Consider the following 66,634-nt stretch of genomic DNA (forward strand, 5'->3'; position numbering starts at 1 on the left):
ATAAAGTAGTGTTACATTTCACTTGGACTTTAAATAAAGAAGTGTTACATTTCACTGGGACTTTAAATAAAGTAGTGTTACATTTCACTGGGACTTTAAATAAAGTAGTGTTACATTTCACTAGGACTTTAAATAAAGTCGTGTGTTACATTTCACTAGGACTTTAAATAAAGTAGTGTTACATTTCACTAGGACTTTAAATAAAGTAGTGTGTTACATTTCACTAGGACTTTAAATAAAGTAGTGTTACATTTCACTGGGACTTTAAATAAAGTAGTGTTACATTTCACTACGACTTTAAATAAAGTCGTGTGTTACATTTCACTAGGACTTTAAATAAAGTAGTGTTACATTTCACTAGGACTTTAAATAAAGTAGTGTGTTACATTTCACTAGGACTTTAAATAAAGTAGTGTGTTACATTTCACTGGGACTTTAAATAAAGTAGTGTGTTACATTTCACTGGGACTTTAAATAAAGTAGTGTGTTACATTTCACTGGGACTTTAAATAAAGTAGTGTTACATTTCACTAGGACTTTAAATAAAGTAGTGTTACATTTCACTAGGACTTTAAATAAAGTAGTGTTACATTTCACTAGGACTTTAAATAAAATAGTGTTACATTTCACTAGGACTTTAAATAAAGTAGTGTGTTACATTTCACTAGGACTTTAAATAAAGTAGTGTGTTACATTTCACTGGGACTTTAAATAAAGTAGTGTTACATTTCACTGGGACTTTAAATAAAGTAGTGTGTTACATTTCACTAGGACTTTAAATAAAGTAGTGTGTTACATTTCACTGGGACTTTAAATAAAGTAGTGTGTTACATTTCACTGGGACTTTAAATAAAGTAGTGTTACATTTCACTAGGACTTTAAATAAAGTAGTGTTACATTTCACTAGGACTTTAAATAAAGTAGTGTTACATTTCACTAGGACTTTAAATAAAGTAGTGTTACATTTCACTAGGACTTTAAATAAAGTAGTGTGTTACATTTCACTAGGACTTTAAATAAAGTAGTGTGTTACATTTCACTGGGACTTTAAATAAAGTAGTGTTACATTTCACTGGGACTTTAAATAAAGTAGTGTGTTACATTTCACTAGGACTTTAAATAAAGTAGTGTGTTACATTTCACTAGGACTTTAAATAAAGTAGTGTGTTACATTTCACTGGGACTTTAAATAAAGTAGTGTTACATTTCACTGGGACTTTAAATAAAGTAGTGTTACATTTCACTGGGACTTTAAATAAAGTAGTGTGTTACATTTCACTAGGACTTTAAATAAAGTAGTGTTACATTTCACTAGGACTTTAAATAAAGTCGTGTGTTACATTTCACTAGGACTTTAAATAAAGTAGTGTTACATTTCACTAGGACTTTAAATAAAGTCGTGTGTTACATTTCACTAGGACTTTAAATAAAGTAGTGTTACATTTCACTAGGTGTGAGGTTCCAAGGCGGACCCACGACTCGGGATGTGGTCGGCGGGTGTTGGGAGAGAGGATGCGGCAAAGAGGAGAGGGTCGACGGGGTTTACAAAAATAAACGTACATTTATTTTGACTTTTCTTTTTACAAATGTTCACAAAACTCTTTTACTTGCTGCCTCACAACAGGCCAGCCGACACAGACTCACGTACTCTCAGTCTCTCAGTCTTCCAGTCACTGACAGCGGGCCTCTTTAAATAGGCCCAGCCCCACCCTGCGTTTAGCCAATCAGAACATGCTGGACTGACACAACCGGCGAAGGGGTGTTTAACTGATCCTAAACTAACCCAACCAAAGAAATACATTAATAAAGTACACATACATCAAACAAGCATACTTATATACCAAATATACACATTATATTAATGTGATACATCACCCAGTCCCCACTATACATATTTACATCCCAAAAATACAAACAGTGCACCCCTACACCCAGTGGACTGTTCCACCTGCCGTCTGCCCACTGAAATACAGCTCCTTCAGCGGCGCCGAGGACCCGGAAGTGCGTGAGGTGAGCTGTGTTCAACATGAGAAAGGGCTGTCACTTTGTCACACTAGGACTTTAAATAAAGTAGTGTGTTACATTTCACTAGGACTTTAAATAAAGTAGTGTGTTACATTTCACTAGGACTTTAAATAAAGTAGTGTTACATTTCACTAGGACTTTAAATAAAGTAGTGTTACATTTCACTAGGACTTTAAATAAAGTAGTGTTACATTTCACTAGGACTTTAAATAAAGTAGTGTTACATTTCACTAGGACTTTACATAAAGTAGTGTGTTACATTTCACTAGGACTTTAAATAAAGTAGTGTTACATTTCACTAGGACTTTAAATAAAGTCTTGTGTTACATTTCACTAGGACTTTAAATAAAGTAGTGTTACATTTCACTAGGACTTTAAATAAAGTAGTGTTACATTTCACTGGGACTTTAAATAAAGTAGTGTTACATTTCACTGGGACTTTAAATAAAGTAGTGTTACATTTCACTGGGACTTTAAATAAAGTAGTGTTACATTTCACTAGGACTTTAAATAAAGTAGTGTGTTACATTTCACTAGGACTTTAAATAAAGTAGTGTGTTACATTTCACTAGGACTTTAAATAAAGTAGTGTTACATTTCACTAGGACTTTAAATAAAGTAGTGTTACATTTCACTGGGACTTTAAATAAAGTAGTGTGTTACATTTCACTAGGACTTTAAATAAAGTCGTGTGTTACATTTCACTGGGACTTTAAATAAAGTAGTGTTACATTTCACTGGGACTTTAAATAAAGTAGTGTTACATTTCACTGGGACTTTAAATAAAGTAGTGTGTTACATTTCACTGGGACTTTAAATAAAGTAGTGTGTTACATTTCACTAGGACTTTAAATAAAGTAGTGTTACATTTCACTAGGACTTTAAATAAAGTAGTGTGTTACATTTCACTAGGACTTTAAATAAAGTAGTGTTACATTTCACTAGGACTTTAAATAAAGTAGTGTGTTACATTTCACTAGGACTTTAAATAAAGTAGTGTTACATTTCACTAGGACTTTAAATAAAGTCTTGTGTTACATTTCACTAGGACTTTAAATAAAGTAGTGTGTTACATTTCACTGGGACTTTAAATAAAGTAGTGTTACATTTCACTAGGACTTTAAATAAAGTAGTGTTACATTTCACTGGGACTTTAAATAAAGTAGTGTTACATTTCACTGGGACTTTAAATAAAGTAGTGTTACATTTCACTGGGACTTTAAATAAAGTAGTGTGTTACATTTCACTAGGACTTTAAATAAAGTAGTGTTACATTTCACTAGGACTTTAAATAAAGTAGTGTTACATTTCACTAGGACTTTAAATAAAGTAGTGTTACATTTCACTAGGACTTTAAATAAAGTAGTGTGTTACATTTCACTAGGACTTTAAATAAAGTAGTGTGTTACATTTCACTAGGACTTTAAATAAAGTAGTGTGTTACATTTCACTGGGACTTTAAATAAAGTAGTGTTACATTTCACTAGGACTTTAAATAAAGTAGTGTTACATTTCACTAGGACTTTAAATAAAGTAGTGTTACATTTCACTAGGACTTTAAATAAAGTAGTGTTACATTTCACTGGGACTTTAAATAAAGTAGTGTTACATTTCACTGGGACTTTAAATAAAGTAGTGTGTTACATTTCACTAGGACTTTAAATAAAGTAGTGTTACATTTCACTAGGACTTTAAATAAAGTAGTTACATTTCACTAGGACTTTAAATAAAGTAGTGTTACATTTCACTAGGACTTTAAATAAAGTAGTGTGTTACATTTCACTAGGACTTTAAATAAAGTAGTGTGTTACATTTCACTAGGACTTTAAATAAAGTAGTGTGTTACATTTCACTAGGACTTTAAATAAAGTAGTGTTACATTTCACTAGGACTTTAAATAAAGTAGTGTTACATTTCACTAGGACTTTAAATAAAGTAGTGTTACATTTCACTAGGACTTTAAATAAAGTAGTGTGTTACATTTCACTAGGACTTTAAATAAAGTAGTGTGTTACATTTCACTAGGACTTTAAATAAAGTAGTGTGTTACATTTCACTGGGACTTTAAATAAAGTAGTGTTACATTTCACTAGGACTTTAAATAAAGTAGTGTTACATTTCACTAGGACTTTAAATAAAGTAGTGTTACATTTCACTAGGACTTTAAATAAAGTAGTGTTACATTTCACTGGGACTTTAAATAAAGTAGTGTTACATTGCACTGGGACTTTAAATAAAGTAGTGTGTTACATTGCACTAGGACTTTAAATAAAGTAGTGTTACATTTCACTAGGACTTTAAATAAAGTAGTGTTACATTTCACTAGGACTTTAAATAAAGTAGTGTTACATTTCACTAGGACTTTAAATAAAGTAGTGTGTTACATTTCACTAGGACTTTAAATAAAGTAGTGTGTTACATTTCACTAGGACTTTAAATAAAGTCTTGTGTTACATTTCACTAGGACTTTAAATAAAGTAGTGTGTTACATTTCACTGGGACTTTAAATAAAGTAGTGTTACATTTCACTAGGACTTTAAATAAAGTAGTGTTACATTTCACTGGGACTTTAAATAAAGTAGTGTTACATTTCACTGGGACTTTAAATAAAGTAGTGTTACATTTCACTGGGACTTTAAATAAAGTAGTGTGTTACATTTCACTAGGACTTTAAATAAAGTAGTGTTACATTTCACTAGGACTTTAAATAAAGTAGTGTTACATTTCACTAGGACTTTAAATAAAGTAGTGTTACATTTCACTAGGACTTTAAATAAAGTAGTGTGTTACATTTCACTAGGACTTTAAATAAAGTAGTGTGTTACATTTCACTAGGACTTTAAATAAAGTAGTGTGTTACATTTCACTGGGACTTTAAATAAAGTAGTGTTACATTTCACTAGGACTTTAAATAAAGTAGTGTTACATTTCACTAGGACTTTAAATAAAGTAGTGTTACATTTCACTAGGACTTTAAATAAAGTAGTGTTACATTTCACTGGGACTTTAAATAAAGTAGTGTTACATTTCACTGGGACTTTAAATAAAGTAGTGTGTTACATTTCACTAGGACTTTAAATAAAGTAGTGTTACATTTCACTAGGACTTTAAATAAAGTAGTTACATTTCACTAGGACTTTAAATAAAGTAGTGTTACATTTCACTAGGACTTTAAATAAAGTAGTGTTACATTTCACTGGGACTTTAAATAAAGTAGTGTTACATTGCACTGGGACTTTAAATAAAGTAGTGTGTTACATTGCACTAGGACTTTAAATAAAGTAGTGTTACATTTCACTAGGACTTTAAATAAAGTAGTGTTACATTTCACTAGGACTTTAAATAAAGTAGTGTTACATTTCACTAGGACTTTAAATAAAGTAGTGTGTTACATTTCACTAGGACTTTAAATAAAGTAGTGTGTTACATTTCACTAGGACTTTAAATAAAGTCTTGTGTTACATTTCACTAGGACTTTAAATAAAGTAGTGTGTTACATTTCACTGGGACTTTAAATAAAGTAGTGTTACATTTCACTGGGACTTTAAATAAAGTAGTGTTACATTTCACTGGGACTTTAAATAAAGTAGTGTGTTACATTTCACTAGGACTTTAAATAAAGTAGTGTTACATTTCACTAGGACTTTAAATAAAGTAGTGTTACATTTCACTAGGACTTTAAATAAAGTAGTGTTACATTTCACTAGGACTTTAAATAAAGTAGTGTGTTACATTTCACTAGGACTTTAAATAAAGTAGTGTGTTACATTTCACTAGGACTTTAAATAAAGTAGTGTGTTACATTTCACTGGGACTTTAAATAAAGTAGTGTTACATTTCACTAGGACTTTAAATAAAGTAGTGTTACATTTCACTAGGACTTTAAATAAAGTAGTGTTACATTTCACTAGGACTTTAAATAAAGTAGTGTTACATTTCACTGGGACTTTAAATAAAGTAGTGTTACATTTCACTGGGACTTTAAATAAAGTAGTGTGTTACATTTCACTAGGACTTTAAATAAAGTAGTGTTACATTTCACTAGGACTTTAAATAAAGTAGTTACATTTCACTAGGACTTTAAATAAAGTAGTGTTACATTTCACTAGGACTTTAAATAAAGTAGTGTGTTACATTTCACTAGGACTTTAAATAAAGTAGTGTGTTACATTTCACTAGGACTTTAAATAAAGTAGTGTGTTACATTTCACTAGGACTTTAAATAAAGTAGTGTTACATTTCACTAGGACTTTAAATAAAGTAGTGTTACATTTCACTAGGACTTTAAATAAAGTAGTGTTACATTTCACTGGGACTTTAAATAAAGTAGTGTTACATTTCACTGGGACTTTAAATAAAGTAGTGTGTTACATTTCACTAGGACTTTAAATAAAGTAGTGTTACATTTCACTAGGACTTTAAATAAAGTAGTTACATTTCACTAGGACTTTAAATAAAGTAGTGTTACATTTCACTAGGACTTTAAATAAAGTAGTGTGTTACATTTCACTAGGACTTTAAATAAAGTAGTGTGTTACATTTCACTAGGACTTTAAATAAAGTAGTGTGTTACATTTCACTAGGACTTTAAATAAAGTAGTGTTACATTTCACTAGGACTTTAAATAAAGTAGTGTTACATTTCACTAGGACTTTAAATAAAGTAGTGTTACATTTCACTAGGACTTTAAATAAAGTAGTGTGTTACATTTCACTAGGACTTTAAATAAAGTAGTGTGTTACATTTCACTAGGACTTTAAATAAAGTAGTGTGTTACATTTCACTGGGACTTTAAATAAAGTAGTGTTACATTTCACTAGGACTTTAAATAAAGTAGTGTTACATTTCACTAGGACTTTAAATAAAGTAGTGTTACATTTCACTAGGACTTTAAATAAAGTAGTGTTACATTTCACTGGGACTTTAAATAAAGTAGTGTTACATTGCACTGGGACTTTAAATAAAGTAGTGTGTTACATTGCACTAGGACTTTAAATAAAGTAGTGTTACATTTCACTAGGACTTTAAATAAAGTAGTGTTACATTTCACTAGGACTTTAAATAAAGTAGTGTTACATTTCACTAGGACTTTAAATAAAGTAGTGTGTTACATTTCACTAGGACTTTAAATAAAGTAGTGTGTTACATTTCACTAGGACTTTAAATAAAGTCTTGTGTTACATTTCACTAGGACTTTAAATAAAGTAGTGTGTTACATTTCACTGGGACTTTAAATAAAGTAGTGTTACATTTCACTAGGACTTTAAATAAAGTAGTGTTACATTTCACTGGGACTTTAAATAAAGTAGTGTTACATTTCACTGGGACTTTAAATAAAGTAGTGTTACATTTCACTGGGACTTTAAATAAAGTAGTGTGTTACATTTCACTAGGACTTTAAATAAAGTAGTGTTACATTTCACTAGGACTTTAAATAAAGTAGTGTTACATTTCACTAGGACTTTAAATAAAGTAGTGTTACATTTCACTAGGACTTTAAATAAAGTAGTGTGTTACATTTCACTAGGACTTTAAATAAAGTAGTGTGTTACATTTCACTAGGACTTTAAATAAAGTAGTGTGTTACATTTCACTGGGACTTTAAATAAAGTAGTGTTACATTTCACTAGGACTTTAAATAAAGTAGTGTTACATTTCACTAGGACTTTAAATAAAGTAGTGTTACATTTCACTAGGACTTTAAATAAAGTAGTGTTACATTTCACTGGGACTTTAAATAAAGTAGTGTTACATTTCACTGGGACTTTAAATAAAGTAGTGTGTTACATTTCACTAGGACTTTAAATAAAGTAGTGTTACATTTCACTAGGACTTTAAATAAAGTAGTTACATTTCACTAGGACTTTAAATAAAGTAGTGTTACATTTCACTAGGACTTTAAATAAAGTAGTGTGTTACATTTCACTAGGACTTTAAATAAAGTAGTGTGTTACATTTCACTAGGACTTTAAATAAAGTAGTGTGTTACATTTCACTAGGACTTTAAATAAAGTAGTGTTACATTTCACTAGGACTTTAAATAAAGTAGTGTTACATTTCACTAGGACTTTAAATAAAGTAGTGTTACATTTCACTAGGACTTTAAATAAAGTAGTGTGTTACATTTCACTAGGACTTTAAATAAAGTAGTGTGTTACATTTCACTAGGACTTTAAATAAAGTAGTGTGTTACATTTCACTGGGACTTTAAATAAAGTAGTGTTACATTTCACTAGGACTTTAAATAAAGTAGTGTTACATTTCACTAGGACTTTAAATAAAGTAGTGTTACATTTCACTAGGACTTTAAATAAAGTAGTGTTACATTTCACTGGGACTTTAAATAAAGTAGTGTTACATTTCACTGGGACTTTAAATAAAGTAGTGTTACATTGCACTAGGACTTTAAATAAAGTAGTGTTACATTTCACTAGGACTTTAAATAAAGTAGTGTTACATTTCACTAGGACTTTAAATAAAGTAGTGTTACATTTCACTAGGACTTTAAATAAAGTAGTGTGTTACATTTCACTAGGACTTTAAATAAAGTAGTGTGTTACATTTCACTAGGACTTTAAATAAAGTAGTGTGTTACATTTCACTGGGACTTTAAATAAAGTAGTGTTACATTTCACTGGGACTTTAAATAAAGTAGTGTGTTACATTTCACTAGGACTTTAAATAAAGTTGTGTGTTACATTTCACTAGGACTTTAAATAAAGTAGTGTTACATTTCACTGGGACGTTAAATAAAGTAGTGTTACATTTCACTAGGACTTTAAATAAAGTAGTGTTACATTTCACTAGGACTTTAAATAAAGTAGTGTGTTACATTTCACTAGGACTTTAAATAAAGTAGTGTGTTACATTTCACTGGGACTTTAAATAAAGTAGTGTTACATTTCACTAGGACTTTAAATAAAGTAGTGTGTTACATTTCACTAGGACTTTAAATAAAGTAGTGTGTTACATTTCACTAGGACTTTAAATAAAGTAGTGTGTTACATTTCACTAGGACTTTAAATAAAGTCGTGTGTTACATTTCACTAGGACTTTAAATAAAGTCGTGTGTTACATTTCACTGGGACGTTAAATATAGTAGTGTTACATTTCACTAGGACTTTAAATAAAGTAGTGTTACATTTCACTAGGACTTTAAATAAAGTAGTGTGTTACATTTCACTGGGACTTTAAATAAAGTAGTGTTACATTTCACTAGGACTTTAAATAAAGTAGTGTTACATTTCACTAGGACTTTAAATAAAGTAGTGTTACATTTCACTAGGACTTTAAATAAAGTAGTGTTACATTTCACTAGGACTTTAAATAAAGTAGTGTTACATTTCACTAGGACTTTAAATAAAGTAGTGTTACATTTCACTAGGACTTTAAATAAAGTAGTGTGTTACATTTCACTAGGACTTTAAATAAAGTAGTGTTACATTTCACTAGGACTTTAAATAAAGTCGTGTGTTACATTTCACTAGGACTTTAAATAAAGTCGTGTGTTACATTTCACTAGGACTTTAAATAAAGTAGTGTTACATTTCACTGGGACTTTAAATAAAGTAGTGTGTTACATTTCACTAGGACTTTAAATAAAGTAGTGTGTTACATTTCACTAGGACTTTAAATAAAGTAGTGTGTTACATTTCACTGGGACTTTAAATAAAATAGTGTTACATTTCACTGGGACTTTAAATAAAGTAGTGTTACATTTCACTGGGACTTTAAATAAAGTAGTGTGTTACATTTCACTAGGACTTTAAATAAAGTCGTGTGTTACATTTCACTAGGACTTTAAATAAAGTCGTGTGTTACATTTCACTAGGACTTTAAATAAAGTAGTGTGTTACATTTCACTAGGACTTTAAATAAAGTAGTGTTACATTTCACTGGGACTTTAAATAAAGTAGTGTGTTACATTTCACTGGGACTTTAAATAAAGTAGTGTTACATTTCACTAGGACTTTAAATAAAGTAGTGTTACATTTCACTAGGACTTTAAATAAAGTAGTGTTACATTTCACTAGGACTTTAAATAAAGTAGTGTTACATTTCACTAGGATTTTAAATAAAGTAGTGTTACATTTCACTAGGACTTTAAATAAAGTAGTGTTACATTTCACTAGGACTTTAAATAAAGTAGTGTGTTACATTTCACTAGGACTTTAAATAAAGTAGTGTGTTACATTTCACTAGGACTTTAAATAAAGTCGTGTGTTACATTTCACTGGGACTTTAAATAAAGTCGTGTGTTACATTTCACTGGGACTTTAAATAAAGTAGTGTTACATTTCACTGGGACGTTAAATAAAGTAGTGTTACATTTCACTAGGACTTTAAATAAAGTAGTGTGTTACATTTCACTAGGACTTTAAATAAAGTAGTGTGTTACATTTCACTGGGACTTTAAATAAAGTAGTGTTACATTTCACTGGGACTTTAAATAAAGTAGTGTTACATTTCACTAGGACTTTGAATAAAGTAGTGTTACATTTCACTAGGACTTTAAATAAAGTAGTGTTACATTTCACTAGGACTTTAAATAAAGTAGTGTGTTACATTTCACTAGGACTTTAAATAAAGTAGTGTTACATTTCACTAGGACTTTAAATAAAGTAGTGTGTTACATTTCACTAGGACTTTAAATAAAGTAGTGTTACATTTCACTAGGACTTTAAATAAAGTAGTGTTACATTTCACTAGGACTTTAAATAAAGTACTGTTACATTTCACTGGGACTTTAAATAAAGTAGTGTTACATTTCACTGGGACTTTAAATAAAGTAGTGTGTTACATTTCACTGGGACTTTAAATAAAGTAGTGTTACATTTCACTAGGACTTTAAATAAAGTAGTGTTACATTTCACTAGGACTTTAAATAAAGTAGTGTGTTACATTTCACTAGGACTTTAAATAAAGTAGTGTGTTACATTTCACTGGGACTTTAAATAAAGTAGTGTTACATTTCACTGGGACTTTAAATAAAGTAGTGTTACATTTCACTGGGACTTTAAATAAAGTAGTGTTACATTTCACTGGGACTTTAAATAAAGTAGTGTTACATTTCACTAGGACTTTAAATAAAGTAGTGTGTTACATTTCACTAGGACTTTAAATAAAGTAGTGTGTTACATTTCACTAGGACTTTAAATAAAGTAGTGTGTTACATTTCACTAGGACTTTAAATAAAGTAGTGTGTTACATTTCACTAGGACTTTAAATAAAGTAGTGTGTTACATTTCACTGGGACTTTAAATAAAGTAGTGTTACATTTCACTGGGACTTTAAATAAAGTAGTGTTACATTTCACTGGGACTTTAAATAAAGTAGTGTTACATTTCACTGGGACTTTAAATAAAGTAGTGTTACAGTTCACTGGGACTTTAAATAAAGTAGTGTTACATTTCACTAGGACTTTAAATAAAGTAGTGTGTTACATTTCACTAGGACTTTAAATAAAGTAGTGTTACATTTCACTAGGACTTTAAATAAAGTAGTGTTACATTTCACTAGGACTTTAAATAAAGTAGTGTGTTACATTTCACTAGGACTTTAAATAAAGTAGTGTGTTACATTTCACTAGGACTTTAAATAAAGTAGTGTTACATTTCACTAGGACTTTAAATAAAGTAGTGTGTTACATTTCACTAGGACTTTAAATAAAGTAGTGTTACATTTCACTAGGACTTTAAATAAAGTCTTGTGTTACATTTCACTAGGACTTTAAATAAAGTAGTGTTACATTTCACTGGGACTTTAAATAAAGTAGTGTTACATTTCACTGGGACTTTAAATAAAGTAGTGTTACATTTCACTGGGACTTTAAATAAAGTAGTGTTACATTTCACTGGGACTTTAAATAAAGTAGTGTTACATTTCACTGGGACTTTAAATAAAGTAGTGTTACATTTCACTAGGACTTTAAATAAAGTAGTGTTACATTTCACTAGGACTTTAAATAAAGTAGAGTTACATTTCACTAGGACTTTAAATAAAGTAGTGTGTTACATTTCACTAGGACTTTAAATAAAGTAGTGTGTTACATTTCACTGGGACTTTAAATAAAGTAGTGTGTTACATTTCACTGGGACTTTAAATAAAGTAGTGTGTTACATTTCACTGGGACTTTAAATAAAGTAGTGTTACATTTCACTAGGACTTTAAATAAAGTAGTGTTACATTTCACTAGGACTTTAAATAAAGTAGTGTTACATTTCACTAGGACTTTAAATAAAGTAGTGTTACATTTCACTAGGACTTTAAATAAAGTAGTGTGTTACATTTCACTAGGACTTTAAATAAAGTAGTGTGTTACATTTCACTGGGACTTTAAATAAAGTAGTGTTACATTTCACTGGGACTTTAAATAAAGTAGTGTGTTACATTTCACTAGGACTTTAAATAAAGTAGTGTGTTACATTTCACTAGGACTTTAAATAAAGTAGTGTGTTACATTTCACTGGGACTTTAAATAAAGTAGTGTTACATTTCACTGGGACTTTAAATAAAGTAGTGTTACATTTCACTGGGACTTTAAATAAAGTAGTGTGTTACATTTCACTAGGACTTTAAATAAAGTCGTGTGTTACATTTCACTGGGACTTTAAATAAAGTCGTGTGTTACATTTCACTAGGACTTTAAATAAAGTAGTGTGTTACATTTCACTAGGACTTTAAATAAAGTAGTGTTACATTTCACTGGGACTTTAAATAAAGTAGTGTGTTACATTTCACTGGGACTTTAAATAAAGTAGTGTTACATTTCACTAGGACTTTAAATAAAGTAGTGTTACATTTCACTAGGACTTTAAATAAAGTAGTGTTACATTTCACTAGGACTTTAAATAAAGTAGTGTTACATTTCACTAGGACTTTAAATAAAGTAGTGTTACATTTCACTAGGACTTTAAATAAAGTAGTGTGTTACATTTCACTAGGACTTTAAATAAAGTAGTGTGTTACATTTCACTAGGACTTTAAATAAAGTCGTGTGTTACATTTCACTAGGACTTTAAATAAAGTCGTGTGTTACATTTCACTGGGACTTTAAATAAAGTAGTGTTACATTTCACTGGGACGTTAAATAAAGTAGTGTTACATTTCACTAGGACTTTAAATAAAGTAGTGTGTTACATTTCACTAGGACTTTAAATAAAGTAGTGTGTTACATTTCACTGGGACTTTAAATAAAGTAGTGTTACATTTCACTGGGACTTTAAATAAAGTAGTGTTACATTTCACTGGGACTTTAAATAAAGTAGTGTTACATTTCACTAGGACTTTAAATAAAGTAGTGTTACATTTCACTAGGACTTTAAATAAAGTAGTGTGTTACATTTCACTAGGACTTTAAATAAAGTAGTGTTACATTTCACTAGGACTTTAAATAAAGTAGTGTGTTACATTTCACTAGGACTTTAAATAAAGTAGTGTTACATTTCACTAGGACTTTAAATAAAGTAGTGTTACATTTCACTAGGACTTTAAATAAAGTAGTGTGTTACATTTCACTAGGACTTTAAATAAAGTAGTGTGTTACATTTCACTAGGACTTTAAATAAAGTAGTGTTACATTTCACTAGGACTTTAAATAAAGTAGTGTTACATTTCACTAGGACTTTAAATAAAGTAGTGTGTTACATTTCACTAGGACTTTAAATAAAGTAGTGTTACATTTCACTAGGACTTTAAATAAAGTAGTGTGTTACATTTCACTAGGACTTTAAATAAAGTAGTGTTACATTTCACTAGGACTTTAAATAAAGTCTTGTGTTACATTTCACTAGGACTTTAAATAAAGTAGTGTTACATTTCACTAGGACTTTAAATAAAGTAGTGTTACATTTCACTGGGACTTTAAATAAAGTAGTGTTACATTTCACTGGGACTTTAAATAAAGTAGTGTTACATTTCACTGGGACTTTAAATAAAGTAGTGTTACATTTCACTAGGACTTTAAATAAAGTAGTGTGTTACATTTCACTAGGACTTTAAATAAAGTAGTGTGTTACATTTCACTAGGACTTTAAATAAAGTAGTGTTACATTTCACTGGGACTTTAAATAAAGTAGTGTGTTACATTTCACTAGGACTTTAAATAAAGTCGTGTGTTACATTTCACTGGGACTTTAAATAAAGTAGTGTTACATTTCACTGGGACTTTAAATAAAGTAGTGTGTTACATTTCACTAGGACTTTAAATAAAGTCGTGTGTTACATTTCACTAGGACTTGTTGGAATTCGTACCCGTGTTCTCCTGAATTCCTGCGTGTTCGTTTGATCCGGGAGAGGCAGAAAGAGAGCGTTAATTTCTTCAATAATGCATTTAATAATCACACAAACAAGAGATTACAAAAATGCATATCAGATTATACAATGCTACAAAATTCCATATATCAGAGTTTACATTATACGAGCTCGGACCGTTCTTCCTTGCAGACCCAAGTATATAGGCTGAGTCTACAATGAAGAAGGGCCCCGTTGCAACGCGTGGTTCATATTTATACATTTGCATATGACACCTCAACCTCACATTGGTCAGTTCCTCGTAATGTATGCGTTGCTATGGTGACGTTGCTATTCCTTTGTCTCTAAAACTGCTTTAACCTGGTTCTTCTCAGAGCTTGACGTTCTGTGGGACCAAAGTGACCTCTGACCTCTTATCTGTTCCAATCTTACCTTGACCATAAAATGTACAGAGTGGGGCACTTAAGAGACGTCTGCCAGCCAACTTGGGATGTCCCTAAACATTAATTTTATAGCTTTGTTTTTCCCAACTTTAGCAGTGGGAGAAATCCCAGCTGTGTAGGAAGATAACAATACAATGTCTTCAGTTGTCCCACAGAAATCAAATGTTTAACTTGTATATTCCTTCAATTCCCCCTTTTGACCTCTGACCCCAGAGGTCAATAATTAGCATCAATACGCATTTCCACTATGAGACACTCTTCATATAATAGAGGTCATATGCAAGCAAAAGCAACACTCATATACTCAAATAGCAACATACAAAACTTTTAAATGCTGGTGACTTGGCACATCACATGACGGAGAGGAGCGCTCTTTCATCTCCTCTCTTGCTGTCATCTACTTCTCTGTGTTCTTCTTACTTCGGTGTACAGGGGTAGACTGCCCTGACAATCTGACTCTCACACAGGGATTATTCTGCCCTTTCACGTGTGGAGCGTCTCCTGGATCAGCCGATCCAGGGGCAACTTGCTTCAGATGGTCGGAGGTCTCCTGTAGAGTGTGTTGGAATTCGTACCTGTGTTCCCCTGAATTCCTGCATGTTCGTTTGATCCGGGAGAGGCAGAAAGAGAGTGTTAATTTCTTCAATAATGTATTTAATAATCACACAAACAAGAGTTTACAAAAATGCATATCAGATTATATAATGCTACAAAATTCCATATATCAGAGTTTACATCTATACGAGCTCGGACCGTTCTTCCCTGCAGACCCAAGAATACAGGCCAGGTCTACAGTGAAGAAGGGCCCCGTTGCAACGCATGGTTCATATTTATACATTTGCATATGACACCTCAACCTCACATTGGTCAGTTCCTCGTGATGTATGCGTTGCTATGGTGACGTTGCTATTCCTTTGTCTCCAAAACTGCTTAAAACTGGTTTTACTCAGAGCTTGACGTTCCGTGGGACCAAAGTGACCTCTGACCTCTTATCTGTTCCAATCTTACCTTGACCATGAATTGTGCAGAATGGAGCACTGAGGAGACATCGCCAACCAACTTGGGATGTCCCTGAACATTAATTTACAGCTTTGTTTTTCCCAACTTTAGCAGTGGGAGAAATCCCAGCTGTGTAGGAAGATAACAATACAATGTGTTCAGTTGTCTCACAGAAATCAAATGTTTAACTTGTATATTCCTTCAAGTGCGATGTGGTTCTCCTGCTGGAGTACACTGCGACAGATGGCACCAGGTGTCTCCTGTGCCACTCGGCCGAACAGCGTGAGACGTCCTCTCGACGACCTTAAACGGACCCGTCCACCTGGGCTCGGACCACTTCCTATTTATCACCTTGAGAAGTACCCAGGGGCTGGTGTTGGGGATCTCAGCCGAGTCCCCCTTGCTGCCGGTCCCGGCAACCTGTGCAGAGAACCTGTAGTCCTCTCTGCAGTTCAAACGGGGTGAAACCTGTCTGGGAATTGACAGAAGATCTGACAGCCATTAATGCAATGGGCAGTGCACTTACCCAGTCCATCTTGGTGTCGGGACATATCTTACCCAGCTTCGTCTTTAGGTTTCGGTTCATCCTTTCTACTTTTCCCTGTGATTGTGGCTGGTACACTGTTCCAAAAGCATGTTTTAATCCCATCATTTTCTCAACTGCTTGTAGGTCTTTGTTCTTGAACTGTGTACCGTTATCTGACCTGATGCGACGAGGGAACCCATGTGTAGGAATATAATGATTTACAAATGCTTTGATTACAGCTGTTGCATCCTCTTTTTTACATGGATAAGCTTCCACCCATCTGGTGTATGAATCCACCATCATCTGTTTCCTTTACATCTATCTCCCATGTCTGGGAAATCAATGATCACTTCTTGTCCCGGTAGAGTTGGTAAACTAAATTTACCAGCTGATGTCTTAATTGATGGTTTAACATTAAAAACTGACATACTTCACAATCCTGTATGTATGTCTGAATTGTTTCCTTCATGTACGGGTGCCACCAGTGTGACAATCGTGACATCACCTCTGTTTGACCCAGATGTGCTGGTCCATGTGCTTCAGCTATGAGATCTTTTAACAGACCTGCAGGTGGTATTGGTTGGTTCTCCAGTCCGGTCCACAGTCCATCATCCTGCCTCCGTGCTCCATGCTCCAGCCAGCCCTGTCTCTCCTCCGGTGCTGCCGCCTCCTGTTGTGTTTTTACTGACTGGCGGGTAATGTGGTTGCAGTATGTGGTGGATTAATCAGTTTGTGGTTGTCAGTACTTACAATCATCTGCAGGTGAGGTGAATATCCCCCTGCATCCTTTGCAGCCTGGTCTGCAGCGTTGTTTCCTCGTGAGATGTTTGTTTGAGTCTTGTCATGCCCTTTACATTTCAGTATCGCTACTGTGGAGGGTTTGTGAATAGCTTGCAGTAGGTTTATTACATCATCATGGTGTTTTACCGGCTGACCTGTTGTGGTTTTAAATCCTACTCTGAGCCATGCTGGAAGATCAATGTGAACAACACTATGTACATATGCGGAATCTGCATAGATGTTTACATTTTTTCCTTCTGCTAGTATCAATGCTCTGATCACTGCTACTAGTTCAGCTCTTTGGGCTGACTGCGGACCTTCTAATCTTCCTGCTTCTAGCACTTCATGTTGCTCAGTTGTTTCGCTCTCAATTACCACAGCATATGATGCTTTTAGACCATCAGTTTCATGTCTGTAGCAACAGCCATCAGTAAACAAAGTCATGTTTGCTTCCTGCAGTGGGGATGTATGTAAATCTGGTCTGAGTTTGTTGTCTTGTTCGGTTTTTTCTGTGCAACAATGGGGTTCTCCTTCTGTGAGCCCATCTGCCATATTCACTCCTTCATGTGTGTACATTATATGTGGAGCAAAAACAGTTTTAGACATGTTGTTCTGTCTTTGTGACGACATTGTAAACGCATTGCTTGTGACGAATGCTGCTACACTGTGCGATGTAAGGACATGCAAGGTGTGATTTAGAACGATATGTGCAGTTTTCTTAAGGATTTTTGTAAGTCCTGCTGCATATCTGGCACATGGGGGTTGTTTGTCCTCTGTTGAATCTAAAATGACACTTGTGTACATTATTACACGTCGTTCTCCCCCTTGTTACTGAAAAAGCACAGAAGCAACTGAATGTGGTTGTTCAGAAACATCCAGATAAAATGGTTTGCTATAGTCAGGAATTGCCGTGTCAGATGCCTGGGAGAGAGACTGTTTCAAGGTGTCAAATGATTCCTCTGCTTCATATGTCCAATCTAAGCTCAATACTGTACATTTCACATGAGGGCGAACAACTCACCATGGGAAGCGTGGTCACCATCCAGTCAGAGGCATCTTTGGCTTGACGCATCATAGGACCCAGATCCTTTGCCTGATGTGATGTACTAATTTGCATAGTTATGTGTGGATATGCCTCACCTGAGTGTCTGTACCACTCTACCTGCTCTTCAGTGAGGTCTACTCCTAAAGCCACTCCTTGCTTTCCTACATACAGTGTTTTTACAGTTAATGGCCACACATGTTCATTTACTACTTGTTCAAAATGTTCTTCATATGTTAAATCTGAATCTCTGTCATAAAACAATGTGCAATGGTATGGATCTAAGGGACCTGTATAAGGATTCAAAGATCTAATCCAGGACAGCCATTCACAATAGGTCTGCATCATTGTTTCAAAACCAGAGTCACCAGGGTCCAGTTCTGCCCAGTAGATGTCAGCGGTCTGTGGCAAGTTCCCCTCATACAGTTCAGGTTGATCGACTGAAGTCACGACGCCGTTGAAAGGTGTTGGATCAGGACCAACAGAGCATTGATGTTCAGTGCCATCTGGAAACATCAATGAAAGACCGTCTGCTGAGCATTTGATCATTACTGCCAGTTTCAACAAGAGATCTCTCCCCAGGAGATTCACGGGACAGTTTTGTGAAAAAATGAAGCTGTGTCTGTGTGTTTGTGATGACACGGCAACATCAGTCAGTTCAGTTAGTGGCAGTCTTTGTGGGATCCCCGAGAAACCTACTAATGGTACAGAGTCTTTGGTCAGCCTGGTGCCCGCTGGTAATTCTCTGATTGATGAAAATCGAGCACCGGTGTCCATCATGAAGCGCATTGGCTGTCCGTTTACCGTAACCATGAGACAAGGGTCTGTCAACGCCCCCTTCCGGTTTCCCGTGGGCTCTTTCAGAAATGAGGTTGTCCCTGTCCCTGAGAGGTTTACAGGATATGCATCATAGAAATAGACGAGTTGTTGCGCTTGACAGTTATCAAAAGTAAGCACAATCTCAGGGCATCCTCTATGCGTGGATCACCAACCGAGATGGTGGCTACGGGGAAGACACAGTGTTCCTGTTTTATCATATTGCTCAGAGTGGTTCTACCAAGGCTCAGAACACATGATTAGTCCAAGTTAAACAGCAGCGCCTGAGTGACGCTGCTAAATAAAGACAGAAGAAATAAAACTCAGATAAAGCTTGAATATGGTAACTAAATGGAATAATACTCTAACAATGACCTCCATCCCCCTCCACCCCCCTCGACCACGCCCCTTTTTGAGCAGGACATCAAAGGGTTTAGGGTCATAAATTAATTATTTTTGTCATTTGTCACATTCTATTATCTCTCTCATATTCATTCATTCATCTTCAGTACAACTTAATCCCATTTGGTTTTGGTCCAATCCCAGCTGTCATTGGGCAAGACGCAAGACTCCACAGTGAAGTCAGGCATTTATAGTAACATCTTTTGTTTAGGTTTATTCAGTGTTGCTTATCGTTTTTGACCACTTGGGGGTGTATTGCACTGCAGTGTTGAAAGTCACATGGGTTTTAGTGCAGGGGTTTCCAACTCCTGTCCTGCATGTTATAGTCTCTCCCTGCTTCAGCAGACCTGAATCTAATGATGATGTCATTGCAATCAGGTGTGTTGGAACTGGGAGGAGCTAAACCTGCAGGACGAGGAGGCCGGAGGTTGGACACCCCTGTTTTAGGGTAAAGGTTAAATTGTAGCGAGCCGGAACGGGAGTCGGAGGCAGCGTGTCAAAAGATGGTGCCGACGTCGGCAGTTTTATTGATATCCAGAAAAGCAATAATGAACTGTAACGGAGCGTGACTCTTAACTCCGCGGTTGCTTAACGGCTAAAAACACAACTGCCAGTGAACCAGTATAAACAGCCCCACCGGAACCCATTTACCTAACTTAGGTTATGTAAACTCGCTACAAAATACAGGTAATGTGACCACAGGTTAAAAGGTGTGGAAGGGAGGAACAGCATGGTTCTAGTCGGAGAAGCCACAACCGACACACAGCAGCAAATGCACAGCACCGCATTGGCATAGGGAAATGTGAATAATTATACATTAACACAATGTGGAACACAGGCCAGACGGGAACGGGCCAGTGGGGAACAGGCCAGACGGGAACGGGCCAGAGGGAAACAGGCCAGATGGGAACGGGCCAGACGGGAACGGGCCAGTGGGGAACAGGCCAGATGGGAACAGGCCAGACGGGAACGGGCCAGTGGGAAACAGGCCAGACGGGAACGGGCCAGTGGGAAACAGTCCAGATGGGAACAGGCCAGACGGGAACGGGCCAGTGGGAAACAGGCCAGACGGGAACGGGCCAGTGGGAAACAGGCCAGACGGGAACGGGCCAGAGGGAAACAGGCCAGATGGGAACGGGCCAGTGGGAAACAGGCCAGACGGGAACGGGCCAGAGGGAAACAGGCCAGATGGGAACGGGCCAGTGGGAAACAGGCCAGACGGGAACGGGCCAGTGGGAAACACAAGCCAGACAGTAACGGGCCAGTGAGGAACAGGCCAGACGGGAACGGGCCAGTGGGGAACAGGCCAGACGGGAACGGGCCAGTGGGGAACAGGCCAGACGGGAACGGGCCAGTGGGGAACAGGCCAGACGGGAACGGGCCAGTGGGGAACAGGCCAGACGGGAACGGGCCAGTGGGAAACACAAGCCAGACGGTAGCGGGACAGTGAGGAACAGGCCAGACGGGAACGGGCCAGTGGGGAACAGGCCAGATGGGAACGGGCCAGACGGGAACGGGCCAGTGGGGAACAGGCCAGATGGGAACAGGCCAGACGGGAACGGGCCAGTGGGAAACAGGCCAGACGGGAACGGGCCAGTGGGAAACAGGCCAGACGGGAACGGGCCAGTGGGAAACAGGCCAGACGGGAACGGGCCAGAGGGAAACAGGCCAGATGGGAACGGGCCAGTGGGAAACAGGCCAGACGGGAACGGGCCAGAGGGAAACAGGCCAGATGGGAACGGGCCAGTGGGAAACAGGCCAGACGGGAACGGGCCAGTGGGAAACACAAGCCAGACAGTAACGGGCCAGTGAGGAACAGGCCAGACGGGAACGGGCCAGTGGGGAACAGGCCAGACGGGAACGGGCCAGCGGGGAACAGGCCAGACGGGAACGGGCCAGTGGGGAACAGGCCAGACGGGAACGGGCCAGTGGGGAACAGGCCAGACGGGAACGGGCCAGTGGGAAACACAAGCCAGACGGTAGCGGGACAGTGAGGAACAGGCCAGACGGGAACGGGCCAGTGGGGAACAGGCCAGATGGGAACGGGCCAGTGGGGAACAGGCCAGACAGTAACGGGCCAGTGAGGAACAGGCCAGACAGCAACGGGCCAGTGAGGAACAGGCCAGACGGGAACGGGCCAGACAGCAACGGGCCAGTGAGGAACAGGCCAGACAGCAACGGGCCAGTGAGGAACAGGCCAGACGGGAACGGGCCAGTGAGGAACAGGCCAGACGGGAACGGGCCAGTGAGGAACAGGCCAGACGGGAACGGGCCAGTGAGGAACAGGCCAGACAGTAACGGGCCAGTGAGGAACAGGCCAGACAGTAACGGGCCAGTGGGGAACAGGCCAGACGGGAACGGACCAGTGGGAAACAGACCAGACGGGAGCGGGCCAGACGGGAACGGGCCAGTGGGGAACAGGCCAGACGGGAACGGGCCAGTGGGGAACAGGCCAGACGGGAACGGGCCAGTGAGGAACAGGCCAGACGGGAACGGGCCAGTGAGGAACAGGCCAGACAGTAACGGGCCAGTGGGAAACAGTCCAGATGGGAACAGGCCAGACGGGAACGGGCCAGTGGGAAACAGGCCAGACGGGAACGGGCCAGTGGGAAACAGGCCAGACGGGAACGGGCCAGTGGGAAACAGGCCAGACGGGAACGGGCCAGTGGGAAACAGGCCAGACGGGAACGGGCCAGAGGGAAACAGGCCAGATGGGAACGGGCCAGAGGGAAACAGGCCAGATGGGAACGGGCCAGTGGGAAACAGGCCAGACGGGAACGGGCCAGAGGGAAACAGGCCAGATGGGAACGGGCCAGACGGGAACGGGCCAGTGGGGAACGGGCCAGATGGGAACAGGCCAGACGGGAACGGGCCAGTGGGAAACAGGCCAGACGGGAACGGGCCAGTGGGAAACAGGCCAGACGGGAACGGGCCAGTGGGAAACAGGCCAGACGGGAACGGGCCAGAGGGAAACAGGCCAGATGGGAACGGGCCAGTGGGAAACAGGCCAGACGGGAACGGGCCAGAGGGAAACAGGCCAGATGGGAACGGGCCAGTGGGAAACAGGCCAGACGGGAACGGGCCAGTGGGAAACACAAGCCAGACAGTAACGGGCCAGTGGGGAACAGGCCAGACGGGAACGGGCCAGTGGGGAACAGGCCAGACGGGAACGGGCCAGTGGGGAACAGGCCAGACGGGAACGGGCCAGTGGGGAACAGGCCAGACGGGAACGGGCCAGTGGGGAACAGGCCAGACGGGAACGGGCCAGTGGGAAACACAAGCCAGACGGTAGCGGGACAGTGAGGAACAGGCCAGACGGGAACGGGCCAGTGGGGAACAGGCCAGATGGGAACGGGCCAGTGGGGAACAGGCCAGACAGTAACGGGCCAGTGAGGAACAGGCCAGACAGCAACGGGCCAGTGAGGAACAGGCCAGACGGGAACGGGCCAGACAGCAACGGGCCAGTGAGGAACAGGCCAGACAGCAACGGGCCAGTGAGGAACAGGCCAGACGGGAACGGGCCAGTGAGGAACAGGCCAGACGGGAACGGGCCAGTGAGGAACAGGCCAGACGGGAACGGGCCAGTGAGGAACAGGCCAGACAGTAACGGGCCAGTGAGGAACAGGCCAGACAGTAACGGGCCAGTGGGGAACAGGCCAGACGGGAACGGACCAGTGGGAAACAGACCAGACGGGAGCGGGCCAGACGGGAACGGGCCAGTGGGGAACAGGCCAGACGGGAACGGGCCAGTGGGGAACAGGCCAGACGGGAACGGGCCAGTGAGGAACAGGCCAGACGGGAACGGGCCAGTGAGGAACAGGCCAGACAGTAACGGGCCAGTGGGAAACAGTCCAGATGGGAACAGGCCAGACGGGAACGGGCCAGTGGGAAACAGGCCAGACGGGAACGGGCCAGTGGGAAACAGGCCAGACGGGAACGGGCCAGTGGGAAACAGGCCAGACGGGAACGGGCCAGTGGGAAACAGGCCAGACGGGAACGGGCCAGAGGGAAACAGGCCAGACGGGAACGGGCCAGAGGGAAACAGGCCAGATGGGAACGGGCCAGTGGGGAACAGGCCAGACAGTAACGGGCCAGTGGGAAACAGGCCAGATGGGAACGGGCCAGTGGGAAACAGGCCAGATGGGAACGGGCCAGTGGGAAACACTAGCCAGACAGTAACGGGCCAGTGAGGAACAGGCCAGACGGGAACGGGCCAGTGGGGAACAGGCCAGACGGGAACGGGCCAGTGGGAAACAGGCCAGATGGGAACGGGCCAGTGGGAAACACTAGCCAGACAGTAACGGGCCAGTGAGGAACAGGCCAGACGGGAACGGGCCAGTGGGGAACAGGCCAGACGGGAACGGGCCAGTGGGGAACAGGCCAGATGGGAACGGGCCAGTGGGGAACAGGCCAGATGGGAACGGGCCAGTGGGGAACAGGCCAGACGGGAACGGGCCAGTGGGGAACAGGCCAGACGGGAACGGGCCAGTGGGAAACACAAGCCAGACGGTAGCGGGCCAGTGAGGAACAGGCCAGACGGGAACGGGCCAGTGGGGAACAGGCCAGATGGGAACGGGCCAGTGGGGAACACAAGCCAGACTGTAACGGGCCAGAGAGGAACAGGCCAGACAGCAACGGGCCAGTGAGGAACAGGCCAGACGGGAACGGGCCAGAGGGAAACAGGCCAGATGGGAACGGGCCAGTGGGAAACAGGCCAGACGGGAACGGGCCAGAGGGAAACAGGCCAGATGGGAACGGGCCAGTGGGAAACAGGCCAGACGGGAACGGGCCAGTGGGAAACACAAGCCAGACAGTAACGGGCCAGTGAGGAACAGGCCAGACGGGAACGGGCCAGTGGGGAACAGGCCAGACGGGAACGGGCCAGTGGGGAACAGGCCAGATGGGAACGGGCCAGTGGGGAACAGGCCAGACGGGAACGGGCCAGTGGGGAACAGGCCAGACGGGAACGGGCCAGTGGGAAACACAAGCCAGACGGTAGCGGGCCAGTGAGGAACAGGCCAGACGGGAACGGGCCAGTGGGGAACAGGCCAGATGGGAACGGGCCAGTGGGGAACAGGCCAGACGGGAACGGGCCAGTGGGAAACAGACCAGACGGGAGCGGGCCAGACGGGAACGGGCCAGTGAGGAACAGGCCAGACGGGAACGGGCCAGTGAGGAACAGGCCAGACGGGAACGGGCCAGTGGGGAACAGGCCAGACGGGAACGGGCCAGACGGGAACAGGCCAGACGGGAACGGGCCAGTGGAGAACAGGCCAGACGGGAACGGGCCAGTGGGGAACAGGCCAGACGGGAACGGGCCAGTGAGGAACAGGCCAGACGGGAACGGGCCAGTGAGGAACAGGCCAGACGGGAACGGGCCAGTGAGGAACAGGCCAGACAGTAACGGGCCAGTGAGGAACAGGCCATATGGGAACGGGCCAGAGGGAAACAGGCCAGATGGGAACGGGCCAGTGGGAAACAGGCCAGACGGGAACGGGCCAGAGGGAAACAGGCCAGATGGGAACGGGCCAGTGGGAAACAGGCCAGACGGGAACGGGCCAGTGGGAAACACAAGCCAGACAGTAACGGGCCAGTGAGGAACAGGCCAGACGGGAACGGGCCAGTGGGGAACAGGCCAGACGGGAACGGGCCAGTGGGGAACAGGCCAGATGGGAACGGGCCAGTGGGGAACAGGCCAGACGGGAACGGGCCAGTGGGGAACAGGCCAGACGGGAACGGGCCAGTGGGAAACACAAGCCAGACGGTAGCGGGCCAGTGAGGAACAGGCCAGACGGGAACGGGCCAGTGGGGAACAGGCCAGATGGGAACGGGCCAGTGGGGAACACAAGCCAGACTGTAACGGGCCAGAGAGGAACAGGCCAGACAGGAACGGGCCAGACAGCAACGGGCCAGACGGGAACAGGCCAGACAGCAACGGGCCAGTGAGGAACAGGCCAGACAGCAACGGGCCAGTGAGGAACAGGCCAGACGGGAACGGGCCAGTGAGGAACAGGCCAGACGGGAACGGGCCAGTGAGGAACAGGCCAGACGGGAACGGGCCAGTGAGGAACAGGCCAGACGGGAACGGGCCAGTGAGGAACAGGCCAGACAGTAACGGGCCAGTGAGGAACAGGCCAGACAGTAACGGGCCAGTGGGGAACAGGCCAGACGGGAACGGGCCAGTGGGAAACAGACCAGACGGGAGCGGGCCAGACGGGAACGGGCCAGTGAGGAACAGGCCAGACGGGAACGGGCCAGTGAGGAACAGGCCAGACGGGAACGGGCCAGTGGGGAACAGGCCAGACGGGAACGGGCCAGACGGGAACAGGCCAGACGGGAACGGGCCAGTGGAGAACAGGCCAGACGGGAACGGGCCAGTGGGGAACAGGCCAGACGGGAACGGGCCAGTGAGGAACAGGCCAGACGGGAACGGGCCAGTGAGGAACAGGCCAGACGGGAACGGGCCAGTGAGGAACAGGCCAGACAGTAACGGGCCAGTGAGGAACAGGCCAGACAGTAACGGGCCAGTGGGGAACAGGCCAGACGGGAACGGGCCAGTGGGAAACAGGCCATATGGGAACGGGCCAGTGGGAAACAGACCAGACGGGAACGGGCCAGTGGGGAACGGGCCAGACGGGAACGGGCCAGTGGGGAACGGGCCAGACGGGAACGGGCCAGTGGGGAACGGGCCAGACGGGAACGGGCCAGTGGGGAATGGGCCAGACGGGAACGGGCCAGACGGGAACGGGCCAGACGGGAACGGGCCAGACGGGAACGGGCCAGTGGGGAACGGGCCAGACGGGAACGGGCCAGTGGGGAACGGGCCAGACGGGAACGGGCCAGTGGGGAACGGGCCAGACGGGAACGGGCCAGTGGGGAACGGGCCAGGCGGGAACGGGCCAGTGGGAAACGGGCCAGACGGGAACGGGCCAGTGAGGAACAGGCCAGACCGTAACGGGCCAGTGAGGAACAGGCCAGACGGGAACGGGCCAGTGAGGAACAGGCCAGACAGTAACGGGCCAGTGGGGAACAGGCCAGACGGGAACGGGCCAGTGGGAAACAGACCAGACGGGAACGGGCCAGTGGGGAACGGGCCAGACGGGAACGGGCCAGTGGGGAACGGGCCAGACGGGAACGGGCCAGTGGGGAACGGGCCAGACGGGAACGGGCCAGTGGGGAACGGGCCAGACGGGAACGGGCCAGTGGGGAACGGGCCAGACGGGAACGGGCCAGTGGGGAACAGGCCAGACCGTAACGGGCCAGTGAGGAACAGGCCAGACGGGAACGGGCCAGTGAGGAACAGGCCAGACAGTAACGGGCCAGTGGGAAACAGGCCAGGCTGGAGCAGATCACAGGGATTCCTGGGGCAGATGTGTGAAGTGGTGGATATGCATGAGTCTGCTGGGTCCATGATAGTCGATTTGTTCTGTCAGGGATCGGCGGTGGTGTGAGGATGGACCAATGCACAGACTCAAAGTGAGACGTGCTGACGAGAGGAGAGACGTGTTGACGAGAGGAGAGACGTGCTGACGAGAGGAGAGACGTGTTGACGAGAGGAGAGACGTGCTGACGAGAGGAGAGACGTGTTGACGAGAGGAGAGACGTGTTGACGAGAGGTGAGACGTGCTGACGAGAGGTGAGACGTGTTGACGAGAGGAGAGACGTGCTGACGAGAGGTGAGACGTGCTGACGAGAGGAGAGACGTGCTGACGAGAGGTGAGACGTGCTGACGAGAGGTGAGACGTGCTGACGAGAGGTGAGACGTGCTGACGAGACGTGAGACGTGTTGACGAGAGGAGAGACGTGTTGACGAGAGGTGAGACGTGCTGACGAGAGGTGAGACGTGCTGACGAGAGGAGAGACGTGCTCACGAGACGTGAGACGTGTTGACGAGAGGAGAGACGTGCTGACGAGACGTGAGACGTGTTGACGAGAGGAGAGACGTGTTGACGAGAGGTGAGACGTGTTGACGAGAGGTGAGACGTGCTGACGAGAGGTGAGACGTGCTGACGAGAGGAGAGACGTGCTGACGAGAGGTGAGACGTGCTGACGAGAGGTGAGACGTGTTGACGAGAGGAGAGACGTGTTGACGAGAGGTGAGACGTGCTGACGAGAGGAGAGACGTGCTGACGAGAGGAGAGACGTGCTGACGAGACGTGAGACGTGTTGACGAGAGGAGAGACGTGCTGACGAGAGGAGAGACGTGCTGACGAGACGTGAGACGTGCTGACGAGAGGTGAGACGTGCTGACGAGAGGAGAGACGTGCTGACGAGAGGAGAGACGTGCTGACGAGAGGTGAGACGTGCTGACGAGAGGAGAGACGTGCTGACGAGAGGTGAGACGTGCTGACGAGAGGAGAGACGTGCTGACGAGAGGTGAGACGTGTTGACGAGAGGAGAGACGTGTTGACGAGAGGAGAGACGTGCTGACGAGGCGAACCGACAAAAACAACAGAGAGGTTTTAATACACAAGTAAGGGGTGGACACAGGTGGAACACAATGATAGGAGCACTCAGAGGGAGAAGGCCATTGGTTCATTGGAAACATGAGGTGAGACACACAGGGGCAGACACTGAGACCTGACAGTCATCTATTGACCAGAACATCAGCATTCATTCACACCACATGAGGTTCTCATCAGGTTCTCAACTTTATTGATCCAGGACATCAAGAACATTTTCTTTTACAACTCCAGTAATATAAAATCATATCCACATAGTTTGTTCATACACAGGAAACAGTTCTCTTGGTATACTAACAGAAAGCCCATTACATGAAAGGTCTTCAAGCTTGTAAATTATTTATGAGCAATTTATGGAAATACATTAGAAACACAAAAAATACCATTTTGGAATGAAGTTTTAGATTTTCTTTCCGTGATCAGAGAACAATATTCTACATTTCCCCCAATTTAAGCATTGTTTTACTAAATAATTTTTTTTTCTAATTCTGTGTTATCTGAGTAAAGAATGACAGGGATATCTAGAGTACCTGCGTATCTTCACTCACAGAATGGACTTCTTGTACTCTGAACTGCTGGTTTATAATCACACGCAATACTGAGGCAGTGGTTTCTTGACAAACATTCTTAATAGAACAACACAAGTTCACATAAATAACAACAATATACATACAGGTTCATTAATATAAAAAGCCTATCTTCATCAGGAAAAGTTATTACAAAGCAGGAATCACGAGCAGCTCTTTGTTGGGGTGGAGTTGGTTTAGGTACATACATTTACATTTACATATTTTTGTGGACTGAAGTTTAACTTCTTGGGCTACCCAACTGAGAATCAGTCGGTATAATGATCCTAATTGTTAAGCCCCAGCATTTTGGAAAGACCCAGGGACAATCTGTCATTTTCATTGGTTGTCGAGATTTCAGGACCCTCCAGGCTCAAGGTTCCCTCTGGCTTGTCTACTTTGAAAGTGCCTCCTCTCACTAATGAGGAATCCAGACCCGAGGAGGGGAACTTCAAATCTATCTCACTTTTGTCTTCAGTTGGTGTGACGTTAGCTGAGGGAGTTTTCTCCTTCGCCATTCTCAATCTTTCCAAGATGTCAATCTTTTCTCCATCTCTGTGAGTTGAGCTCAGTACTGGCAAGCGGAGCCCTTTGCTCACAACATAATCCTTTTCCTCTGAGTTCTGGCTTGATATGTCAAAAGCATCACCCAGTCCTCCTAAGACATCGATGCTGTTTCTGGGCAGAGTGTGGAACTTGAAAGCAGGAACCTCCAACTCATTATATGACATATCGGAGTCAACACCACTCCCATCTTCAGGATAAGACTCACTATCAACATCCAAAGATTTTGATTTGGACCCACCCAGATTAAACTTTGGAAACTTGAAATGCGATTTTTTGGGCTTTTCAAGACTTACATCAGCATCTTGTACATTCACATCTATTTTGGGCCCTTTTATATCTCCTCCCGGTACCTTCATATCTACATGAGGAGCAGAAATGTTGGCATTTGCTGAAGGAGTGTCGATGTTGACCTTGGGTGCCTCTATTGAGGTGTCAACATCAGGACCTGACAGACTGTTTGGGATCTTGAAATAAGGCCATTTAGAGTCACCAATGTCAATATCAGGTGCTTTGGGCAGGTTCATGTCCAGATTTGAAGATTTCATTGTGACATTAGGTGCTTCTAGTTTTGCTCGTGGCAGATTGACATCTATGTTTGGTGCTTTTGGTAGATCAACACTGGGTCCCTCTACACTGGGCTTCTCCAGATTCAAGCCTGGTAGGTCAATACCTGCATCTAGATTTGGAGTGCTGGTGTTCAATCCAGGGGTTTTCAGACTGAGATCTGCATTGGGCATCATTGTGTCCACAGAGAGATCTGGACTCTTGATATCAGCATCAACATCAACATTAGGTTCTTTCCCTTTGAGTCCTGAGAGATTGAACTTTGGCATTTTTATTTTGGGAAGCTTTAATTTGCCTCCTGAGATATCTGGAGTTTGAAGATCAACACCAGCTTCTGGTACTTTAACATTAAGATCTGGCATATCAAGATTGCCCTCAATTTTTGGTTCAGACAAGGAGAGATCAGATGTTTTCAGGTCAAGGTTAGGGATGTCCAAGTTCATCTTGGGTACATCAAGACCAGCATCAATGTCTGGTGCTTTTAAATCAGTGTCCAGTTCAGGACCCTTGACTTTTGGTACTTTGAGCTTTGGTAATTTTAATTTACCTAGCTTCCAGTCAGGAGCCTCCACGTTCATATCTGGACCATCAAGATCCACAGATGGACGCTTCAGATCAGCATCTGGCAGGTTCAGACTAGCATCTGGCAAATCAATATTTGGTCCAGACAAATCAGCATCAATATCAGCCTTTGGTCCTTTTAATGTGCCAAATGTGGGTTTCTTGATATTGAGCCATTTAAACTTTCCTGAAGGAGCATCAACATCAATGTCTGGAGCATTAACGTCTAAACCTGGACCATTCAGTTCAGCATTTGGCAGGTTCAGACTAGCATCTGGCAAATCAATATTTGGGGTGGACAAATCAGCATTCATATCAGGACCATTAACCTTAGGCCACTTCGGCTTTTTGATAGTGGGCCATTTGACATGAGGACCCTTGATGTCTGTACTTGGTGTTTTTACATCAATATCAGCTTTAGGCAAATCCAAATCAACATCAGGGGCACTTAAATCTGCATTCAGGTCAGCTTTTGGGTGACGGAATTTGGGTTTTTTCCACTTCTGGTGAGGCCATTGGATTTTCCCGACTGGAGGCTCTACGTTGAGATTTGGGGTATTAACATCCAGATGGGGACTGTTGAAGTCAGTTTTTTGTAGATTCAACTCGGCACTGGGCCCATTAATGTCACTCTCAATCTTTGGAGTTGACAGATTCATATTTGGTGTGTTGAGGTCAGCATTGACATCTAAGTCTGCTTTTGGCCGGTGAATCTTCGGCCTCTTCCATTTGTAGTGAGGCCAATTGATACCATGGGAAGCGTCAATATCTGGGACATTCATGTCACTCTCCACTTTGGGAAGAGAGCCATCAACATCAGGGAGATTCACCTTTGCATCGAGGTCCAGATCAGCTTTTGGTCGATGAAGTTTGAGTTTCCCCCACCTCTCATGAGGCCAAGCAATCTTACCAGATGGTTTATTAATGTCAATATCAGGAGTTTTGACGTCAGCTTTGGGCAAGTTGATGTCAACATCTGGTGCATTAATATCACCATCAATCTTTGGGGTGGAGAAGCTGGCATTAGGAGCACTCAGGTCAGCCTTTAAGTTGGTGTCTGGTTCTTTTATTTTTGCAAATTTCAGGTTACCAGGCCACTTGATATTCCCAGATGGTGCCTTGATGTCCGATTGTGGGCTGTCTAAATTCAAACCAGGAACATTCAGATCCACTGCTGGACCATTTAAGTCCAAAGCAGAGCCCTTAATTCCCCTCTGTGGGGTTGACAGGTTGAAGTCTGGCATGTCTAGATTTCCGTTAATGGAAGGGAGGTCTATGTTTCCAGAAGCATCCAAGTCTGCCTTGGGAGTTTTTATTTGAGGTCGATTGAAGTGTGGCATTTCAAATTTGGGGGCCTTGTAGTTACCTGTTTTGATATTTGGTTTATCGATGTTGAGAGAGGCACTGGGTGTGCTCAGACGGGGAGTCGAGAGGGATACGTCAGGTGATGTGAGGTTGGCACCTAAATTTGTGTCTAAATCTGGGCCTGTCAGTGCTGCAGAAGGCACAGTGGCTACACCACCAACATCTGCTGAGGGTGTATTTAACCTCAGACTGGGAATGTCTCCATTCACAGTAGGAGCACTTATTCTACCACCCAACCCTTGTGTGGCATCTATCGTTCCATCCAAGCCATCAAGAAAAAGCCTTGGCGCTTTCGCAGATGCATCCAGTGAAAAATCCGTCTCTGAGAGTGTCTGTTGGTGAGAAAGGAGAGAAAAGGAAGAAATAGGTTAATTCGCACTTTAACATTAGTTTCCAACTGAAATGTCAAGGAACAATTCAGATCCATTCACTTTTCATTTGTAGAGCGCAAAATACAACCCAGTCATTTCAAGGCACTTTTACTGAGAAAAACCACATGAGAAAGTATGGATTATAATCCTGATTCAGGTAGGGGGTTGGAATCTAAACCCTGCTTGGGGTAGGGGGAGGTCAAGGTGAAGGGGGGTAAGGATACTCTATTGAATTCAACATACATAAATGGTCATCAATCAGTCAATACTAGCACAATGAAACGGATCAGTCTGCTGATAGTACATGCAGCACCCCGATTGTTTTTAAAAGTACAGTCTTAGGAACTTCCTGTCATGGCGGGTGAGGAGTAGACATATTTTTTCCAGCTTCTGAGCTCCCACAGCTGAGGAGGGAATCCCTACTCCCAAAGCACAGTAGACGGTGGTGCTAACTAGGCTACTGGAAGACCATGAGGCCACCCGGTCCATGGAGTTAAGATCATTTTCCTCACACTAGAGTCCAAGCTTCATACCCTGCAAACCGCGCACGGGCAGCTAATTTCTTCACTGGAATCCAAATTGAGTCATTGTTTGGTTTGCTTGGAGGTTACCTGTGTAGAGCTAACAACCAAGCTAAATGCTAAAGTCATGGACTTGTTACTAGACTTAGCTGTACAACATCAACAGGACTCTAAGAGCGTTCATTGCAAACTCGATGAGGTTGTGGAAAACCACCCTTGAGGCCAATGGTAAGCCACTTGCACAGTGTCCATCAAATGTGGCATATACCAAGGTGATGCTCTGTCCCCACTGCTGTTCTGCATAGGTCTGAACCCCCTAAGCCAAATAATCAACAAGACAGGCTACGGATACCTCAGGAACGGGACCACGATCAGTCACCTCCTCTACATGGATGACATCAAGCTGTACGCCAAGAACGAACGGGACATAGACTCCCTGATCCACACCACCAGGATCTACAGCAATGAACTTGGGATGTCATTCGGGCTTGAGAAATGTAGTAGGATGGTGACAAAGCGAGGCAAGGTAGTCCACACTGAAGGGGTCTCACTCCCAGAAGGAACAATAGCAGACATTGAGGACAGTTACAAGTACCTGGGAATGCCACAGGCAAATGGCAACCTTGAACCGGCAACAAGGAAAGCGGCAACGGCCGAATACCTCCAGCGAGTGAGGCAAGTCCTAAGAAGCCAGCTCAATGGCAAGAACAAGTCCAGGGCAATAAACAGCTACGCCCTGCCAGTGATCAGGTACCCTGCGGGTATAATAAGGTGGCCAAAGGAAGAGATACAGACCACGGATGTTAAGACATGAAAGCTCCTTACCATGCATGGTGGGTTCCATCCCAAATCTAGCACCTTGAGACTGTATGCTAGCCGTAAGGAAGGAGGCCGAGGACTAGTGAGCGTGAGAGCCACTATCCAGGATGAAACATCCAAGCTCCGTATGTACATCAAGGACAGGGCTCCAACGGATGACATACTCAACGAAGGTCTCAGACAATGGCGAGATGAGGAGGTGCTGGAAGAGGGACCATCATGGGAGGACAAGCCCCTACATGGGATGTACCACCGGAACATAACTGAAGTGGCTGATCTCAAGAAGTCCTACCAATGGCTAGAGAGGGCTGGCCTACAGGACAGCACAGAGGCCCTCATCCTGGCTGCACAGGAGCAGGCTCTGAGCACCAGAGCCATAGAAGCCCAGATCTACCACACCAGACAAGACCCAAGGTGTAGACTGTGCAAAGAGGCACCTGAGACAATCCAGCACATAACTGCAGGGTGCAAGATGCTGGCTGGGAAAGCTTACATGGAACGCCATAACCAAGTGGCTGGCATAGTGTACCGAAACATCTGTGCGGAGTATGGTCTGGAAACCCCAAGGTCACAGTGGGAGACCCCCCAAAGGTGGTGGAGAATGACCGATGAAGATCCTGTGGGACTTCCAGATACAGACAGACAGGATGGTAATGGAGAACCAACCAGACATCGTGGTGGTTGATAAAGGGCAGAGGAAAGCCGTGGTGGTGGATGTAGCAATACCAAGTGATGGTAACATCAGAAAGAAGGAACATGAGAAACTTGAGAAATACCAAGGGCTCAGAGAGGAGCTGGAGAGGCTTGGAAGGTGAAGGTGACAGTAGTGCCCTCGGGGCAGTAACCCCCAAACTGGAGGAGTGGCTACAGCAGATCCCTGGAACAACCTCTGGTAGAGGACCAGGACCTTCAAGCTCCCAGGCCTCTGGTAGAGGACACGAGCTTGGAATAGTAAAACAGGTGACCGCCCGCGGAGGGCGAGAGGGGAATTTATATATATATATATATATATATATATATATTTAACCTCCTAGGACCTGGCGTCCACATATGTGGACATCACATTTTCAGTTGTCTAGACCACAATACTACATTTTGCGCTACAAGGTCCTGGTAACCACTTCTGTGGACATCACACTGCCACTTGGTGGTGGAATAAGAGTGTAACACATTACAGGTTAGATTCAAGATGGCTGAGAACACAACAACCAGTCCAGCCGGTCACTCCCGATCCAAACGTCGACCAGGTAAAAAATTCAATAACATTTCATGGCTGATTCTTGTTCAGATATATATAAAAGTGTTCAATGTTCGCTTCTGAAGTGAAATTAGACAAAAGTTTGCAACTATGACAACTTACCATGCTGTTGAACTTGATGTACACGTATGTGGACAGGAGGACTTAGTTCTGATAGTTTTGTTGAACATGTTAAAAATTGGTTTACTACAGTACAAGCAGATATGGTATGTTTTATTAATACATTTACATCGATTTTTATTCAATTTTTGTCATGATTTTTTTTTTCCCAGAGCGGTATTCTGCATCACAGGTGCTGGAGTTGCTGGGCTTAATTGGTGGAGACAAGTCAGAAGTGGAAGATTTGTTAGACATCGATGATTCCGTGGAGGATGCTGATTATCAGCCCCCACGACAGGAGCCAAGCAGCAGTGAGGACAGTAGTGGGTGTGAGGACCCCATTCCTCAGCCTATCAGAGGACGTAAACGTCTCCGTGAAGAATGTCAAGGACATCGTTCAGATCGTGACAAATCACGCACTCCCAGGCGTCGCTCTCGGGCACAGGAGGATGAGGATGACGCAAGCAATGTCTCAGAAGAGACAACGCCAGGACCAAGCCATCAAGCACAGTCCAAGAAAGGACGTGGGCTGCGATGGAGGGCTTCTCCGCTTATACCAAATGAAGCTCAGTTTGAGCATGAAGAGGATACTGAAGATGACAGAGAGGGCTGGACCCCACTGCACTACGTAGAACAGTACTTTGACAAAGTAAACTGATTGCTGATTGCTCAAATGCGATATCACTGGCCAGAACTGGGAACTCCATCCACACGTCAACTGATGAAATATATCATTTTTTTGGTGCTTCTATTTTGATGTCCTGTGTACAGTATCCTGCAGTCAGGATGTATTGGTCCCGTGCTTTAAGAATTCCTGCTATAACCGAAAAGTTTACACGTGACAGATTTTTTTAGACTCAAAAAATCACTAAAAGTGGTTATCGATGCTGATGTTCCAGAAGTTCTGAAAGAGAGTGACAAATTCTGGAAGGTGAGGCCTTTTCTGGAACGCATTCTGCAAGGTTGCAAGTCCCAGGCTCGACCGAAATGTGTTTCCATTGATGAGCAGATGATACCATTTACAGGAGCTTGTCCATGGCGACAATATCTGCCAATGAAGCCAAACCCAGTTGGCATAAAAAACTTTGTATGTGCAACAGCAGGTGGTCTTGTGCTGGACTTTGAAATTTACCAAGGTGCACATACACTCCAGGAGCAGGTTGAAGAACCAGAGGATCTGAGTTTAGGAAGCTTGGTGATCGATCGTCTGTCTCAAACTCTGCGTGCTAATACAAAAGTGTATTGTGATCGGTTTTTCACATCCATTCAAGGTGTGGAACACATGATGAAGAAGCAGGTTTTCTGAACTGGTACAGTTATGAGAAGTCGGGTTGCTGCTGCAGTGCAGAAGCTTCCCAATGACAAAAAAATGAAAGCAGACGGGAGAGGTACCACAGCCCAAGTTACCACTGAGGATGGAAGGATTTGCGTGGTGAAATGGTTTGACAATAAACCAGTATTGATGATGTCTACTGTCCATGCGAGAGAGCCAGAAGACACCTGCCAGAGATGGGACAAAAAACTGAAAAAATATGTGACCATCTCTCGACCAACTATCATCCGCGAATACAACTCCAACATGGGTGGAGTTGACCTTGTAGACCGAATGATGAGCTACTATCGCATGAATGGGCGCACAAGGAAACGGACATTGCGGACGATCATGCACTTTACGGATCTGGCTTTAGCCAACAGCTGGCTACTGTACCGTAAAGACCTTGGTACATTTGGCGCTTCAAAGAAGAACATAATGCAATTCTTACAATTTCGCATGGAAGTGGCCAAGACCTTCTTGGGCCAACATGACAACGATGACTCTGACCTTTCAGAGCAGGAAGATGCCCCAGATGTTTCAGTCCAAGGGCAAAGGTGTCCAGCGACGGCAGTGCCCCATGTGTCAGTCCGCAGGAGGGCTAATGCACATCTTCCAGAGGTGGTGGACTTAAAAAATGCAGCACGCTGCAGAGCAAAAGGCTGCTCAGGGAAAACTCGAGTGCAGTGTGCTACATGCAAGGTGTTCCTCTGCTTACAGGCAAATCGCAACTGTTACACAGCCTTTCACACATTGGTGTGCACCTGTTCAAATGAGAAAGTTTGAGTGCCAGTGTTTTAAGCCATGTTCAGAAACTGGCATTTAGAGTTTTGCAGAATGTTTACATTGTGTTTTCACTTTATCATTGTCATACTTTAACTGTTAACAGCACTACGAAGTTTACTACTCAAAGAGGCAAAAGTGTTTTCATTGACATTTTAGTTTTACACTAAGAAAAAATGTGAATTTATTTATTTTCTGGATTTTGCACTTGAGAAAAAAATTTTTTTTTTTATTTATATATATATATATATATATATATATATATATATATATATATATATATATATATATATATATATATATATATATATATATATATATATATACTCCATAATAGGAGCAGAATTAAGCTGGAGTCAAAGGAAGTTTGGTATCTAATGTCAACAAAATCCTTTTTTCCCTCATTAACTTCTCACTATGGGGCTGCATGGAACCAGAGTCCTGCCCTGTGGCGCTATGGTCACCAGCCTCCTGCCCTGTGGCGCTATGGTCACCAGCCTCCTGCCCTGTGGCGCTATGGTCACCAGCCTCCTGCCCTGTGGCGCTATGGTCACCAGCCTCCTGCCCTGTGGCGCTATGGTCACCAGCCTCCTGCCCTGTGGCGCTATGGTCACCAGCCTCCTGCCCTGTGGCGTTATGGTCACCAGCCTCCTGCCCTGTGGCGTTATGGTCACCAGCCTCCTGCCCTGTGGCGTTATGGTCACCAGCCTCCTGCCCTGTGGCGTTATGGTCACCAGCGTCCTGCCCTGTGGCGTTATGGTCACCAGCCTCCTGCCCTGTGGCGCTATGGTCACCAGCCTCCTGCCCTGTGGCGCTATGGTCACCAGCCTCCTGCCCTGTGGCGCTATGGTCACCAGCCTCCTGCCCTGTGGCGCTATGGTCACCAGCCTCCTGCCCTGTGGCGCTATGGTCACCAGCCTCCTGCTCTGTGGCGCTATGGTCACCAGCCTCCTGCCCTGTGGCGTTATGGTCACCAGCCTCCTGCTCTGTGGCGCTATGGTCACCAGCCTCCTGCTCTGTGGCGTTATGGTTCTTGCACTTGGCTAAATGAGTTGATATGATGTCACATCCTGTTTCCTCAGGCACAGTGAATGCAGAACACATGAAACTGTTGGTTGAGGTTTACCTCCATATGAGGCCACCCCACAGAGCCGTCCCCCTCCATGTCCTTCCTGGTCAGGACCTCCATGCTGTCTTCATAAGGCTCCAGAACCTTCAGCACCTTTTGCACTTGGTATTTGTCAAGCTTGTCCAGGCGGATGGTGGCTGCAACCGGATCGTCTCCTGGAACCAGAGGACAAACAACAGAGTAATCTCCACCTGTCCCCTTCAGGCGCTGGGGGGAGGGGGGGGGGGTCTGGGTGGGCAAGGGGGGGCTCTCACCACTCTTTGCAGTGACCAAGTGGTCGGTGAGTCCTCTGAGGACGACTCCTTCTTCCGAGTCACTGAGGACCAGACTGTCTGAAATACTGCCTCCTGTACTGTCGACACTCTGTTCAAACAACACAAGACCAATGCTGTTCCTTTACTGTTTGGCCTGAAAAACACTGACATTGTAAGAAGGTACTGCGACAATTACTGAGTATTTTGTACGTCTGCTTTTGAAGACGCAATTGATGCAACAAGTACCCGAATAACGTGAAGCGGTTCATTGAGTGTTTCTTTATTGGTCTATACATTGAAACAGTAATAGTACTTCATTGCTTATGAAAGTTTCCCCCTCAGATTGTAAAACTCACCATCGTTCATCAGGTGTATTTACATCCACATCAGAGACTTCATACCACAGAAGAAGAAACTTCGGACCTGAAAAACACCAAACACAGAAAATGTTTGCATTCTTGTTTAAAACCTTGAGAAGTGAAGTTCTGGAGGACAGAGCAGCTCCTCGTCTGTTTGTGGACTTCATGAAAAAATTACTTTGTGATCGTGATCAAACAGCAACAATCACATTTTATCACAGACCACATTGTGTGCTGACTCCTCCACCCTCCACCCTCCTCACTGCAGACACCATCATCAGCTCCCCCACCCTCCTCACTGCAGACACCATCATCAGCTCCCCCACCCTCCTCACTGCAGACACCATCATCAGCTCCCCCACCCTCCTCACTGCAGACACCATCATCAACCCCTCCACCCTCCTCACTGCAGACACCATCATCAGCTCCCCCACCCTCTTCACTGCAGACACCATCATCAACCCCTCCACCCTCCTCACTGCAGACACCATCATCAGCTCCTCCACCCTCCTCACTGCAGACACCATCATCAGCTCCCCCACCCTCTTCACTGCAGACACCATCATCAACCCCTCCACCCTCCTCACTGCAGACACCATCATCAGCCCCTCCACCCTCCTCACTGCAGACACCATCATCAGCCCCTCCACCCTCCTCACTGCAGACACCATCATCAGCCCCTCCACCCTCCTCACTGCAGACACCATCATCAGCCCCTCCACCCTCCTCACTGCAGACACCATCATCAGCCCCTCCACCCTCCTCACGCTGTCTCCTGGCTCAGGTCTTATCTATGAGACAACAGTTCATAAACATCGATCCCTGCTCTGCTGCAAGGCGTCCCCCAGGGCTCCGTGCTCCGCCCCCTCCTGTTCATCTTCTACAGCCTCCCTCTTGGCACCATCACATGTCAACATGATCTGCACCTTCACTGCTACGTCCACAACATACAGCTCTCAATCAACTCCATCACCCCAACAACCTGCTCCACCCTCACCAACAATCTGCTCCACCCTCACCAACAACCTGCTCCACCCTCACCAACAACCTGCTCCACCTTCACCAACAACCTGCTCCTCCACCCTCACCAACAACCTGCTCCTCCACCCTCACCAACAACCTGCTCCACCCTCACCAACAACCTGCTCCACCCTCACCAACAACCTGCTCCTCCACCCTCACCAACAACCTGCTCCACCCTCACCAACAACCTGCTCCACCCTCACCAACGATCTGCTCCACCTTCACCAACGATCTGCTCCACCTTCACCAACAACCTGCTCCACCTACACCAACAACCTGCTCCACCTACACCAACAACCTGCTCCTCCACCCTCACCAACAATCTGCTCCACCCTCACCAACAACCTGCTCCACCTTCACCAACAACCTGCTCCACCCTCACCAACAACCTGCTCCACCCTCACCAACAACCTGCTCCTCCACCCTCACCAACAATCTGCTCCACCCTCACCAACAACCTGCTACACCCTCACCAACAACCTGCTCCACCTTCGCCAACAACCTGCTCCACCCTCACCAACAACCTGCTCCACCTTCACCAACAACCTGCTCCACCCTCACCAACAACCTGCTCCACCCTCACCAACAACCTGCTCCACCTTCACCAACAACCTGCTCCACCTTCACCAACAATCTGCTCCACCCTCACCAACAACCTGCTCCACCCTCACCAACAACCTGCTCCACCTTCACCAACAACCTGCTCCGCCCTCACCAACAACTTGCTCCACCTTCGCCAACAACCTGCTCCACCTTCGCCAACAACTTGCTCCACCCTCGCCAACAACCTGCTCCACCCTCGCCAACAACCTGCTCCACCCTCACCAACAACCTGCTCCACTCTGACCAACAACCTGCTCCACCCTCACCAACAACCTGCTCCACCCTCACCAAATACCTGCTGCTCCACCCTCACCAACAACCTGCTCCACCCTCACCAACAACCTGCTCCACCTTCACCAACAACCTGCTCCACCCTCACCAACAATCTGGTCCACCCTCACCAACAACCTGCTCCACCTTCACCAACAACCTGCTCCACCCTCACCAACAACCTGCTCCACCTTCACCAACAACCTGCTCCACCCTCACCAAAAATCTGGTCCACCTTCACCAACAACCTGCTCCACCCTCACCAACAACCTGCTCCTCCACCCTCACCAACAACCTGCTCCACCTTCACCAACAACCTGCTCCACCCTCACCAACAACCTGCTCCTCCACCCTCACCAACAACCTGCTCCACCTTCGCCAACAACCTGCTCCACCCTCACCAACAACCTGCTCCACCCTCACCAACAACCTGCTCCACTCTGACCAACAACCTGCTCCACCTTCGCCAACAACTTGCTCCACCTTCGCCAACAACTTGCTCCACCTTCGCCAACAATCTGCTCCACCTTCACCAACAACCTGCTCCACCTTCACCAACAACTTGCTCCACCTTCGCCAACAATCTGGTCCACCTTCACCAACAACCTGCTCCACCCTCACCAACAACCTCCTGCTCCACCTTCACCAACCTCCTGCTCCACCTTCACCAACAACCTGCTCCACCCTCACCAACAACCTGCTCCTCCACCCTCACCAACAACCTGCTCCACCTTCGCCAACAACCTGCTCCACCCTCACCAACAACCTGCTCCACCCTCACCAACAACCTGCTCCACTCTGACCAACAACCTGCTCCACCTTCGCCAACAACTTGCTCCACCTTCGCCAACAACTTGCTCCACCTTCGCCAACAATCTGCTCCACCTTCACCAACAACCTGCTCCACCTTCACCAACAACTTGCTCCACCTTCGCCAACAATCTGCTCCACCCTCACCAACAATCTGCTCCACCCTCACCAACAACCTGCTCCACCTTCACCAACAACCTGCTCCACCTTCACCAACAACCTGCTCCACCCTCACCAATGTCTTAATCATTGGTCTCATCATAAATAATATCAAACTCCACCCTGATCACTGACAACTCAGAAAGCAGTCACACCTTTGAACAACACCTGAACCAGGTCAACACACACACACACACACACACACACACACACACACAATGGGAGTAGTTGGAGCGTCCTTCATTCGGCCCCCACCCTCTGGACCTTTGCAGGTGGATGCCTCGTTACTGCTCCAACCTGAACATCTTCACATCCCTCACCAAGTCTCACCTGTTCATCACTGCTTAACACACAATTTGGTTGTTTTTATGTGTCATGACTTGTTGTATATGACCTTGTAAATTGAAACCTTTAAAACCTATATAAATAAAATGTAATATAATTATTATTATTAGTAGTAGCAGCTGTAGTACTAGTAGCAGTAGTAGTAGTAATAGTGGTAGTTTGTTCTTCTGATAAATGGAATAACGTTTAAAGGTGTGTGTGGTTATTAATCCCCAGGTGAGGCGCAAACATGTGATTCAAGTTGACTGATGCTTTTAGAGTTTTGTGCTGAATTTGTCATTTTCACACTCGAAACATCAGCAATATAAAATGAGCTGATTTAAATCAAGTTTGTGTGTGTGTGTGCGTGTGCGTGTGCGTGCGCGTGCGTGCATGCGTGCGTATGTGTGTGTGTGTGTGTTAGTCAGAATGCATCCAAACCGACTGGTTTCGATGAGCACATTCCTGTGAACTAACCTAGCAGAGACGATGCAGGGATGTGTGCACGCAGGCACACACACACACACACACACACACAGACCTGTCCTACCTTCGACCACACCCCAGCGCCTTCACTTGCTAATGTGAATAGTTGCATTGATGAAGCTTTTCAGTTTGACTGTTTTCTCTCCGGGTGAAACTGAACTGAACTCTGAAGCTTCAACGAGACAACCTGATGTGCGTGTCCATGCAGCGTCCACCCCTGCAGCTTGTGAAGACATGAAGATGCAGGACAGACGAGGGTCAGCAGTGACAAAAGGAGAGGTGAAACCAGCAGCAGGGGTGTTAGCAGGCGTTTCCTCTGGAACAGGGTGGCAACGCAGGTTAAAAAGCGCCGTGCCAAAGCTTTGGGTGTGAGCCGATGACTGCAGGGTTTGGTATGTCCCGGGCTGGGACAGCAAGATCCAGCCAGTGCTTTAGAGAAAACACGCAATGCATTTCTTCATCTGCTGACTTTTATCCATTTAAAGGATCTTTGAACTATAGCGTGTCAACACACATCACACATGAAGCACCAAAATAATACATCACCAAATCAAAGCCAATGCATGAATTCCAAACAGTATTCAAAGTCTCTCTGAAACACAAAGGTTATCAATGACTATAAGACACTGACATCTGTCATGCGCCTTCATAAGCTAAACTTCAGTTTTAACACCACGAGTGATTGTTTTTAACGAAACATGAGACAAACGAGGTGTACTGACCGCCAGCCGTGTGTGTGTGTGTGTGTGTGTCCTCTCCCGTGGATCTGCGCTCTGCCAGCCTGGACTGATGGAGCTGCAAGTTAAAGCCCCAAAGAAGCTCGGTGAACAGGTTGGACAGCATCAGGACCGCCTCTGAGGGAGGGGGGGGGGGAGTCCCGCTACCCTGAAAACACACACACACACACACACACACACACACACACACACACACACACACACACACACACAACACGCCTTGTCAACAGGACTAACCAGGTCGACACCAGAAGAAACAATGTGACAGGCTCTTGCTTCACAGTTTGTGTTTTTATAATGAAGCTTTCTGAAGCCGGTTTCTGTTGCAGTTTTCTGTCTGGAGCTTTGGGACTGTGATCGTCCACCTGTGTTGTTGTGAAAAATGACATCCGTGTTTAATGGGTTACCTTGAGGTTTTCAAAGCGATGCAACTGGACTGACTGAAGCTTTGATTTCTGTCAGTAACAAACTGAATCACAACGCTGACGCCTCGAGGTCCAGGGATTCTTGTGTGACTAAATAATGATAGTAGAACGATGTACAAATAATTATGAGCTGATGACAGAGTTCCCCTCGTCTACACGAGGACGAGGTGAGCTCCACAAGACACAGGTGAACACGATCCAGGACAGAGACAACCTGGAACCAGGGGAGAGTTCAACACCCTGCAGCAAACAGTCAATGTAAGCAGAGGGGAACCCACAACCCCCAGGTGTCTCTTTGGTTTCTGCTCATCACCATGAATTCACATCATCGTGTCATGAACATGAACTACATTTCTCTCATTCCTCCCAGACCAGGCATGGTTGACGCTCTGATTTACTAACACACTCAGAGAAATTGATTGACTGACAGAAGATCGTAGGTTCAAATGCAGACCTGTGGAGTTTGCATCTTGTCCTTCTGTGTGTGTGTGTGTGTGTGTGTGTGTGTGTGTGTGTGTGTGTGTGTGTGTGTGTGTGTGTGTGTGTGTGTGTGTGTGTGTGTGTGTGTGTGTGTGTGTGTGTGTGTGTGTGTGTGTGTGTGTGTGTGTGTGTGTGTGTGTGTGCCCCACCCTGGACAGGAACAAATGGTAGAACAGTAGAAGACGGACGGACGGATGGCTGGATGGATGGATGGATGGATGGATGGATGGATGGATGGATGGATGGATGGATGGATGGATGGATGGATGGCTGGATGGATGGATGGATGGATGGATGGATGGATGGATGGATGGATGGATGTCTTATCCTGAACATTGGTGTAGGAGGGAGCTTAATGACAGCTGGGGCTGCTCTGGGACTGATGGCCTCCCTTCCCCCTCTGGAGTTCATTTGTCATGATAATAAAATCATGGATGTGATTCTGGGGACGCCCTGAGGGTGTCTCACCTGTCCCCCCTCAGAACCCTCAGGGTGTCTCACCTGTCCCCCCTCAGAAACCTCAGGGATCCCACGTGTCCTCCCTCAGAAACCTCAGGGTATCTCACCTGTCCTCCCTCAGAAACTTCATTGTATCTTACCTGTCCCTCCTCAGAAACGTCAGGGCGTCCCACCTGTCCCTCCTCAGAAACCTCAGGGTGTCTCACCTGTCCCCCCTCAGAAACCTCAGGGCGTCCCACCTGTCCCTCCTCAGAAACCTCAGGGTGTCTCACCTGTCCCTCCTCAGAAACCTCAGGGATCCCACGTGTCCTCCCTCAGAAACCTCAGGGTATCTCACCTGTCCCTCCTCAGAAACCTCAGGGCGTCCCACCTGTCCCTCCTCAGAAACCTCAGGGTGTCCCACCTGTCCCTCCTCAGAAACCTCATTGTATCTTACCTGTCCCTCCTCAGAGCCCTCAGGGCGTCCCACCTGTCCCTCCTCAGAAACCTCAGGGCGTCCTACCTGTCCCTCCTCAGAAACTTCATTGTATCTTACCTGTCCCTCCTCAGAAAGGTCAGGGCGTCCCACCTGTCCCTCCTCAGAAACCTCAGGGCGTCCCACCTGTCCCTCCTCAGAAACCTCAGGGTGTCTCACCTGTCCCTCCTCAGAAACCTCAGGGCGTCCCACCTGTCCCTCCTCAGAAACCTCAGGGCGTCCCACCTGTCCCTCCTCAGAAACCTCATTGTATCTTACCTGTCCCTCCTCAGAACCCTCAGGGTGTCCCACCTGTCCCCGTTCAGTGTCCCACTCGTCCCCACTCAGTGGGGCGTCCCACTGACTCCAGCAGTGTGGGGATGCATGTTCAGTCCTCTGTGAATCGAACCAGGCTCCTTGAGGCTGTAGCTCAGATGGAAGGTTGTAGGTTCAATCCCACAGGTTGAAGTGTCCTTGAGCAAGACACTGAACTGGATATGGTCTCTGCTGGAGGTGGAGCTGTGACATTCATGTGTTACTGTGTGAATGAGTAAGTGTGACTAGGAACTGAAGCAGTAAAAACGACGCATAAAGAGCACAGACTATCATGTATCGGCAACAGGTAAAGAGAACCCTCTACTCATCATTCATTCATTTTTGTGAGTCAAATCGTCATTATTCGAACTGGTCACAGTACTGAGGATTATGGCCTCCAAGTATTCTAGAGCCTTCATGACTCGTCTATTCCTCACAGCAGGTTATGAAACATGAGTCACAGCCCAACCCAACATCCCACGAACACAATGTGAGGTGGAGAAGGTGTTGTTGGAGGAAAGATATTTGTTATGAACCCAACCCCAGACACAAATCTGAAAATGGCGACGCAAAAACTATTCAGATTTGGAGGTCAGAGGAGAATCACATCGTGGAGGAGAGTGACATCATGGAGGAGAGTGACTCCGTCATGGAGGAGAGTGACTCCATCATGGAGGAGAGTGACATCATGGAAGAGAGTGACTCCGTCATGGAAGAGAGTGACTCCATCATGGAGGAGAGTGACTCCGTCATGGAGGAGAGTGACTCCGTCATGGAAGAGAGTGACATCATGGAGGAGAGTGACATCATGGAGGAGAGTGACTCCATCATGGAGGAGAGTGACATCATGGAGGAGAGTGACATCGTGGAGGAGAGTGACATCGTGGAGGAGAGTGATATCATAGAGGAGAGGGACGTCATGGAGGAGAGTGACATCATAGAGGAGAGTGACATCATGGAGGAGAGTGACTCCATCATGGAGGAGAGTGACATCATGGAGGAGAGTGACTCCATCATGGAAGAGAGTGACATCATGGAGGAGAGTGACATCATGGAGGAGAGTGACATCATGAAGGAGAGTGACGTAATGGAGGAGAGTGACATCATGGAGGAGAGTGACATCGTGGAGGAGAGTGACATCGTGGAGGAGAGTGATATCATAGAGGAGAGGGACGTCATGGAGGAGAGTGACATCATAGAGGAGAGTGATATCATGGAGGAGAGTGACATCATAGAGGAGAGTGATATCATGGAGGAGAGTGACATCATGGAGGAGAGTGACATTATGGAGGAGAGTGACATCATGGAGGAGAGTGACATCATGGGGAGAGTGACATCATGGAGGAGAGTGACATCATGGAGGAGAGTGACGTCATGGAGGAGAGTGACATCATGAGGAGAGTGACATCATGGGGAGAGTGACATCATGGAGGAGAGTGACATCAGAGAGGAGAGTGACTCCGTAATGGAGGAGAGTGACATCATGAGGAGAGTGACATCATGGAGGAGAGTGACATCATGGAGGAGAGTGACATTATGGGGAGAGTGACATCATGGAGGAGAGTGACATCATGGGGAGAGTGACATCATGGAGGAGAGTGACATCATGGAGGAGAGTGACATCATGGAGGAGAGTGACATTATGGGGAGAGTGACATCATGGAGGAGAGTGACATCATGAGGAGAGTGACATCATGGAGGAGAGTGACATCATGGAGGAGAGTGACGTCATGGAGGAGAGTGACATCATGAAGGAGAGTAAGGTCATGGAAGAGAGTGACTGCATCATGGCGGAGAGTGACTCCATCATGGAAGAGAGTGACTCCGTCATGGAAGAGAGTGACTCCATCATGGAGGAGAGTGACTCCGTCATGGAGGAGAGTGACTCCGTCATGGAGGAGAGTGACTCCATCATGGAAGAGAGTGACTCCGTCATGGAGGAGAGTGACTCCATCATGGAGGAGAGTGACTCCGTCATGGAGGAGAGTGACTCCGTCATGGAGGAGAGTGACATCATGAAGGAGAGTAAGGTCATGGAAGAGAGTGACTCCATCATGGAAGAGAGTGACTCCATCATGGAGGAGAGTGACTCCGTCATGGAGGAGAGTGACTCCATCATGGAAAAGAGTGACTCCATCATGGAGGAGAGTGACTCCGTCATGGAGGTCAGAGGAGAGTGACTCCATTATGGAGGAGAGTGACTCCGTCATGGAAGAGAGTGACTCCATCATGGAAAAGAGTGACTCCATCATGGAGGTTAGAGGAGAGTGACTCCATCATGGAAGAGAGTGACTCCATCATGGAGGAGAGTGACTCCGTCATGGAAGAGAGTGACTCCGTCATGGAGGAGAGTGACTCCATCATGGAAGAGAGTGACTCCGTCATGGAAGAGAGTGACTCCATCATGGAAGAGGGTGACTCCGTCATGGAAGAGAGTGATATCATGGAGGAGAGTGACTCCGTCATGGAAGAGAGTGACTACATCATGGAAGAGAGTCACTCCGTCATGGAGGAGAGTGACTCCGTCATGGAAGGGAGAAACATCATGGAGGAGAGTGACTCCATCATGGAAGAGAGTGACTCCGTCATGGAGGAGAGAGACTCCGTCATGGAAGAGAGTGACTCCGTCATGGAGGAGAGTGACTCCGTCATGGAAGAGAGTGACTCCGTCATGGAGGAGAGTGACTCCATCATGGAAGAGAGTGACTCCGTCATGGAGGAGAGTGACTCCGTCATGGAAGAGAGTGACTGCGTCATGGAAGAGAGTGACTCCGTCATGGAAGAGAGTGACTCCGTCATGGAAGACAGTGACTCCGTCATGGAGGAGAGTGACTCCATCATGGAAGAGAGTGACTCCATTATGAAGAGAGTGATGTCATGGAGGAGAGTGACTCTGTCATGGAGGAGAGTGACTCCATCATGGAAGAGAGTGACATCATGGAAGAGAGTGACTCCATCATGGAGGAGAGTGACTCCATCATGGAAGAAAGTGACTCCATCAGGGAGGAGAGTGAATCCATCATGGAAGAGAGTGACTCCGTCATGGAGGAGAGTGACTCCATCATGGAGGTCAGAGGAGAGTGACTCCATCATGGAGGAGAGTGACTCCATTATGGAGGAGAGTGACTCCATCATGGAAAAGAGGGACTCCGTCATGGAGGTTAGAGGAGAGTGACTCCGTCATGGAAGAGAGTGACTCCATCATGGAAGAGAGTGACTCCGTCATGGAGGAGAGTGACTCCATCATGGAAGAGAGTGACTCCGTCATGGAGGAGAGTGACTCCGTCATGGAAGAGAGTGACTCCGTCATGGAGGAGAGTGACTCCGTCATGGAAGAGAGTGACTCCATCATGGAAGACAGTGACTCCGTCATGGAAGACAGTGACTCCGTCATGGAGGAGAGTGACTCCATCATGGAAGAGAGTGACTCCATCATTGAAGAGAGTGATGTCATGGAGGGGAGTGACTCTGTCATGGAGGAGAGTGACTCCATCATGGAAGAGAGTGACTCCATCACGGAAGAGAGTGACATCATGGAAGAAAGTGACTCCATCAGGGAGGAGAGTGACTCCATCATGGAAGAGAGTGACATCATGGAGGAGAGTGACTCCGTCATGGAGGAGAGTGACACCGTCATGGAGGGGAGTGACTCCATCATGGAGGAGAGTGACTCCGTCATGGAAGAGAGTGACATCATGGAAGAGAGTGACTCCATCATGGAGGAGAGTGACTCCGTCATGGAAGAGAGTGACTCCATCATGGAGGAGAGTGACTCCGTCATGGAAGAGAGTGACTCCGTCATGGAAAAGAGTGGCTCCATCATGGAGGAGAGTGACTCCATCATGGAAGAGAGTGACTCCGTCATGGAAAAGAGTGACTCCATCATGGAAAAGAGTGACTCCATCATGGAGGAGAGTGACTCCGTCATGGAAGAGAGTGACTCCATCATGGAGGAGAGTGACTACATTATGGAGGAGAGTGACTCCATCATGGAAAAGAGTGACTCCGTCATGGAAGACAGTGACTCCGTCATGGAGGTTAGAGGAGAGTGACTCCATCATGGAAGAGAGTGACTCCATCATGGAGGAGAGTGACTCCGTCATGGAAGAGAGTGACTCCGTCATGGAGGAGAGTGACTCCATCATGGAAGAGAGTGACTCCATCATGGAGGAGAGTGACTCCGTCATGGAAGAGAGTGACTCCGTCATGGAGGAGAGTGACTCCATCATGGAGGAGAGTGACTCCGTAATGGAGGAGAGTGACTCCATCATGGAGGAGAGTAACTCCATCATGGAAGAGAGTGACTCCGTCATGGAAGAGAGTGATATCATGGAGGAGAGTGACTCCGTCATGGAAGAGAGTGATATCATGGAAGAGAGTGACTCCGTCATGGAAGAGAGTGATATCATGGAGGAGAGTGACTCCGTCATGGAAGAGATTGACTCCGTCATGGAGGAGAGTGACTCCATCATGGAAGAGAATGACTCCGTCATGGAGGAGAGTGACTCCGTCATGGAAGAGAGTGACTCCATCATGGAAGAGAGTGACTCCGTCATGGAAGACAGTGACTCCGTCATGGAGGAGAGTGACTCCATCATGGAAGAGAGTGACTCCATCATTGAAGAGAGTGATGTCATGGAGGAGAGTGACTCTGTCATGGAGGAGAGTGACTCCATCATGGAAGACAGTGACATCATGGAAGAGAGTGACTCCATCATGGAGGAGAGTGACTCCATCATGGAAGAAAGTGACTCCATCAGGGAGGAGAGTGACTCCATCATGGAAGAGAGTGACATCATGGAGGAGAGTGACTCCGTCATGGAGGACACTGACTCCGTCATGGAGGGGAGTGACTCCATCATGGAGGAGAGTGACTCCGTCATGGAAGAGTGACATCATGGAGGAGAGTGAATCCATCATGGAGGAGAGTGACTCCATCATGGAAGACAGTGACTCCATCATGGAAGAAAGTGACTCCATCAGGGAGGAGAGTGACTCCATCATACAGGAGAGTGATATCATGGAGGAGAGTGACGTCATGGAGGAGAGTGACATCATGGAGGAGAGTGACTCCATCATGGAGGAGAGTGACTCCGTCATGGAAGAGAGTGACTCCGTCATGGAGGAGAGTGACTCCATCATGGAAGAGAGTGACTCCGTCATGGAGGAGAGTGACTCCGTCATGGAAGAGAGTGACTGCGTCATGGAAGAGAGTGACTCCGTCATGGAAGACAGTGACTCCGTCATGGAAGAGAGTGACTCCATTATGAAGAGAGTGATGTCATGGAGGAGAGTGACTCTGTCATGGAGGAGAGTGACTCCATCATGGAAGAGAGTGACATCATGGAAGAGAGTGACTCCATCATGGAGGAGAGTGACTCCATCATGGAAGAAAGTGACTCCATCAGGGAGGAGAGTGACTCCATCATGGAAGAGAGTGACATCATGGAGGAGAGTGACTCCGTCATGGAGGAGAGTGACTCCGTCATGGAGGTCAGAGGAGAGTGACTCCATCATGGAGGAGAGTGACTCCATTATGGAGGAGAGTGACTCCATCATGGAAAAGAGGGACTCCGTCATGGAGGTTAGAGGAGAGTGACTCCGTCATGGAAGAGAGTGACTCCATCATGGAAGAGAGTGACTCCGTCATGGAGGAGAGTGACTCCGTCATGGAAGAGAGTGACTCCATCATGGAGGAGAGTGACTCCGTCATGGAAGAGAGTGACTCCATCATGGAAGACAGTGACTCCGTCATGGAAGACAGTGACTCCGTCATGGAGGAGAGTGACTCCATCATGGAAGAGAGTGACTCCATCATTGAAGAGAGTGACTCCATCATGGAAGAGAGTGACATCATGGAGGAGAGTGACTCCGTCATGGAGGAGAGTGACTCCGTCATGGAGGTCAGAGGAGAGTGACTCCATCATGGAGGAGAGTGACTCCATTATGGAGGAGAGTGACTCCATCATGGAAAAGAGGGACTCCGTCATGGAGGTTAGAGGAGAGTGACTCCGTCATGGAAGAGAGTGACTCCATCATGGAAGAGAGTGACTCCGTCATGGAGGAGAGTGACTCCGTCATGGAAGAGAGTGACTCCATCATGGAGGAGAGTGACTCCGTCATGGAAGAGAGTGACTCCATCATGGAAGACAGTGACTCCGTCATGGAAGACAGTGACTCCGTCATGGAGGAGAGTGACTCCATCATGGAAGAGAGTGACTCCATCATTGAAGAGAGTGATGTCATGGAGGAGAGTGACTCTGTCATGGAGGAGAGTGACTCCATCATGGAAGACAGTGACTCCATCAGGGAGGAGAGTGACTCCATCATGGAAGAGAGTGACATCATGGAGGAGAGTGACTCCGTCATGGAGGACACTGACTCCGTCATGGAGGGGAGTGACTCCATCATGGAGGAGAGTGACTCCGTCATGGAAGAGTGACATCATGGAGGAGAGTGAATCCATCATGGAGGAGAGTGACTCCATCATGGAAGACAGTGACTCCATCATGGAAGAAAGTGACTCCATCAGGGAGGAGAGTGACTCCGTCATGGAAGAGTGACTCCATCATGGAGGAGAGTTACTCCGTCATGGAAGAGAGTGACTCCGTCATGGAGGAGAGTGACTCCATCATGGAAGAGAGTGACTCCATCATACAGGAGAGTGATATCATGGAGGAGAGTGACGTCATGGAGGAGAGTGACATCATGGAGGAGAGTGACTCCATCATGGAGGAGAGTGACTCCGTCATGGAAGAGTGACTCCATCATGGAGGAGAGTTACTCCGTCATGGAAGAGAGTGACTCCGTCATGGAGGAGAGTGACTCCATCATGGAAGAGAGTGACTCCATCATGGAGGAGAGTGACTCCGTCATGGAAGAGTGACTCCATCATGGAGGAGAGTTACTCCGTCATGGAAGAGAGTGACTCCGTCATGGAGGAGAGTGACTCCATCATGGAAGAGAGTGACTCCGTCATGGAGGAGAGTGACTCCATCATGGAAGAGAGTGACTCCGTCATGGAGGAGAGTGACTCCGTCATGGAAGAGAGTGACTCCGTCATGGAGGAGAGTGACTCCGTCATGGAAGAGAGTGACTCCATCATGGAAGACAGTGACTCCGTCATGGAAGACAGTGACTCCGTCATGGAGGAGAGTGACTCCATCATGGAAGAGAGTGACTCCATCATTGAAGAGAGTGATGTCATGGAGGGGAGTGACTCTGTCATGGAGGAGAGTGACTCCATCATGGAAGAGAGTGACTCCATCACGGAAGAGAGTGACATCATGGAAGAAAGTGACTCCATCAGGGAGGAGAGTGACTCCATCATGGAAGAGAGTGACATCATGGAGGAGAGTGACTCCGTCATGGAGGAGAGTGACACCGTCATGGAGGGGAGTGACTCCATCATGGAGGAGAGTGACTCCGTCATGGAAGAGAGTGACATCATGGAAGAGAGTGACTCCATCATGGAGGAGAGTGACTCCGTCATGAAAGAGAGTGACTCCATCATGGAGGAGAGTGACTCCGTCATGGAAGAGAGTGACTCCATCATGGAGGAGAGTGACTCCGTCATGGAAGAGAGTGACTCCGTCATGGAAAAGAGTGGCTCCATCATGGAGGAGAGTGACTCCATCATGGAAGAGAGTGACTCCGTCATGGAAAAGAGTGACTCCATCATGGAAAAGAGTGACTCCATCATGGAGGAGAGTGACTCCGTCATGGAAGAGAGTGACTCCATCATGGAGGAGAGTGACTACATTATGGAGGAGAGTGACTCCATCATGGAAAAGAGTGACTCCGTCATGGAAGACAGTGACTCCGTCATGGAGGTTAGAGGAGAGTGACTCCATCATGGAAGAGAGTGACTCCATCATGGAGGAGAGTGACTCCGTCATGGAAGAGAGTGACTCCGTCATGGAGGAGAGTGACTCCATCATGGAAGAGAGTGACTCCATCATGGAGGAGAGTGACTCCGTCATGGAAGAGAGTGACTCCGTCATGGAGGAGAGTGACTCCATCATGGAGGAGAGTGACTCCGTAATGGAGGAGAGTGACTCCATCATGGAGGAGAGTAACTCCATCATGGAAGAGAGTGACTCCGTCATGGAAGAGAGTGATATCATGGAGGAGAGTGACTCCGTCATGGAAGAGAGTGATATCATGGAAGAGAGTGACTCCGTCATGGAAGAGAGTGATATCATGGAGGAGAGTGACTCCGTCATGGAAGAGATTGACTCCGTCATGGAGGAGAGTGACTCCATCATGGAAGAGAATGACTCCGTCATGGAGGAGAGTGACTCCGTCATGGAAGAGAGTGACTCCATCATGGAAGAGAGTGACTCCGTCATGGAAGACAGTGACTCCGTCATGGAGGAGAGTGACTCCATCATGGAAGAGAGTGACTCCATCATTGAAGAGAGTGATGTCATGGAGGAGAGTGACTCTGTCATGGAGGAGAGTGACTCCATCATGGAAGACAGTGACATCATGGAAGAGAGTGACTCCATCATGGAGGAGAGTGACTCCATCATGGAAGAAAGTGACTCCATCAGGGAGGAGAGTGACTCCATCATGGAAGAGAGTGACATCATGGAGGAGAGTGACTCCGTCATGGAGGACACTGACTCCGTCATGGAGGGGAGTGACTCCATCATGGAGGAGAGTGACTCCGTCATGGAAGAGTGACATCATGGAGGAGAGTGAATCCATCATGGAGGAGAGTGACTCCATCATGGAAGACAGTGACTCCATCATGGAAGAAAGTGACTCCATCAGGGAGGAGAGTGACTCCATCATACAGGAGAGTGATATCATGGAGGAGAGTGACGTCATGGAGGAGAGTGACATCATGGAGGAGAGTGACTCCATCATGGAGGAGAGTGACTCCGTCATGGAAGAGAGTGACTCCGTCATGGAGGAGAGTGACTCCATCATGGAAGAGAGTGACTCCGTCATGGAGGAGAGTGACTCCGTCATGGAAGAGAGTGACTGCGTCATGGAAGAGAGTGACTCCGTCATGGAAGACAGTGACTCCGTCATGGAAGAGAGTGACTCCATTATGAAGAGAGTGATGTCATGGAGGAGAGTGACTCTGTCATGGAGGAGAGTGACTCCATCATGGAAGAGAGTGACATCATGGAAGAGAGTGACTCCATCATGGAGGAGAGTGACTCCATCATGGAAGAAAGTGACTCCATCAGGGAGGAGAGTGACTCCATCATGGAAGAGAGTGACATCATGGAGGAGAGTGACTCCGTCATGGAGGAGAGTGACTCCGTCATGGAGGTCAGAGGAGAGTGACTCCATCATGGAGGAGAGTGACTCCATTATGGAGGAGAGTGACTCCATCATGGAAAAGAGGGACTCCGTCATGGAGGTTAGAGGAGAGTGACTCCGTCATGGAAGAGAGTGACTCCATCATGGAAGAGAGTGACTCCGTCATGGAGGAGAGTGACTCCGTCATGGAAGAGAGTGACTCCATCATGGAGGAGAGTGACTCCGTCATGGAAGAGAGTGACTCCATCATGGAAGACAGTGACTCCGTCATGGAAGACAGTGACTCCGTCATGGAGGAGAGTGACTCCATCATGGAAGAGAGTGACTCCATCATTGAAGAGAGTGACTCCATCATGGAAGAGAGTGACATCATGGAGGAGAGTGACTCCGTCATGGAGGAGAGTGACTCCGTCATGGAGGTCAGAGGAGAGTGACTCCATCATGGAGGAGAGTGACTCCATTATGGAGGAGAGTGACTCCATCATGGAAAAGAGGGACTCCGTCATGGAGGTTAGAGGAGAGTGACTCCGTCATGGAAGAGAGTGACTCCATCATGGAAGAGAGTGACTCCGTCATGGAGGAGAGTGACTCCGTCATGGAAGAGAGTGACTCCATCATGGAGGAGAGTGACTCCGTCATGGAAGAGAGTGACTCCATCATGGAAGACAGTGACTCCGTCATGGAAGACAGTGACTCCGTCATGGAGGAGAGTGACTCCATCATGGAAGAGAGTGACTCCATCATTGAAGAGAGTGATGTCATGGAGGAGAGTGACTCTGTCATGGAGGAGAGTGACTCCATCATGGAAGACAGTGACTCCATCAGGGAGGAGAGTGACTCCATCATGGAAGAGAGTGACATCATGGAGGAGAGTGACTCCGTCATGGAGGACACTGACTCCGTCATGGAGGGGAGTGACTCCATCATGGAGGAGAGTGACTCCGTCATGGAAGAGTGACATCATGGAGGAGAGTGAATCCATCATGGAGGAGAGTGACTCCATCATGGAAGACAGTGACTCCATCATGGAAGAAAGTGACTCCATCAGGGAGGAGAGTGACTCCGTCATGGAAGAGTGACTCCATCATGGAGGAGAGTTACTCCGTCATGGAAGAGAGTGACTCCGTCATGGAGGAGAGTGACTCCATCATGGAAGAGAGTGACTCCATCATACAGGAGAGTGATATCATGGAGGAGAGTGACGTCATGGAGGAGAGTGACATCATGGAGGAGAGTGACTCCATCATGGAGGAGAGTGACTCCGTCATGGAAGAGTGACTCCATCATGGAGGAGAGTTACTCCGTCATGGAAGAGAGTGACTCCGTCATGGAGGAGAGTGACTCCATCATGGAAGAGAGTGACTCCATCATGGAGGAGAGTGACTCCGTCATGGAAGAGTGACTCCATCATGGAGGAGAGTTACTCCGTCATGGAAGAGAGTGACTCCGTCATGGAGGAGAGTGACTCCATCATGGAAGAGAGTGACTCCATCATGGAAAAGAGTGACTCCATCATGGAAAAGAGTGACTCCATCATGGAGGAGAGTGACTCCGTCATGGAAGAGAGTGACTCCGTCATGGAGGTCAGAGGAGAGTGACTCCATCATGGAGGAGAGTGACTCCATCATGGAAAAGAGTGACTCCGTCATGGAAGACAGTGACTCCGTCATGGAGGTTAGAGGAGAGTGACTCCATCATGGAAGAGAGTGACTCCATCATGGAGGAGAGTGACATCATGGAGGAGAGTGACGTCATGGAGGAGAGTGACATCAGAGAGGAGAGTGACATCATGGAGGAGAGTGACATCATAGAGGAGAGTGACATCATGGAGGAGAGTGACATCATGGAGGAGAGTGACGTCATGGAGGAGAGTGACATCATGAAGGAGAGTGAGGTCATGGAAGAGAGTGACTCCATCATGAAGGAGAGTGACTCCGTCATGGAGGTCAGAGGAGAGTGACTCCGTCATGGAGGATAGTGACTCCATCACGGAAGAGAGTGATTCCGTCATGGAGGAGAGTGACTCCGTCATGGAAGAGAGTGACTCCATCATGGAAGAGAGTGACTCCATCATGGAAGAGAGTGACTCCGTCATGGAGGTCACAGGAGAGTGACTCCGTCATGGAAGAGAGTGAGTCCATCATTGAAGAGAGTGACATCATGGAGGAGAGTGACTCCGTCATGGAAGAGAGTGACTCCATCATGGAGGAGAGTGACATCATGGAGGAGAGTGACGTCATGGAGGAGAGTGACATCAGAGAGGAGAGTGACATCATGGAGGAGAGTGACATCATAGAGGAGAGTGACATCATGGAGGAGAGTGACATCATGGAGGAGAGTGACGTCATGGAGGAGAGTGACATCATGAAGGAGAGTGAGGTCATGGAAGAGAGTGACTCCATCATGAAGGAGAGTGACTCCGTCATGGAGGTCAGAGGAGAGTGACTCCGTCATGGAGGATAGTGACTCCATCACGGAAGAGAGTGATTCCGTCATGGAGGAGAGTGACTCCGTCATGGAAGAGAGTGACTCCATCATGGAAGAGAGTGACTCCATCATGGAAGAGAGTGACTCCGTCATGGAGGTCACAGGAGAGTGACTCCGTCATGGAAGAGAGTGAGTCCATCATTGAAGAGAGTGACATCATGGAGGAGAGTGACTCCGTCATGGAAGAGAGTGACTCCATCATGGAGGAGAGTGACTCCGTCATGGAAGAGAGTGACTCCGTCATGGAAGAGAGTGACTCCATCATTGAAGAGAGTGACATCATGGAGGAGAGTGACTCCGTCATGGAAGAGAGTGACTCCATCATGGAGGAGAGTGACTCCATCATGGAAGAGAGTGACTCCGTCATGGAAGAGAGTGACTCCATCATGGAAGAGAGTGACTCCGTCATGGAGGAGAGTGACTCCATCATGGAGGTCAGAAGAGAGTGACTCCGTCATGGAGGAGAGTGACTCCATCACGGAAGAGAGTGACTCCGTCATGGAAGAGAGTGACTCCGTCATGGAGGTGACAGGAGAGTGACTCCGTCATGGAAGAGAGTGAGTCCATCATGGAAGAGAGTGACTCCATCATAGAGGAGAGTGACTCCGTCATGGAAGAGAGTGACTCCATCATGGAGGAGAGTGACTCCATCATGGAAGAGAGTGACTCCGTCATGGAGGAGAGTGACTCCATCATGGAAGAGAGTGACTCCATCATGGAAGAGAGTGACTCCATCATAGAAGAGAGTGACTCCGTCATGGAGGAGAGTGACTCCATCATGGAAGAGAGTGACTCCGTCATGAAAGAGAGTGACTCCATCATGGAAGAGAGTGACTCCATCATGGAAGAGAGTGACTCCGTCATGAAAGAGAGTGACTCCATCATGGAAGAGAGTGACTCCGTCATGGAAGAGAGTGACTCCATCATGGAAGAGAGTGACTCCATCATAGAAGAGAGTGACTCCGTCATGGAGGAGAGTGACTCCATCATGGAAGAGAGTGACTCCGTCATGAAAGAGAGTGACTCCATCATGGAAGAGAGTGACTCCGTCATGGAAGAGAGTGACTCCGTCATGGAAGAGAGTGACTCCATCATGGAAGAGAGTGACTCCATCATAGAAGAGAGTGACTCCATCATGGAAGAGAGTGACTCCGTCATGAAAGAGAGTGACTCCATCATGGAAGACAGTGACTCCGTCATGAAAGAGAGTGACTCCGTCATGAAAGAGAGTGACTCCATCATGGAAGAGAGTGACTCCGTCATGGAGGAGAGTGACTCCATCATGGAAGAGAGTGACTCCGTCATGGAGGAGAGTGACTCCGTCATGGAGGAGAACTGGACCAGGACCTGGTGGAGGACTGGGACAGGATTCAGGATAGAGCTCCGCCTAGAACTGGAACTGGGGTTAGAATAGATGGAGGAATATAGAAATGATGAGGTTGAAATAATAGTTATGTATAAAATGTGAATTTCATTGAGGAGCAACCCAACAGGAGGAAGGAAGCAGCTCAACATGAAATATAGAACAGAGTAGAATACAATACAATACAATACAAAACAATACAATAGAACCTTATTTTGACAGTACCTTTGTGACGTGTGTCTCAAGGTACTTACAATAACAGCACTAAAAACCCCATTAGCCTCAGTCTGGCCTCATGAGGGCTAGGGTTAGCCTCAGTCTGGCCCCATGAGGGCTAGGGTTAGCCTCAGTCTGGCCCCATGAGGGCTAGGGTTAGCCTCAGTCTGGCCCCATGAGGGTTAGGGTTAGCCTCAGTCTGGCCTCATGAGGGCTAGGGTTAGCCTCAGTCTGGCCTCATGAGGGTTAGGGTTAGCCTCAGTCTGGCCTCATGAGGGCTAGGGTTAGCCTCAGTCTGGCCTCATGAGGGTTAGGGTTAGCCTCAGTCAGGCCCCATGAGGGCTAGGGTTAGCCTCAGTCTGGCCCCATGAGGGTTAGGGTTAGCCTCAGTCTGGCCTCATGAGGGCTAGGGTTAGCCTCAGTCTGGCCTCATGAGGGTTAGGGTTAGCCTCAGTCAGGCCCCATGAGGGCTAGGGTTAGCCTCAGTCTGGCCCCATGAGGGCTAGGGTTAGCCTCAGTCTGGCCTCATGAGGGCTAGGGTTAGCCTCAGTCTGGCCTCATGAGGGTTAGGGTTAGCCTCAGTCAGGCCCCATGAGGGTTAGGGTTAGCCTCAGTCTGGCCCCATGAGGGCTAGGGTTAGCCTCAGTCTGGCCTCATGAGGGTTAGGGTTAGCCTCAGTCAGGCCCCATGAGGGTTAGGGTTAGCCTCAGTCAGGCCCCATGAGGGCTAGGGTTAGCCTCAGTCTGGCCCCATGAGGGCTAGGGTTAGCCTCAGTCCGGCCCCATGAGGGTTAGGGTTAGCCTCAGTCTGGCCCCATGAGGGTTAGGGTTAGCCTCAGTCCGGCCTCATGGGGGCTAGGGTTAGCCTCAGTCAGGCCCCATGAGGGCTAGGGTTAGCCTCAGTCTGGCCCCATGAGGGTTAGGGTTAGCCTCAGTCCGGCCCCATGAGGGTTAGGGTTAGCCTCAGTCTGGCCCCATGAGGGCTAGGGTTAGCCTCAGTCTGGCCCCATGAGGGCTAGGGTTAGCCTCAGTCTGGCCCCATGAGGGCTAGGGTTAGCCTCAGTCTGGCCTCATGAGGGCTAGGGTTAGCCTCAGTCTGGCCTCATGAGGGTTAGGGTTAGCCTCAGTCAGGCCCCATGAGGGTTAGGGTTAGCCTCAGTCTGGCCCCATGAGGGCTAGGGTTAGCCTCAGTCTGGCCTCATGAGGGTTAGGGTTAGCCTCAGTCAGGCCCCATGAGGGTTAGGGTTAGCCTCAGTCAGGCCCCATGAGGGCTAGGGTTAGCCTCAGTCTGGCCCCATGAGGGCTAGGGTTAGCCTCAGTCCGGCCCCATGAGGGTTAGGGTTAGCCTCAGTCTGGCCCCATGAGGGTTAGGGTTAGCCTCAGTCCGGCCTCATGGGGGCTAGGGTTAGCCTCAGTCAGGCCCCATGAGGGCTAGGGTTAGCCTCAGTCTGGCCCCATGAGGGTTAGGGTTAGCCTCAGTCCGGCCCCATGAGGGTTAGGGTTAGCCTCAGTCTGGCCCCATGAGGGCTAGGGTTAGCCTCAGTCAGGCCCCATGAGGGCTAGGGTTAGCCTCAGTCTGGCCCCATGAGGGCTAGGGTTAGCCTCAGTCTGGCCCCATGAGGGACGCCACTCACAACCAGCAGACTGTAGTGTGTCCTTTGAGAGGCCTGCCGGAACCTTCCGCTGAAAACGCCTGGAGTCTGAGTCGCTCTTTGTGGGGAAGCAGCAGGAAGAAGCAACAAGCTCCTCACCTACTGAACACCATGACAAACTAACCTGAACAATAACAACAAGCTCCTCACCTACTGAACACCATGACAAACTAACCTGAACAATAACAACAAGCTCCTCACCTACTGAACACCATGACAAACTAACCTGAACAATAACAACAAGCTCCTCACCTACTGAACACCATGACAAACTAACCTGAACAATAACAACAAGCTCCTCACCTACTGAACACCATGACAAACTGACATGAACAATAAAAGCGACTCAGTAAATCTAAAGTGTGAAGGCCGAGACTGAAATGTCTGGTCACTTTAATCTCTGATCCTCCATTTGTTAAATCCTTCCTGTGTTACTGTGTGTGTGTGTGTGTGTGTGTGTGTGTGTGTGTGTGTGTGTGTGTGTGTGTGTGTGTGTGTGTGTGTGTGTGTGTGTGTGTGTGTGTGTGTGTGTGTGTGTGTGTGTGTGTGTGTGTGTGTGTGTGTCATACATGGTGAGCAGCATTCCACTCATTGCTGGACTTCCTGTCGGTTCACAGTCATCATGTATCAGTGCTGGTGGCACTGGGGGGGTGGGGGTGGAGTTTGGGGGTGGAGGTTGGGGAGTGGGGGTGGAGGTGGAGGGTGGAGGGTGTGGGTGGGAGTGGAGGGTGGAGGGTGGAGGGTGGGGGTGAGGGTGGGGGTGGAGGGTAAGGGTGAGGGTGGGAGTGTAGGGTGGGGGTGGAGGGTGGAGGGTGGAGGGTGGAGGGTGGGGGTGAGGGTGGGGGTGGAGGGTGTAGGGTGAAGGTGGGAGTGGAGGATGGGGGTGGAGGGTGGGGGTGAGGGTGGGGGTGGAGGGTGGAGGGGGTAGTTTTGTCATGTTGTCACCTCTGGTGCTCAAAGTGGAAGAAGGAATGTGACGCATGGCGAGAAAAGTGAAGTCTGAAACTAAACAAACAGTCCAGAGCTGAGAGTGTGACATAGGGCACACTGCCTCACCACACCCCCTCACCACACTGTCTCACCACACTGCCTCACCACACTGCCTCACCACACTGCCTCACCACACTGTCTCACCACACTGCCTCACCACACTGCCTCACCACACTGTCTCACCACACTGCCTCACCACACTGCCTCACCACACCCCCTCACCACACTGTCTCACCACACTGCCTCACCACACTGCCTCACCACACTGCCTCACCACACTGTCTCACCACACTGCCTCACCACACTGCCTCACCACACTGTCTCACCACACTGCCTCACCACACCCCCTCACCACACCGCCTCACCACACTGCCTCACCACACCCCCTCACCACACTGTCTCACCACACTGCCTCACCACACTGCCTCACCACACTGCCTCACCACACTGTCTCACCACACTGCCTCACCACACTGCCTCACCACACTGTCTCACCACACTGCCTCACCACACTGCCTCACCACACTGTCTCACCACACTGCCTCACCACACTGTCTCACCACACCCCCTCACCACACCCCCTCACCACACCCCCTCACCACACTGTCTCACCACACCCCTCACCACACCCCCTCACCACACTGTCTCACCACACCCCCTCACCACACTGCCTCACCACACTGTCTCACCACACCCCCTCACCACACTGCCTCACCACACTGCCTCATCACACCACCTCACCACACCCCCTCACCACACCATCACACCACCTCACCACACCACCTCATTACACCATCACACCACCTCACCACACCACACCACCTCACCACACCATCACACCACCTCACCACACCACCTCATTACACCATCACACCACCTCACCACACCACCTCATACACCATCACACCACCTCACCACACCACCTCATACACCATCACACCACCTCACCACACCACCTCATACACCATCACACCACCTCACCACACCACCTCATTACACCATCACACCACCTCACCACACCACCTCATTACACCATCACACCACCTCGCCACACCACCTCACCACACCCCCTCACCACACCCCCTCACCACACTGTCTCACCACACCCCCTCACCACACCCCCTCACCACACTGTCTCACCACACCCCCTCACCACACTGCCTCACCACACTGTCTCACCACACCCCCTCACCACACTGCCTCACCACACTGCCTCATCACACCACCTCACCACACCCCCTCACCACACCATCACACCACCTCACCACACCACCTCATTACACCATCACACCACCTCACCACACCACACCACCTCACCACACCATCACACCACCTCACCACACCACCTCATTACACCATCACACCACCTCACCACACCACCTCATACACCATCACACCACCTCACCACACCACCTCATACACCATCACACCACCTCACCACACCACCTCATACACCATCACACCACCTCACCACACCACCTCATTACACCATCACACCACCTCACCACACCACCTCATTACACCATCACACCACCTCGCCACACCACCTCACCACACCACCTCACTACACCATCACATCACCTCACCACACCACCTCCCACCACCTCATTACACCATCACATCACCTCACCACACCACCTCCCATCACCTCATTACACCATCACACCATCTCACCACACCACCTCACCACACCACCTCCCATCACCTCATTACACCATCACACCACCTCACCACACCACCTCTGGCTACCAGTGAGCCTGTCAAGATGAGAGCTGGAGAAGAAGTAACAGACTCTTCAGTTCATCAGCAGCAGGAATGATCTTCACTTTCGTCCATGAAACTAATAAATCAGTCAGATTGTGTGAAAGACTGCAGAGGATGGAGACGCTAAACCATCACTATACCGTCGCTTTACTGTCCCTATACCGTCTCTGTACTGTCCCTATACCGCCGCTGTAATGTCCCTATACCGTCGTTGTACTGTCCCTATACCGTCGCTGTACTGTCCCTATACCGTCGCTGTACTGTCCCTATACCGTCGCTGTACTGTCCCTATACCGTCGCTGTACTGTCCCTATACCGTCGCTGTAATGTCCCTATACCGTCGCTGTACTGTCCCTATACCGTCGCTGTAATGTCCCTATACCGTCGTTGTACTGTCCCTATACCGTCGCTGTACTGTCCCTATACCGTCGCTGTACTGTCCCTATACCGTCGCTGTACTGTCCCTATACCGTCGCTGTAATGTCCCTATACCGTCGTTGTACTGTCCCTATACCGTCGTTGTACTGTCCCTATACCGTCGTTGTAATGTCCCTATACCGTCGTTGTAATGTCCCTATACCGTCGCTGTAATGTCCCTATACCGTCGTTGTAATGTCCCTATACCGTCGTTGTACTGTCCATATACCGTCGCTGTACTGTCCCTATACCGTCATTGTACTGTCCCTATACCGTAGCTGTACTGTCCCTATACCATCGCTGTACTGTCCCTATACCGTCATTGTACTGTCCCTATACCGTAGCTGTACTGTCCCTATACCATCGCTGTACTGTCCCTATACCGTCATTGTACTGTCCCTATACCGTAGCTGTACTGTCCCTATACCGTCGCTGTAATGTCTCTATACCGTCGCTGTACTGTCCCTATACCGTCGCTGTACTGTCTCTATACCGTCGCTGTACTGTCCCTATACCGTCGCCTTACTGTCCCTATACCGTCGCTGTACTGTCCCTATACCGTCGCTGTACTGTCCCTATACCGTCGTTGTACTGTCCCTATACCGTCGCTGTACTGTCCCTATACCGTCGCTGTACTGTCCCTATACCGTCGCTGTACTGTCTCTATACCGTCGCTGTACTGTCCCTATACCGTCGCTGTACTGTCTCTATACCGTCGCTGTACTGTCCCTATACCGTCTCTGTACTGTCCCTATACCGTCGCTGTACTGTCCCTATACCGTCGCTGTACTGTCCCTATACCGTCGCTGTACTGTCCCTATACCGTCGCTGTACTGTCCCTATACCGTCGCTGTACTGTCTCTATACCGTCGCTGTACTGTCTCTATACCGTCGCTGTACTGTCCTTTACCGTCGCTGTACTGTCCCTATACCGCCGCTGTAATGTCCCTATACCGTCGTTGTACTGTCCCTATACCGTCGCTGTACTGTCCCTATACCGTCGCTGTACTGTCCCTATACCGTCGCTGTAATGTCCCTATACCGTCGCTGTACTGTCCCTATACCGTCGTTGTAATGTCCCTATACCGTCGCTGTAATGTCCCTATACCGTCGTTGTAATGTCCCTATACCGTCGTTGTACTGTCCCTATACCGTCGCTGTACTGTCCCTATACCGTCATTGTACTGTCCCTATACCGTAGCTGTACTGTCCCTATACCATCGCTGTACTGTCCCTATACCGTCATTGTACTGTCCCTATACCGTAGCTGTACTGTCCCTATACCATCGCTGTACTGTCCCTATACCGTCATTGTACTGTCCCTATACCGTAGCTGTACTGTCCCTATACCGTCGCTGTAATGTCTCTATACCGTCGCTGTACTGTCCCTATACCGTCGCTGTACTGTCTCTATACCGTCGCTGTACTGTCCCTATACCGTCGCTGTACTGTCCCTATACCGTCGCTGTACTGTCCCTATACCGTCGTTGTACTGTCCCTATACCGTCGCTGTACTGTCCCTATACCGTCGCTGTACTGTCCCTATACCGTCGCTGTACTGTCTCTATACCGTCGCTGTACTGTCCCTATACTGTCGCTGTACTGTCTCTATACCGTCGCTGTACTGTCCCTATACCGTCGCTGTACTGTCTCTATACCGTCGCTGTAATGTCCCTATACCGTCGTTGTAATGTCCCTATACCGTCGTTGTACTGTCCCTATACCGTCGCTGTACTGTCCCTATACCGTCATTGTACTGTCCCTATACCGTAGCTGTACTGTCCCTATACCATCGCTGTACTGTCCCTATACCGTCATTGTACTGTCCCTATACCGTAGCTGTACTGTCCCTATACCATCGCTGTACTGTCCCTATACCGTCATTGTACTGTCCCTATACCGTCGCTGTACTGTCCCTATACCGTCGCTGTAATGTCTCTATACCGTCGCTGTACTGTCCCTATACCGTCGCTGTACTGTCCCTATACCGTCGCTGTACTGTCCCTATACCGTCGCTGTACTGTCTCTATACCGTCGCTGTACTGTCTCTATACCGTCGCTGTACTGTCCCTATACCGTCGCTGTAATGTCTCTATACCGTCGCTGTACTGTCCCTATACCGTCGCTGTACTGTCCCTATACCGTCGCTGTACTGTCTCTATACCGTCGCTGTACTGTCTCTATACCGTCGCTGTACTGTCTCTATACCGTCGCTGTACTGTCCCTATACCGTCTCTGTACTGTCCCTATACCGTCGCTGTACTGTCCCTATACCGTCTCTGTACTGTCCCTATACCGTCGCTGTACTGTCCCTATACCGTCGCTGTACTGTCCCTATACCGTCTCTGTACTGTCCCTATACCGTCGCTGTACTGTCCCTATACCGTCGCTGTACTGTCCCTATACCGTCGCTGTACTGTCTCTATACCGTCGCTGTACTGTCTCTATACCGTCGCTGTACTGTCCCTATACCGTCGCTGTAATGTCTCTATACCGTCGCTGTACTGTCTCTATACCGTCGCTGTACTGTCCCTATACCGTCGCTGTAATGTCTCTATACCGTCGTTGTACTGTCCCTATACCGTCGCTGTACTGTCCCTATACCGTCGTTGTACTGTCCCTATACCGTCGCTGTAATGTCTCTATACCGTCGCTGTACTGTCCCTATACCGTCGCTGTACTGTCTCTATACCGTCGCTGTACTGTCCCTATACCATCGTTGTACTGTCCCTATACCGTCGCTGTACTGTCCCTATACCGTCGCTGTACTGTCCCTATACCGTCGCTGTACTGTCTCTATACCGTCGCTGTACTGTCCCTATACCGTCGCTGTACTGTCTCTATACCGTCGCTGTACTGTCCCTATACCGTCTCTGTACTGTCCCTATACCGTCGCTGTACTGTCCCTATACCGTCTCTGTACTGTCCCTATACCGTCGCTGTACTGTCCCTATACCGTCGCTGTACTGTCCCTATACCGTCGCTGTACTGTCTCTATACCGTCGCTGTACTGTCTCTATACCGTCGCTGTACTGTCCCTATACCGTCGCTGTAATGTCTCTATACCGTCGCTGTACTGTCCCTATACCGTCGCTGTACTGTCCCTATACCGTCGCTGTACTGTCTCTATACCGTCGCTGTACTGTCTCTATACCGTCGCTGTACTGTCCCTATACCGTCGCTGTAATGTCTCTATACCGTCGCTGTACTGTCCCTATACCGTCGCTGTACTGTCTCTATACCGTCGCTGTACTGTCCCTATACCGTCGCTGTACTGTCCCTATACCGTCGTTGTACTGTCCCTATACCGTCGCTGTACTGTCCCTATACCGTCGTTGTACTGTCCCTATACCGTCGCTGTACTGTCCCTATACCGTCGCTGTACTGTCTCTATACCGTCGCTGTACTGTCCCTATACCGTCGCTGTACTGTCTCTATACCGTCGCTGTACTGTCCCTATACCGTCGCTGTACTGTCCCTATACCGTCTCTGTACTGTCCCTATACCGTCGCTGTACTGTCCCTATACCGTCTCTGTACTGTCCCTATACCGTCGCTGTACTGTCCCTATACCGTCGCTGTACTGTCCCTATACCGTCTCTGTACTGTCCCTATACCGTCGCTGTACTGTCCCTATACCGTCGTTGT

At 47.1% G+C, this 66,634-nt stretch overlaps 1 long non-coding RNA gene across 1 annotated transcript; it reads right to left on the reverse strand.

The window, feature by feature from the left end:
• Positions 1-27,923: 27,923 nt before the first annotated feature.
• On the reverse strand, positions 27,924-42,714 carry LOC308138605. The gene is made up of 5 exons (XR_013936887.1): positions 42,673-42,714; positions 38,273-38,339; positions 37,917-38,025; positions 37,660-37,817; positions 27,924-31,702 (listed from the first exon to the last, which is right to left on the reverse strand). It is a non-coding gene; the product is annotated as an uncharacterized lncRNA (long non-coding RNA).
• Between the last annotated feature and the right edge of the window lie 23,920 nt (positions 42,715-66,634).

This window comes from Blennius ocellaris (genome assembly GCF_963422515.1).
Source record: "Blennius ocellaris genome assembly, chromosome: 13".
In the NCBI taxonomy this organism is placed as follows: Eukaryota; Metazoa; Chordata; class Actinopteri; order Blenniiformes; family Blenniidae; genus Blennius; species Blennius ocellaris.